This window comes from Rhipicephalus microplus, chromosome 5 (assembly GCF_043290135.1).
Source record: "Rhipicephalus microplus isolate Deutch F79 chromosome 5, USDA_Rmic, whole genome shotgun sequence".
Lineage (NCBI taxonomy): Eukaryota > Metazoa > Arthropoda > Arachnida > Ixodida > Ixodidae > Rhipicephalus > Rhipicephalus microplus.
The window spans coordinates 69031008-69103096 of record NC_134704.1 but is presented as its reverse complement, the minus strand read 5'-3'; the positions used below and the strand labels follow the sequence as shown (position 1 = coordinate 69103096).

Here is a 72089-nt window from a genome sequence, read left to right as displayed (position 1 = left end):
TCGGTGCAATCTCACCATTGTCTTTGACAAAAGCATCATTCTTTCTTTGCCGAGTGCGTCGGCGTGGAATGGATTAAAAAAAATCACAGCATATCCACAGAGTAAATAATGATGAGTGGGGTGAAGCGTTCGTCAGCACGTCCTTGCTTCCGTCCGTCCGTTCGTTCTTGCTTCCGTGCGTCCGCGTGTCCATTCGTGTGTCAATCCATGCGTTCGTCCGTCTGTTCATGCATCCCTCCGTGAGTCCATCCATCCGTTTGTCATTACGTCCGCGCGTCCATCCGTCCGTCTGCTAGTCTGCCTGTCCGTCCGTCCCTGCGTCCGTCCGTGCTTGCATAAATAAATACATACATACATACATACATACATACATACATACATACATACATACATACATACATACATACATACATACATACATACATACATACATACATACATACATACATACATACATACATACTGTACAGAAGAGGAAGTACTCCGGCGCAGAGGCAGCAGCATCTATTGTGCAGCAGCGGCTCGAGCTCGGAAATTGCGGCTGGTGCATCGCCTTCCCAGCCTTCCAAGCATCAACCTTTTTGCATAATAAATCTCCTTTATAATTGGTGGAGCCGCGCCGGGTACCGTCCCTTACACCTTCCCGCTACCATCCTGTAACTCCGTTCTCGACGGCTACCTTCTGCTATGCCGGACGCCGATCAGCAGACGCTTCCATCTCTTCCGGCCACCTGTCCAGGCAGTGTTCCTCAGCGGGAGCTTCCAATCTTCAGTGGAACAGATGACAACGACGTTGAAGACTGGCTCTCGACTTTCGAACGGGTGAGCGCTTTAAACAGATGGACGGACGCGGACAAGTTGACACGCGTGTCGTTCTACCTCGCGGGTGTAGCCAGCCTTTGGCTTAGAAACCACGAGGCAGACGTCCGAACGTGGCCGCAATTTAAAACATCGATTGTATCAGTCTTCGGTCGACGTGCCGTCCGAAAACTTCGTGCCGAGCAACGTTTACGCACACGCGCACAAGAAACGGGTGAAACCTTCACAAGTTACATAGAAGACGTCGTCGGTTGTGCAGACACGTGAACGCCGAAATGACGGAAGCTTGAAAATGTAAGCACATCCTCAAAGGGATTGACGACGACGCTTTTCAAATGCTCTTGGTGAAAAGCCCGACCACTGTTAACGACGTAATTAGCCTCTGCCAAAGCTACAATGAATTGCGGAAGCAGCGAGCTCTGACAAGACATCCTCCAGCGCACGATTTGGCATCGCTGTCTAGTGTGATCAGTGGTCATGACCAAGCGTCACTAATAGCCGAAATAAAAGCATTTGTCCGCGAAGAAGTTGCACGACAGCTTTCCTTGGTGCCTTTCACACCAGAACCTACCACACTTTTACTATCGTCTCTACGTGACGTCATTCAAGGAGAGGTCGCCGAGGTCTTACCAGCTGCTCGCGAGCCTAATCTTGTGGCTGCTCCTCTCGCCTACGCCGCGGCTGCAGCCATGCCAACTCGCAAGGCGCCTGCACCTCCGTTCCAGCCTCGCGCGAGCTATCCCCCAGCTCCAGTTCACTGGACCAGCACTAACACCACCAACCCGTGGCGCACCCTCGACAATCACCCGATATGTTACGCTTGTCGATACTCCGGACACGTCGCAAGGTATTGCCGCCATCGGACGCATATCACCAATGAAAACCACCGTGAGCCTTTCTTCCCGCTTGACTCCAACGCGCGATATGGTTCCTCCACTCCAATGCCAGCCCGCTACCAGGACGACCACCGCCCTCGGTCGGGACGTCTTCTCTCGCCTTCTCCTATGCGTCGACGGCCCGCGCCTAACGAGGAGGAAAACTAGACGACGCAGTTCCTGAGGCAAGAACTGCGCAAGTTTCGATTTGCCCAAGTCCTCATTTGTCACCTACCAATGTTATTGATGTGTTCGTCAAAAATATTTCTACTGTCACTCTTGTAGATACCGGTGCAGCTGTTTCTGTTATAGATGCTGGATTTTGCCATTCAATTCGTAAGGTTACGACGCCTTTCTCCGGATTATCGCTTCGCACAGCCAGTGCTCAACCTGTTCAACCGACCGCAATATGCACAGCCCACGTGACAATACAGGACGTTCTGTATACGATAGAGTTCGTGGTTCTTTCATCGTGCTCCCATAATATTGTAACAGACTAGAAAAAGGTAGAGAAGAGAAGCAGAGGAAGACGAAGAGTCTTGGCACGATCGCAGTGTGCTGCCGCAAACGACCATCGTTCACCTCCTGTAAATAAAACCGTCTTATCACAGCTGGGTGTTACAGTTGTGGTGGACGTGCTGGGTAATCGACACCCAAAGACTGAAGGTGAACCGCAAGTTCTTCGACGGAGCCGTCGCATTGCTGGACTTCCACCGAATCCATCTGGTCTGGACATGTCCCACAACGGAAATGAACATCGACCCCTCTCGACTTCTGCGCCGACCAGTTCGGCTCCACAACTGAGAGATGCTCGTCCCTTTGCCGGCAGACCAGATGAAGACGTCGAAGCTTGGCTCATCCATTACAAACGGGTGAGCGCCGCTAACAGATGGGTTGCCGCTTCTCAGCTTTTGTACGCCGCGTTCTTTCTGACGGATACTGCATTAATGTGGTACGAGAATCGGGAGGAAACGCTAACGACGTGGGACAGATTTGTTTTTGAAATCAAAGAGCGTTTCGGTGACCCAACAACGATAAAGAAAAGAGCAGAACAGGTTCAAATCCCGGCTGCGGCGCTGCATTTCCGATGGAGGCGGAAATGTTGTAGGCCCGTGTGCTCAGATTTGGGCGCACGTTAAAGAACCCCAGGTGGTCAATATTTCCGGAGCCCTCCACTACGGCGTCTCTCATAATCATATGGTGGTTTTGGGACGTTAAACCCCACATATCAATCAATCAATCAATCAAAAGAGCAGAACAGACGTTAATGCAACGCGCTCAAGTGCCAGGCGAAACTTGCACGACCTACATTGAGGAAGTCATAAAGCTATGTAGGACCATTGACTCCGGAATGTATGAGGAAGACAAAGTCGGGCACATTCTAAAAGGAATCGCCGAGGATGTTTATAGTTTCCTCATCGCGAAAGACACCTTGACATCTGTCACCGATGCCATTCGTCATTGCCGCAATTTTGAGCAACTAAAGACGAGGCGCATCACGCCAAATTTCGGCAGGCTACCCAATGTGACGACCATCGCGAGCATAGACAGCAACCAGGCGCTTGATCTTGCAACAACAATCCGGCAGATAGTACGTGAAGAACTCGGCCTGTACGCGCAAGTGGCAAACCGCGCAAGCACTCATCCCCCCTATCAGCCGCCAGAGTTAGAGCAAAACGTTGCTTCATTCTCCTCACACCGAGTGGCGGAGGGCTTTGAGGATTCTGATGCCACACCTCAGTATCAGCCACGTCTATACGATAGAGGCCCTGCCTATGACGCACGATCACGACGAGCACAGCCAAATTCTTATACTCAGGGCTCTCAGCCGGACTACGCCCCGCTGCGGCAAGGACAGTACCAACCCTACGACCAACCCTACTACGAATACAATGAATTCCAGAGAGTGGCAGAAACCCGTTCTTTGTGTGATAACGAACTTCCTCGCCGACAGCAGCGGCCCAGGATTCGTACCATTGAATGTAGTATAAACCGTGACCCTCCCATGTGCTACAACTGGGGTTTCAGTGGACATATTGCTCGGTATTGCCGCCAACAACGCCGCCAATCACGAAGGACACCAGCCATATCTTCGCCACCAAGACCCGGTGCTTCATATGACCTGCGGACAACCGACTTGTTTCCAAGGGACCGTTTTTCGCGTGAGACCAGACGCAGTGATTCGCCAGCATCCGAGCGGAGTTTGACACCACCATCCAACCGTTCTCGTCGCTCGCCGTCTCCTCTGCGTCGTTCTTCTCCGCCGCCGGGAAACTAGCATCCGCGGCCAATGGAGGTCAGGTCGCCAGATGGTCTTTTCAAGATATACCTCTGCCTATTATTATGATCAAAAACAAAGTGAATGTGTTGATTGATAAAATACCGACGATGGCGTTAGTTCACACTGGGGCGACTGTGTCTGTGATGAGCCTCGCCTTCAGAAACCGCTTAGGTCGCAAAGTTATGTTTTCATGGGACGCAGAAACCGCTTAGGTCGCAAAGTTATGTTTTCATGGGACGATACAATCACCTTTCGTGGTGTAGGCGGCGAGTGGCTTAATCTTCTTGGTGTATGTGCTGTCAGTGTTTCATGGGCTGGAAAAGTATTTGTATCGGAATTTCTGGTTCTATCTCGTTGTTCGCACGATGTCATTCTTGGTATCGATTTCCTGGAGCAATGCGGTGCTTCCGTTGACTGTGGTAGTGGGGAAATATCACTAAACAATTTGTTTATACCGTCGCTTTCCGAAGAAGACTACCGTGGTGAAGACAGGAACACACTTAGTGTGATTGATGAAGTGATAGCACCATCTTGGTGCTTGACACCCGTTCGAGTCTCTTCCACAGCGGTTGATGATGCTTGTGTTGACCTCGTAGTGGGACCTCTACGCAAGAAATGTTTTAATAAGGACATACTTGTGCCTTGTTCTGTGGTGTGCATGACAAAAGGAGTAGCAACATTGTGGGCGCTGAACTGCTCTGCCACGCCGGTTGTGCTTCCTCGCGGGATGAAGATAGCTCTCTTTGATGAAGCCTCATGCAACTCGATAGCAGCAATAGCTACGGACCTCCCCACCTCTTCCTCTACTTGTGATATTCGCCATAATGAAAATCTAATGCTCACTATGATCAGCAAGACTCTCAGTACGACGGAACGGCAAGCGCTGGTGCAGGTCCTTTCCCGGCATGTTGCTGCTTTCGACTTCGAACATAGAGATACACCCCTTCACTTACCCTCATCCCGCGCTCGTCACAGAATAGACACTGGCTCTGCACACCCCATCCGCCAAAAGCCCTACCGAGTGTCATCCTCTGAGCGCAAAGTTATCGCCGAACAAGTAAAGGACATGCTGAACAAAGGGGTCGTGCAAGAGTCGTCCAGCTCGTGGGCGGCCCCGGAAATTCTTGTCAGGAAAAAGGATGGTTCCTGGAGATTCTGCGTAGATTAAAGGCGTCTAAACACTGTGACGAAGAAAGATGTATATCCCTTACCACGGATTGATGACGTCATAGATTGCTTACATGCCGCTTCCTATTTTTCAACGCTTGATTTGCGGTCAGGTTATTGGCAAATACCTATGAAACCCGGCGACAAAGAAAAGACTGCTTTCATAACTCCGGATGGCTTATTTGAATTTAATATCATGCCTTTTGGCCTTTGTAATGCTCCAGCCACCTTTTAAAGATTTATGGACACAGTATTACGTGGTCTAAAATGGGAGATATGCATGTGCTACCTTGACGATGTTGTGATCTTTGGCCGTACCTTTGAGGAACATACCAACCGTCTCAGTCTTTTTCTCGACTGCATCGAAAAAGCCGGGCTGGTTCTAAATTCTAAAAAATGTCGCTTTTGCGAACGTCAAACTCTCGTGCTGGGGCACTTGGTCGACAAGGATGGCGTCAGACCCGATCCTCGCAAGATAGAAGCAGTGAGCTCTTTTAAATCACTGCAGTCCGCACGAGACCTTCGCTCATTTCTCGGCCTATGCTCATATTTTCGTCGTTTTGTTCCACGATTCGCGGAGATCGTGTATCCGCTGACAAACGTCTTGCGACAGGATGCAACCTTCAACTGGACGCCAGAGTGTGACGCCGCATTCTCACAACTTAAGTTTGTACTAACGTCAGCACCAATGTTGCGTCACTTCGATCCATCTTGCCCGACTAAGGTCGACACGGACGCTAGTGGTATCGGTGTAGGCGCGGTGCTTGTACAACGTCACAATGACGCAGAGCATGTCGTGGCATATGCCAGCCGTTGCCTGAGCAAATCAGAACGCAATTACACAGTTACGGAACAGAAATGTCTGGCAGCTGTTTTCGCTGTACAGAAGTTTCGTTGTTATCTTTACGGGAGGCCATTTAAGATAATTACCGATCACCAATCGTTATGCTGGCTGGTCGGTTTGCGTGACCCATCTGGCCGCCTCGCACGTTGGGTGCTGCGACTTCAGGAATACGACTTTACGGTGTCGTACAAGAGTGGCCGTCGTCACGCTGACGCAGACTGCCTCTCCCGGATTCCTCTTGCGACTACTGACTGCGATGCTGAGAATTTTGACTGCCTTGCTGCTGTTACAAGCACATTCCCCAACGCGGCTGATTTCCAGAGAGAACAACGCAACGATCTCAACTTGGATCCTCTTTTTGCCGCCGCACGTGCCTCCCAACACAGCGGTCGCCTTACTGTCCGAGACAAGTTGCTCTATAAAACTAACTACACCAGACCTGGAGCGCGTTTTCTTCTAGTTGTCTCCGAGAGCCTTCGCTCCGATGTTCTACGTGCCATGCATGACGGTGCGACGTCCGGTCACTTCGGCTTTATAAGAACGCTGAACCGCACGCAGGAACGCTTTTACTGGCCCAAGATGTACGAAACGACGAAGCGTTACGTCGCTAGCTGCGAGACGTGTCCACGTCACAAGCGCCCGGCCACCGCTACACCAGGTCCCCTTCAGCCGTTAACACCACCCAGCACACCTTTTGAACAAGTGGGAATTGACATTATGGGTCAATTTCCGTTATCTAACAACAAGAAGCGTTGGATAATCGTCTGCGTAGATCATCTTACGCGGTATGCCGAAACCGCAGCTATTCCCTCTTCTACCGCTGCATCCGTGGCGGACTTCTTGCTTCACTCCGTGGTCCTTCGCCATGGCCCACCGCGTGTTATTATCAGCGACCGTGGCCGCCAGTTCACTGCCGATGCCATTGAAGAATTACTACGCATGTGCACGACACAGTTCCGTCATTCCACACCGTATCACCCACAGACGAATGGCCTCGTTGAACGGACAAACAGAACGCTGACCAACATGCTTGCCATGTACGTTTCTTCCAATCACAAGAACTGGGATGAAGTGCTGCCTTTTATCACGTACGCGTACGACACGGCAAAACATGAAACAACGAACTTCAGCCCATTTTATCTGTTGTACGCCAGGTTGCCACTAAGCCCTCTAGATACTTTCTTACCCTTCATTCTTCACAGTGACGACTCTGTATCAAACACCCTGTGCCTCGCGGAAGAAGCCCGTCGAATCGCTCGTCTTCGTACTTTGGCCTCTCAACGTCGTTTGAAGGAACGATACGACGACCGTCACGAACCAGTTTTATTTGAAAAAGGTGTCTTGGTGTTACTTTGGACATCGCAACGCAAGCGTGGATTGTGTCAAAAGCTTCTGTCACGATATTCAGGCCCATTTGTAGTTTTGCAGCGTCTAAACCAGCTCACTTACGTAATAGCTCGTCTTTTGTCCAATGGTCGACGATCGAGCAGAACGCAGCTCACTCACGTTGCTCGCCTGAAACGTTTCTACCCTCCTTGTGCATCATAACTCGCCCTACGGGCTTCGTCTGCTTGCGGGGGAATGTAACAGACTAGAAAAAGGTAGAGAAGAGAAGCAGAGGAAGACGAAGAGTCTTGGCACGATCGCAGTGTGCTGCCGCAAACGACCATCGTTCACCTCCTGTAAATAAAACCATCTTATCACAGCTCGCTGTTGCAATGTTATTTTGGGGTGGGACTTTTTGTCTCGTCATAACGCCGTAATCGACTGGCTGAGGTTGAATTTTGCTCACTGGATGACCGAGCGTCCGTCGACACCCAGTCTGTCGCTAAACTTGTCGTTAGCGATGACACCTAAATCCCTCCATGGTCTTTTGCATTCGTTCCAGTTTCATGCAGCGCCATATCCGACGGCATGGTCTTCTTCACACCATCTCCAATATTTGTCGCCCGAAGAGCCCTCTCCCTGCCTTTAGCTGCTCTCGATCTTGCAGAAGGCTCAACCACAATGCCAATTTATAATCAGGAGTCGTCGTCTTTATCCCTGCTTTGTCACGAGTGCCTTGACCACGTCAATACAATCAGTTCTTCCAGAATTATATCCGTCCCCGATGAGGTGCCTTCTACCGCCGTCTGTGAACTGGCTGTCGTCTCAGCGCCTGACTCAACGTCGGCAAACATTTTTCAACCATTCATCGCTGCAGATTTGACATCTTCGCAGCATTCACAACTCCTCACCATTCTTGAGACCTACCGCCATTCTTTCGACGTTGAACAAACATCTCTCGGCCATGCCTTAGCAGTTGAACACCACATCGACACTGGGTCCCACTCACCGCTGCGACAACGACCATATCGCGTGTCCGCTACAGAACGCCGCGTCATTGCTGACCAAGTAGACGAAATGCTTCGCAGAAGCGTCATTCGACCTTCACAGAGCCCATGGGCGTTTCCGGTGGTCCTCGTCAAAAAGAAAGACGGTTATATTCGTTTCTGTGTCGATTTCCGGCGATTGAACAAGATCACGCTGAAGGATGTCTATCCACTACCGCGCAATGACGATGCTTTGGACAGTTTGCAGGGTGTCGAGTTATTTTCCTCGTTAGACTTGCGGTCAAGCTACTGGCAGGTGCCTATGACGGAGGCCGATCGCCCTAAAACGCTTTTGTCACGCCAGACGGCCTATATGAATTCACCGTCATGCCCTTCGGACTTTGCAATGCACCTGCAACGTTCGAACGAATGATGGACAACATCCTGCGTGGACTAAAATGGAAGATATGCTTGTGTTACCTCAATGATATCGTGGTCTTCGCCCCTAACTTAGACACATACTTACGTCACCTTCAGCACGTCCTTACTTGCTTAACTAATGCCGGTTTGCAATTAAACCTCAAAAATGTCGATTTGCCATGCGCCAACTGAACATTTTGGGCCACGTTGTTTCCAAGGAAGGCATCCTCCCGGATCCCGAGAAATGGCGAGCTGTTACGGCGTTTCCTAAACCTGCCACCATCAAAGAACTTCGAAGTTTCATCGGCTTGTGTTCGTATTTCCAGCGATTCGTCCGAAACTTCGCGTCTATTATATCACCTCTCACGCAACTTCTCATCAGCTGTAAAGACCTCTTATCGTGGTCCCCTGCCTGCGACGAGGCTTTCACCACCTCGCGACGGTTTCTCACGACACCACCCATTCTATGCCATTTCGATCCTGAAGCTCCAACTGAAATCCACACTGACGCCAGTGGTATAGGCCTGGGTGCTGTGCCCGCACAGCGTAAACCGGAGCATCAGGAATACGTCGTGGCATACGCTAGTCGCACACTTACCAAGGCTGATAGCAACTACAGCGTCACAGAAAAGGAGTGCTTGGTCATTGTGTGGGCCCTTGGAAAGTTTCGCCCATATCTATATGGTCGTTCTTTTGACGTCGTGACCGACCACCACGCGCTGTGCTGGCTTTCGACGTTAAAAGACCCATCTGGCCGCCTCGCTCACTGGGCGTTGAAAAATCAAGATTACGACATACGAGTGGTTTATCGGTCAGGACGCAAGCATGCTGACGCCGACGCCCTTTCCGGTTCCCCCCTGTCCCAGAATGCCACAGCTGACTCCGCTTGCGATTCCACATTGTCATCGCTTGACTTTGACACCATTGCTATCGAACAACGCAATGACCCGTGGACTGCGTCTCTCCTCAATCATCTCTCCGACACTTCTGAACTCCCAAAGACGCGAACCGTTCGGCGCCAAGTTCCACACTCCTCGATACGTGACACGCTTCTCTATCGACGCAACTACGCACCAGAGGAACGCAAGTGGCTGCTCGTCGTTCCACGAACCCTGAGGTCGCAGATTTGTTCCTCTTTCCACGCTGACCCACAATGTGGCCACGCAGGAGTCTTCAAGACCTACGAAAGGCTTCGACATCGCTACTACTGGCGTGGTATGTATACCTTCGTCCGCAACTTCGTCCGCTCTTGTGCCAAATGTCAGCGCCGAAAATCTCCACCACACGCCTCCGCCGGTGAACTGCAGCCTTTACCATGCCCTTACCGACCATTCGAACGGGTTGAAATAGATATTTATGGGCCACTTCCATTGACTCCGACTGGTAACAGCTGGATAATAGTTGCTATCGACCACCTAACGCGCTTTGCTGAGACCGTTGCTCTTCAAACGACTAGAGCAAAGGAGGTTGCCACTTTCCTACTGCATCATTTTGTGTTGCGTCAGGGAGGCCCCCAAGAACTCCTCAGTGATCGCGGCCGCGCCTTCTTGTCCGAGGTCATTGGAAAATTGCTCGCTGAGTGTGCTATTGTACATCGCACATGTACCGCTTACCACCCACAAACCAATGGGGCTACCGAGCGCTTTAATCGTACTCTCGGTGACATGCTATCTATGTATGTGACGCCTGACCACTGTAACTGGGATTTAGTCCTCCCTTTCATTACATACGCCTATAATACGGCAACGCAAGCGACAACAGGCTTCTCCCCTTTTTACCTCCTCTACGGCCGTCACCCCTCCCACACCATTGACACCATTTTGCCCTATCGACCGGACGCGTCCGAGTGCCTACCGATCTTGGACGCCGCCAGACACGCAGAAGAATGCCGCCAGTTAGCTCGTCGCTTTACCTGCGATGACCAAAACAGGCAAAAAGCAATTCATAATGCCCAGACCTCAACTCCCGTTTTTCTTCCGGGTGCTCTTGTATGGCTGTCAGTGCCGCATCGCACACCTGGGCTCTCTTCCAAACTTCTGCCAAAGTACGATGGGCCATATCGTATTCTCGAACGAACTTTGCCAGTAAACTACCTCATTGAGCCTCTTACGCCACCATCAGACTTGCGACGTCGCAACCGCGAGGTTGTACACGTCCAGAGGCTCAAGCAGTACCACGGTTCAACGCCGCCTGCACAGAACTAAGTCGCCAGGATGGCTCCTTTTTTTCTCCGTGGGGCCATTGTAAAGAAGAGGAAGTACTCCGGCGCAGAGGCAGCATCATCGAGTGTGCAGCAGCGGCTCGAGCTCGGAAATTGCGGCTGGTGCATCGCCTTCCAAGCCTTCCAAGCATCAACCTTTCTGCTTAATAAATCTCCTTTATAATGCATACATACATACATACATACATACATACATACATACATACATACATACATACATACATACATACATACATACATACATTCATACATACATACATACATACATACATACATACATACATACATACATACATACATACATACATACGTACGTACGTACGTACGTACGTACGTACGTACATACATACATACATACATACATACATACATACATACATACATACATACATACATACATACATACATACATACATACATACATACATACATACATACATACATACATGCATGCATGCATGCATGCTTGCATGCATACATACATACATACATACATACATACATACATACATACATACATACATACATACATGCATGCATGCATGCATGCATGCATGCATGCATGCATGCATACATACATACATACATACATACATACATACATACATACATACATACATACATACATACATACATACATACATACATACATACATACATACATACGGAGGAGTGACAGACCCATGCCATAAGGAGCTTCACCCCTATAAGACATCCAAGAAACCTAGCCCAGACATTGTGCACAGCGGTAGCCGTGGAAATGTGCTGGTAGTGACCATGCCACGTAAAAAAAAAGTTTTAAACGGTTCAGTGCTTTCTAGGCCACACCCGAAGGCGTAGAGTGCAGACTATACCACGCGGGTCTTTTGAGAACAATACGTGCACTTCATTTATCTTTACGATAGTTTAGGAGGGTGCAAGCAGGCTACCAAAATAACGTCTTAGTTTAGGTAGGTATTTTTAGATCTTGTTTTTTAAGCCACCATACACGCTGCAGTTTTTGATCAGCATGAAATACATGAAAAATATATCTTCAGGGCAGTTTGCCTAATAGTAATAAAATATTGTATACTCGAACTAGAAACTTTGGCCAAGTTTCAACAAATTTTTTAATTCGTTACCTTATCATGGGTACAAAGCATTTGGTGGTATTGTTCCTTCCTTGTCATCTTTTCAGACATTCGATGTGACACGTATTAGCCTAACCTGGCCTTTGTGTTTTTTGTCATGTTATATTACATTCTCCAGATGCAACACTACTGAAACTGCGCTGCCGGATATGTCTTCCTTGTCATTTTTTTAAGTCATTCTATGTGATACGTATTAGCCTAACCTGGCCGTTGTGTTTCTTTATGTCGATTTACAATATCAATATGCCACACTACTGAAACTGCGCTGCAGGAAAACATCGCCATATTATAGGTTTTGCGTTTATGGGACCTATATGTAAGACACTGCCACCAAAGTACTCCCGTTTCGTGCATCCGGAGAGCCTATTTCTCATTCCTATTTGCTTTAATCTTACGTTTATTAAAAGATATCGTGTCTCAATAGTATTATTGAGACCCATAGATGTTACGCCTTCTCGTTGGCTCTGAGGATTTATGCTGCTCTACCTTGCAAACCTCTTATAGTGAAAAGAAGGCAGGGGTGAACGTGAGTAGCACTCCTTATATACACTGACAAAACAAAACATGTTTCTGTTGGTGTCTGTTTTCATCGCAGCTAACTGCGATCATTCCGAACAACCAGACACGAACCTTAGTTAGTGTCTATGTTGCTCATACGACTGTTAAGACAGTACCTGTTTCTGTGGACATTATACGTCTACCCCCCCCCCCCCCACCCGCCCCTCGCATTCACCCGCATTACTTGTCACCTTACCTCGTTCTCCTGCTTCAACAATGCAGCACTGTAAGCCTTTGCACAAAATGCATACTAAAGAAAAATATATTACCACAATAGTAGACTGAATGCCCGCCACAGTTTATCTGAAGCAATGAACATAACTCGCGTGGCAGCTCCATAGAACAAATACATTTTTCAAACGCTGCAGTTTCAAAAACAAGCAAAAAAAGCACTGTACGTGCACAGTTACTTAGAGGCCACTAATCACATGCATAGCAGTCTTAACTTTCGTTTTCTTATAAGAAGTACTAAAAAGCAGAAGGCCTGTGCCATTCGTCAATCGAAATAATATTGGAAAATTCAAGTGAAGCAAGCTGTAGTTACATTGCACATAAGCTTGCGATGCCGCTTATGTTGAAAAAGATGTTTTCTTATATTATTCTGTGTAAACTTTTCTGTTCAAGGTTGATGTCTCATGTATACTTTCTTCTGTTTAAGCTGGTCAGTCTAAAATTAGCGAATAGGCTACTTCCACAGTATTCCCCGAATGCGCTGAGGCATCTCCTGCACCATGTAATCAGAAGCATTACTTACGCCCGAAATTTATCATATTGTAGCATGGACTTCTCTCCTTAAAGTTCATTCGCCAGCTACAGACGCTTTCTTTCCATCTTATTTTATTCGTTTTTTTTATTGAAGAAGCCTGTTCTTAAGCACAGTAACTCGTGGTATTAAACATACACATGCAAACGTGCTTCGGGTATAAAGTTTCATAGTGAATGATGGAAATATCCGTGAATCCAGTGGTCGAGTTCTCCAATGCGAGGCCGAAACAACTAGTGGGTATCTGCCATAGTGGGTGTTTGCCAGTGTATATTGACCTCCTTTCCATATCGACAAGCACGAATGCACGAGAGAGAAGCTCGAGCCTGCTCGTCCGCTTAATCAGTCGATTCACCTGACGCTCTGCTTTATTTGACGTCTAATTAGATAGAAACGATGCCCCGCCGGGTAGGTGATAAGAAGCCGTCGTTCGGTGGCCTCACATACGTCATGCCCAGCCGTTGCCACCAGCGGTCACCACCTCGTCAACGAAGGACCACCACTATTGAACCGTCATGGCTGGAGATAGAACCGGAGCGCGGAAATCACAGTCAACGTTCCTTCCTGGTCGTTCCACCAGTTCCGATGCAGCGGCAGCGTTTCGTCGACCCGTGGTCCAGCGAGACCAAAGAAGTCCTCAGTCCGGCCGGTCGTCGAGGCGTTATCGGCGTCCCTGTCTCTTCCTGGCCGAACGGCTCAAGGGGATTCCCGCTGCAAAGGGTTCTGTCGAGCTCACAGGATTTCCAGGCCGGAATTGACAGCTCGTCCTCTTACTGGGAGAGCCAGTTTTCGAGCGAGGACGCGACGGTGGTGCGGAGGACTGGCGCCAGCCACGGGAACCTAACGTACAAGTATGTTAAGCTCTGCATTATTGTCTTGCATTCTACGAATTTGGGTGCTCTGTGAGAGAAACCTACCATAATATATGGCGGCACGCCGTGATGTGGTATTCCGAAATCCGTATACCACCAAACCAGCTTTGTAGCTCTAGTTTACTCCGAAGAAATTTCGTCCATTAGGGGATCGGTAACGTAAACCGAAGTCTAAGAGTACGGGTGTTTTCGTATTACATGTTCACGCACAGAGGGGGTCCAAAGTTCCCAGGCCACTCTCCTGTATAGGAATACATGAGATAGTGGCCTGGGAACTTTTCACCCCCTCTACACATTTTGCCACCTGTGCTTGGAGTCGAGCCCACATCATTTTGCTTAGCGTAAAAATGTGTTGGCCGCTAAACTACCACACTGGGTAATGACCTCTTTTGTTTCTGCATGACAAACGTTTCTCCTAAAACATCTGTTTTCAGATGAAGAAAACCTGATTGCATTTTCAGCTGGAATAATTGAGTTTCATTTCACATTCTCGCCAAAGGTACCACGCCCCATCTTTCATGAACGAAAAAAAAATCTAGCACTTGACAAGTTCATCGAGACATATTCGAGGAGTAAGAATACTGTTTTGCTAAGCAGTCATCCAAAAATGTGATACATTATGCGTTTAGTTAACAAATTCTTATCAGTAAGAACTCAAAGGCTCGATGACAATCGTAAATTTAATAGTAGAGGTTATTGTGCCACAGAAAGTTGTATTGCATCATGAAGAACGTGGATGAAAAATCAGGATCTAATTTGCGTTTGGAGCCTTTCATTTTTAACAGTGTCTTTTACGTGAGGATATTTTTAGGCAATCAACTTTGATGTCGACATAGGTCCTTATAAAAACTACGCCGGCTTCATAGATCGCTGTGATGGATTTCCGCACCGATTTAACCAACTCACGGCGATAGTTCTCATATCATCCCACTCATTGGTGAAAGAAATCTCGTGCCCTTATCAGTTTAGCAAATGCTGTCACCAGTGTTTCTTAAAAATATTATTGCATGTTACAGTGTTGGTTCATTTTAAAACGCGTGCACAACGCACAAAAAGAGCATTATCACAGCGTAGACTTCAACATCGGTACACTTGCACAATCCTCCATTCTAATTGTCACCGCGTAGTAAACGGGCAATATAGTTCAGTTTGTCTCATTTTAGTTTAGGGATACGTGTTGTGCCACAGAGTTCACGGTCACAGGTATGATTCAGTCCAGAAAAATCGCGTTCCAACATAGCCAAACGCGAAACCTTATTTTGGCCTAGCCTATTAAAAGTAGCCAAGAAAAAAATGCCCGCATGCAGCTCCTACTATGGCATACTCACTGTGGTTTCCTAGCTCGCGAAACCCTACAGATTATATATAAGTAAACTAGGCAAAAAGATTCACAGATAGCAAGTTGCATTGGTTTTATTTACTTACAGTGTATAGATATCCACTATAACATTGCCATGTTGTACAACAATGCTCATTGTTTCCCAAGGCTTGTGAATATTTTACAACACTTTGCATAAGAATCCCATCGGGGGTATTTCAGTACTAAGTTCCCATGACCCTATTGACTAACTGGCACGCTCGCGAAAGTCTACCTCAATGCTCCAGCACGTAACTTTTATATCCACTCAGTCAACGGCCATGATGGACCATCACTGAATGTTTGCGGAATGTGTGCACTGAATATATGTCGATGTACACTGGCCTTCGATAGTACTACACTAAAGAAAACCACCCGCGCACATTAGTGGGCAGGTTGCGGACTAAGGGCAAACATATTAGTGAGTCAATGTGGCGATGAACTTTTGTTGCGTACCTTCTATTCAGCTATGGCCGAGCACAAAGCCACCGCCAGGAGATGGATGGTGTCGTATGCACGTGTTTGAATATGCAGCGTTTAAGACTACAAGAGACTAAGCAAGCTTGATAAAAATATAACTAGTGCAACGAACAGGTTGTGCGAATCAATTTCAAAAGGAGAGAACGAGTAGCAGCTTATATGCCAGATTTGTCTGTTTGCATATAGCCTCGAGGCGATTTGATCTCTGTGTCTGTTGCTCTGTCCGTGCACTCAGGGTACGCTCGTATTTGTGTAATACGAGTGTAGGTCAGCATCGGACACAATGTCTGGGCTCACGGTAAAGCAGAGACGTCTGCATACTTTAAGACGAGGTGGTCACGCATTGTTGCCGTATGCGCTGATCATAAATGGCGGTCGTGCGCCTCTTCGCGCAACGCTTCACTATAACTTGTGGAGTGAAGTGCGCGTAGGTAATGTTTAGTAAAGTGGCAGAAAAACAAATAATTTGAAATAAACACTTGAACAGTTTATTACTGTAACTGTTCGTGTCATAAACTGGTGCCAATATACGAGAGCGTTCACTTAAAAAACCTCGTAAATGTTTTTGCTAATGTTAAACTGGCCCCGTCATAAAAAAGAAGGAAACTGCAGCGGCGACGTTGCCAGCCACCGCACGACGTACATGGCGCCTGCCTGGTGGTCTGAATCTGCCTCGGCCTCCTTGGAAGACCCCAGCAGTTTCACGGCTGTGACACGCCAGGACCCCAGCGGCCACAACGGCGGTGATCGCGGCAGCGAGGAGCTGCCCGCCCCGGCGCGTTCTGCCTGGCAGTCATGCGTGCCCGCGGTCGTACTGATGATACTGACGTCCCTGCTTCTAGGCACGGCAGTCACAACCGTGCTCCGCATGAACGACATACTGCCGGCGCCGGCAGATGAGACGCAGGTGACCCCGCACACCACAGGCGATGCCAGCGGGCTCAGCGAGGTTGAGGCGATGATGACACCCCGAAGGTTGCTTCTGCAGCCGACGATCGCTGCGGTCCGTCCGAGGTGAGATCATCTTATGTTATGCTACTTAACGCCTTTATTTGTATGTACTACGGCGTAATAAGTTCAATAGACGGAGTGGTAGGACAGAGGAGAGAACACGCAGCTAAAATATACACCCATAAGAAAAAATCTCCAAGTACGCAGCTCAAATTTACCACAAGGCAAGGATGTGTTATCGATATACCTCGAGTCCAGCGAGTACACAGCGGACCGGAGACCATGGCTGCCGCTCGGTGCCACAACTGACCAGCGGCTTTCGCGCAAGCGTACTGAGCATCGAGCCTGTTGATCTTTCGTCAATTTTCCGTAGTGCGAATGGTTCGTTTCGCTAGTATTGGAAGCACCGCTGCAGACTGTTGCTAACGGCGACAGCGTGCTGCGCCTGCGTGAAAGTCCTTTCAGCCGGCGTTGGCGGCGAGCGCTGTGTTGTGCCACTGAACAGTCGACCGCTGTTAACATTTTAGATCACTGTTCAATGTATAAGGTGCACCTGCACATTGATTATGACACCTCCCCAGGGCGACGTTTCGAAGGGCTCACCATAAGGCTGGACTCGAAATGGACGGTGGCCGAGAAGTAATGACAGGCAAGTCGAGCTTCGAGAGTGCCCCGGCTGTTCACGCGAGACGCCGCGGAAAACACCGCAGCCATCTTGTTCGTCGTGCCAGCATGACCAAACCGGAGAATGCGACATCCCCGCCGTCGAACACTAAGACCGTGAGTACGCGTCTGGTAGCCCATTTCTCTCGAGGTGGCATAGGTACGAGTGAACTACGTTTCACTGCTCGTATACGTGCCACACGAATCGCTCACCACATGCGGCCGCCACAGAACCGAGCGATGTGTGTTGTAGAGTGTTTGAACAAAATGACACCTTACGCAGCCATTTGAAAGGATCAATTTCACATATGGGGGCCATACCTGAAGGACATTACACGTCAGGATTTGAAAAAAAAAGGACATGTTGATACTGATTTTCGCAATGACTGAAGCATGTACGCCAATTCTGTAATATAATCCCGGCCGGGGCCCCCACAATTTTGATTGAGGCAAAAATGCTTGATGCCCGTGTACTTGCATTTACGTGCATGTTAGAAAAACCTCAGTGGGGGGGGGGGGGGGCAAAATTTCAGGAGCCCTTCGCTACGGCCGCTCTCGTGGCCATATGTTGCTTTTGGGACGTAAAACCCCAAGAGTTACTGTTATAAATTCTGAAACATACAGCTTTCGTTTCAAGGTGATCATTCAATTCAAAGTGACTTCATGAGGTGCTTAACGAAAAGACAAAAAATGGTTTAGAGCAGTACTGTTTATGTGGCCCGAAGAAAGCGGTATAAATTGCAATAGGCAAGAAAACATTGCGCCATATCCCACTCAATGGACCCATCAGTAGCATGCGAAGCAGCGCATGGGTCGACTTAATGTTACGTAATTCACCACGGGCACGCTGCCCAATGTTAACGCGTCCTTGCAAGTGGAGCACACCTAGAATTTACTGTAGTTTCTGTTGCTGTTACTCGTCCCAAACTCTTGTTGAAAGCGCGCCACGTGGGTTCGTCGTCACGCCATGCGGGAGCGCACGGGTTCATCACCCGGCCGCATCATCTCGGTTTCCGACGGCATCACGTGATTGCTGTGAGAGTGTAAGGGGGAGAGGCCACAGCGTTCTACCCAGCCCCTTGCAGGCAGGAAGGCGCTAGCACGGGATCACGTTCTGGTGGTGCTTGGGCCAGCTGTTGCGCATGCGCGTTAAAAGCGGTTGCGCTTGAGCTTCGCCATAAAGCTGCTTCGCATCTAATAAGGCGGGTACTATTTAGCAAAATCACAAAACTTCATTCCGTGAACGCGGGCCACTAGAGAAACGTTCCGCGGGCTGAGTGTTTGACAGCCCTAATTCTAACTGATGTTTTTGTGACATGCGCACCAACATTACACAATTCTGTACAGCCGCCTTCTGTACGATTCTGTACAGCCGATGAATGTGCGAGCATCGACCGCCGACTCCGTAAGCGCCTTTTGGGGCATTCCGATATCTGGTTCCCGGAACAGCCTATAGCATAATATAGGTGCACAGGACTGTTAATTGCTGGCGTGCGCGTATGCTCGTTCATTTGACCAGTTTGTTCCGTTAAACCACTCTTATCGACTGGGCGCGTGATCGACGTGCTCAGGTAAAAATGGGGCGGCTGTACACACGCATTCTGTTATTTCAAGTAAACATTTGCTCTAAGTAGGTCCAAGTGTGTGTTATTCCACGTACGTTATAAAAGAACCAGCTCAACCTGCTCTGACGTCATCACTTGCTTTGCATTCCCAGGCTGTACCCGGCTGCCAGGAACCCTCTCACACGTACTGCACGTACAGCGAGCCGGAATACTTCTACAGCAGTTTAGCGGACGCCTGCGTGCTCGCGTCTGAAAACCCCGTCCAGCTATGCAACAGAGGCCGGAACAAGTTCTCCTCGTTGAATCGATGCGAGATGCACTGCGTGCGTGCTGAGCAGCCTCATCTCGACTGTCTAGAGAAGCCACAGTTCACCGCTTGCAAAAGGCAAGATTGTTTGGTTACAATTCCTAAATGGGCCTTAACACGTAAATTTGGATCATAGTCTGCAGTGTGTTTGAGGGCTAATTCTTCCTTCTTCATTCACGAAATTCTGGTGAAATCATAGCCCATTTCGTGGATTCATTAATTCAAATTGAATACATTTATAAAGGCATAAGGTGCCTGACAGTAGGGCAACACTGGCCCAATCGCGGTCCATGACGCAACAAGCAACTAGCTGTGCGAGCGTCTACATAGCGGTGAAGAATAGTGTTCCGTGATGCAGTGTGCGTAAAATCGAGGCAATCCAGCTTGCTTTAGCTGGGCCCTAAAATTGAACGATTTGCAGTGGCTGAAATCAACCGGGAAGAAGACGGCGGCTTTGCTCCATCCAACAAATGACGTCACATGCGTCGTTGCTAAATGGCAATCGCCGGCGTTTACAGCCGGCAACTTCTATGGGCTTGTTTTGCGCTGAACTATCGTTTCACAGCCCAGTATTATCATTTACATAAACATAAAGGACCCACCCACTCATCGAGCATGTAACCCTTGTCCCAAACCCTTCATGTGCGACGACATAGCACAACGCAAGGGCCTATTCTAGATGTTCTAACCTGATATCTTTAAAGAGCGGGTTTCGCGGAAATACTGGTGTCAGAGTCATGGATCGTGAGCGGAAAGAATCATCTTATGCATGACCGAAAAATTGAGAATGATGCAAATAAAATGAACGATTAGAAAATTCAGGGGCTGAGTGGGAATCGAACTCTGGTCGTGTGGGTCCGAGTGGGGATTGACCCTAGGTCGTTTGCAAGGCAAGCGGATGTTCTACCACATATGGCCATGCGTCTTCTTGTCAATACAGTAAAAATAACTTCCTCTGCTTGAAAATGCAGGGAAAGTAACACATGATTTACAAACTCCCGCGGCCTGTATACATCTTTTACTACACAACATTAAATATTGAAGTAATAATGCGTGGTACGAGCGTCCATCGCAGCGGGCGTCAGAACATGTGGTCATCATAATTACTTCGTTGTTCAAAGTCGGTCACCCGCTACAAAAGGCACACACGCTAATGCACCTATTCCCTTAAAGCCACTTAGTGAGTGCATAACAAGTTCGAAAAGGTTTCATGCTCTAAGTGTTTGAAGTACACACACTAGGAACAGGACATGGCCATCGCGTTTAACTCTTAAAGACGAACATTTAAGGTCTCCCAATTTTAAATATGGCTGTCTTTTGTAGATATTAAATACACCACCCGTAAGAGTGGATGTTTATAGCATTCCTTTCAGGCACGAATTATGCACTCTCTGCGAATGCGTAAAATTTGCAAGGAATTGTTGCAAGGCACTATGTATTCACTTTTACGTCCCAAAAAGAAAATGTGTTGTTTAGGGTGAGCTTCGATAATGAATGTTATAGGATGCGAATAAACGTCTCATTCATCTACAATAAGTCAGCTGAATAAGATAGTACTCCTAAAATATACGCGCTGTATGTTTTTGGTTCTATTCACTTTGAACAAAACATTTAAAAAAGCTCCTGACATTGATCCTGCAACGCGTCTTTATGAACCATCGTCGAACATGGTAGTGTCTCCCGCAAACTGATCCTCTACACCAATACGCAGCACAGTGAAGTTAAATGACCAGCACTTGTCCCCTCAAGAAGCCTGCATGAAGGCGCACACTGCATTTCGAGCAATTTGAATAAACACGTGGTGCCTGACGTGCCTCCGGAATTTGTCTACAGTTGCACACAGCGCTTGAAGGGAATATGTTTAAGCTGCAAAGTTCGCTACAAGGAACAAGAGGCGGGCTACGGAGTTTTTAGCGCATTAGACTTCTATTTAGCTTAGCCTACGCATGGTACATGCTTCAAAGTTGAATGTTGGGCTATACAATAAGACATATTCTAGCACTTGGAGAAACTGTCCAAACATTCTTTTTTCTAAACACACCACGTCGAAATTGAAAATGTTCTAATTTTGTTGCGAGTGTGTTTGACTCTGCGTTTCTGTTGAAATGCAGGTGGTCGGCAGTCGGCCGCTGTAGAAAAGTTCAATGCCGTAGCCACTGCAGCTGACTTTTTATAATAATGCATCAACGCAACGATTTCGATCACGTGTGTTTTGATACAACCTAGTTACTTCCTCTTCATTCATAACTTTTGTATGGCTCTCAAGAGTGCATTGTCTAACTTTAGTTAAAACTCAAGCGTGATAAAAAACTTGTGCTTACGCAACGTGAAGATGTTCCTTTTTTATATCTGCTGCTTTAAAATTCCGTCGCACACATGTCCCTGCCCATTTATTTGAACACAAGAAATATGCCAACTCATTTTTCAACATTTCGACTTTAGTAGTCTTCTTAATTTCTGAACCAACTGATTCTGTCAGGCCAATATGGATGGGATCGATTTGCGCTACAATGTAAAGGAAAACCTGGCGGCGTGTTTCCGTCGAGGAGTTGACTGTAGACGAGCGCAAGTATTTTTCTGAGCACATTGGTCCGAGATACATTCTTTGTTCGACTATCAATGATCATTTCGTGCTGATTCAAAAAAGAAAAAGAAAAGCCGTTGCGCACAGGTCCAGCGCTTTACAGCGACTCACGAAGCAAGTAATATAGAGGTATCGCTTTTGTACAGTCTTGGCCTCCGCATTTTGCTCCAGCAACGCACATTCGTCCGAGCTAAGCCCGGAGGCCAAGGGTCAACCAAGTGAGTTCAGCTTTCTCCGGTTGGAGGACCACAATAGCTAGGCTAGCCGCAGACGCTTGGGTTGCGAACGTAGATTGCCAGGCGAGAATAAAATATGAAGCGTCTATTCTGTCATGCAAGTATGCCCAGCAATGAAACAAAGAAATAGTCGCCGACTGATAACGAAGTTGGCTGATATTGTATCGGCCCATGGCAAGTACCTTCGTTTGAAGGCGTTGCATTTTCGTATTTCCAGTGATGACATGAAGTCATCCCCGTGGTACTTTGACGGCAAGAGGTGCACTCCGTGGGATTTCCCCACTGGACGATGCCCGTCCAACGACAGCCTGGTGTTCACCACGGCCTCCGACTGCGCCACTCGCTGCTCGGACCCACGATTCGTGGCTTGCTCGTTACCGCAGCCGGTGGACTGCGAGCACGAGCAGCAGCGTTTTCCGTACTTTGCGGTCCATTCGCCGGAAGGCGTTCGTTGCTTGAGTGCGTCGGCGGCCGAACTCCGAGGCCACCTCTGTATGGACGGGCTTAACCGATTCAAGACCTCGCAGGCGTGCGAAGACGCTTGCCGAAACACTACAACGTAGATGACAATGAAAATAAACTGTTTCGCCTAAAGTTCCTTTGTCGTTGTAGCCGCTACGAGCATGTCTGCCTACTTCATAAGGCATCCATTTTTAAGAAACGTTTTTTTCTATTTATCTTTGCTTGGCCATTTCATTTGTGTATGTTGACATGTGCGTCTTAGCTATTCCACAGCCTAGCCCCGCCGCGGTGGTATAGAGGCTAAGGTACTCGGCTGCTGACCCGCAGGTTGTGGGTTCAAATCCCGGCTGCGGCGGCTGCATTTCCGATGGAGGCGGAAATGTTGTAGGCCCGTGTGCTCAGATTTGGGTGCACGTTAAAGAACACCAGATGGTCAAAATTTCCAGAGCCCTCCACTACGGCGTCTCTCATAATAATATGGTGGTTTTGGGACGTTAAGCTCCACATATCAATCAATCAATCAAGCTATTCCACAGCCTAGACATTCCCGAAAGAGGCCCGCGAGTAATACATTCGCGATAGACATAATGCGAAAAGACGACGGCATGGAGGCCAAGTTTGCACGAGAGAGACAGTTTGACACGACCTTAGTCGTCTTGGCGAGAAGTTGAGCCAGTCAATTTAAAGCACAAACGTCTACCTATCATATACGAGTCAGCGTTTCGCCATACTTGTTATTAGTAGGTCAAATTTCAAACCGTTGCATGTGTTGGACAATGAGCCCGTTCCGCAACCACCTGAGTAAACTGAATGCAAGTTAAAACGTTTCCACACTACCTGGCGCCGGACCATGTGTGCTATAGCCATGTTCTCTTTGCACAGATTTAAAGGGCCCCTAAACTACACTAAGTTCAAAGGCAGTTTTCCACACAGACCTAGAGATAAGGTGCTGGTAAGATCTTAACATACCATTGAGAAGCGCAGCCTGACAGCGTATATAGTCTAAACCTTTTCTTCCCCCCGCACCCCTAGAGGAATAGCATTGTCAATTGTTTGTTTGTTTGTTTGTTTGTTTGTTTGTTTGTCCATTTCATCCTGGCGCAACCCACCACGGGGGATCGGCCATGAAACGAATGGTGTCTTGCTATTTAAAAGGAAATGTTCATAATTTCGAAATGTTAAGTTTAATGAACATGCTTGATTTTGATAATTTTTAACGATGAACTTAGCATTCTATTCTTTCCGTCTCTCGGCTCACTCAAAGGTGGGTCAGTAGCTCTTTTCTCGCCTTCACTACCCTTCCTACAAGGGCTTTCACCTTCTGGCTACCTATTTCTTGATAAAACGCGCGGAATCTCAGCGCTAAGTGTCGAGCCAGTCACTGCTGCGCTCTTTTCAACTACACAACGCTGCCTCTGCTTGCAGCGTTGTAAATGCAGAAGGCAACTTTTAAACATTTACCGCGCACGGTATACATGCTAGGCAGGGTGGTACAGGCATGCCACTGCACGGTAAAGCTGAGTATATTTCGCATATCGACCAATCAGGAGCCTGTTCCTTCCTCACGTAACTAACTGCAGGCGTCACGTATTTTACAGTGACTACGGTGACGGAGCCGGTCAGTGCCAATGTTGCTAAAATAAGTTTTAAACGCCAAAAATTTTTTGCGTACTCAGAGCACCTTTGGCGTCTATCTATCTATCTATCTATCTATCTATCTATCTATCTATCTATCTATCTATCTATCTATCTATCTATCTATCTATCTATCTATCTATCTATCTATCTATCTATCTATCTATCTATCTATCTATCTATCTGTCTGTCTGTCTGTCTGTCTGTCTGTCTGTCTGTCTGTCTGTCTGTCTGTCTGTCTGTCTGTCTGTCTGTCTGTCTGTCTGTCTGTCTGTCTGTCTGTCTGTCTGTCTGTCTGTCTGTCTGTCTATCTATCTATCTATCTATCTATCTATCTATCTATCTATCTATCTATCTATCTATCTATCTATCTATCTATCTATCTATCTATCTATCTATCTATCTATCTATCTATCTATCTATCTATCTATCTATCTATCTATCTATCTATCTATCTATCTATCTGTCTGTCTGTCTGTCTGTCTGTCTGTCTGTCTGTCTGTCTGTCTGTCTGTCTGTCTGTCTGTCTGTCTGTCTGTCTGTCTGTCTATCTATCTATCTATCTATCTATCTATCTATCTATCTATCTATCTATCTATCTATCTATCTATCTATCTATCTATCTATCTATCTATCTATCTATCTATCTATCTATCTATCTATCTATCTATCTATCTATCTATCTATCTATCTATCTGTCTGTCTGTCTGTCTGTCTGTCTGTCTGTCTGTCTGTCTGTCTGTCTGTCTGTCTGTCTGTCTGTCTGTCTGTCTGTCTGTCTGTCTGTCTGTCTGTCTGTCTGTCTGTCTGTCTGTCTGTCTGTCTGTCTGTCTATCTATCTATCTATCTATCTATCTATCTATCTATCTATCTATCTATCTATCTATCTATCTATCTATCTATCTATCTATCTATCTATCTATCTATCTATCTATCTATCTATCTATCTATCTATCTATCTATCTATCTATCTATCTATCTATCTATCTATCTATCTATCTGCCTACGTCTGGCTCTCATGATCACCACTTGGGGTACACCAAATTTAGTACGGGAGGTTAAGATCGTTTGACGAATACGGCTCGGTGGTCATCACGTGAACAATGTCTAGTCTCGCCACATACGTCATCAAACTTTACAAAAAAAAAGTGACACACAGCCGGGGCGGGTATGGGCCACTGGTAAGCTGGTATGTGCCACAGGTGATAGAGTGATAGACAACTTATATCTACTCAGGAACGGTGAGAATAGGCATGGTTACACCTGAGCGTTAAGGAAAACTTGGCACACACCATTGACCGGAAGAATACAAATAATAAATGTCCGTGCCCTAGCAGGAACCGAACTTTAGCATACTGCGTGGCAAAGTATTCTACCGAAGAACCACGCCAGGTCTCGGAAATACTTTGCAAATAGACCCCCAATATTTGTGAAACCTTCATTCTGGTTGCAGTACTGGCTTTCAAATTTTATAAACATTGCATAATCTGCTCCTGTGATACAGTCGTCGCTTCGGATTAACATCTATTGTAATTTGGCGCCGTTCACTGTGGCTGACTTGTGTAGCAGGGTGAGCCCCAGCGCAAACACCAACGCTTCATATCAGCTTACCGCTCACTCCTTGTGTTGCTAATATTTTTGTTGCTGTTGGCATCATTATGCAGCTGTAAACAACATTTTGTACAAAACATATGCGTCTGTTTAACGTATGTGTGCGCGTGGATTTGTACATATATTGAGCGCCACTTTATAACGTTTCGCAAAAAATAGTAATAAAACACATTCACCTTCCATACGCATGCTTCACATAAGATTGATCCCCAAGGTACGTGGGATCTGCTGTATTTTTATCCGAGTAGCATTGAGTCGGCGCTGTATCACGGCCGTGGAAATACTATCGTTATAATGAGAGGGCCCGTCATTGATGCGACGCAACTACAGCGACGGGTCCACTCACCGTTAAGTCGGGACTACGGTGAGAGGGCCCCGCCACCTCAGAGTAATAAAAAAAAAATAGGGGGGGGGGGCTGCTACCGTAATCTCGTAGTCGTTTTATACGCTATCATCAGGAGGGATTCAGTGGCGTGTTGGCGTGCCGTTAAAGAAGCGGTAATGCGGCAGGTCGTCAGTTCGAATTAACAGTTTGAGATTTTTTTTTGTCGGGGCATTACGGTAATATTGACATTGCTAATATGAAGAAGTCGTAATTTTGCATTTCAGCAAGATGATCATCTTTCTGTCAGCGGCAGTTGTTACATGGCCCTACCACGTGGATGATGCGTTCGTAGTGCGCTTCATCGCCGTGTATTGTCGGGCCAAACGCACAGATATATGAGGTGGAGGTCGTTCGCACTTTGGCTTTCCTTGCGGCACAGTTGTCCACCGAGAAGTTAAGCCATGCTGGCTGTTGGGAGGGCAATAGGAGTAGGGTTCGACTCTGCTTTCAAGTTTTACTCTTGAAAGAGATGAGCAAGAGTCCTCCTAGTCTTTTCCATTTCATCGCCCCAACGCGACGTAGCTAGATTGGACAGGCGTGGCGCGGTGCGCTGTAAACAATGACCAGACGAGTGTGTTATATTTTATAAATGCTGGAAACTAGTTATACCGTATTATAGCACTATATGGAAGCAAAATCAAAATATACGCATTTTAATAGTATAAACAAGTGAACTAAATATCAATCGACCACTGTATTCGCAATTATCTTCGAAACTAAGATTACAAGCAAAACCAGCACTAGGGAAGGTTGTATGTGATAAACAATAAACACTATTGCTTCGAGAACTAAATCGTCCTCTCAGTCTTTTCTCCTTCAGGTTGTGTTCGCCGGTGGGGTGATGCTAGGCCGAACTTTCTTTTCGCATGACTCCCGACAAGCTCTCTTGGAGTGGTAGAGGTTCGATTCAGTGAGGCAGCGTGACGCCCACGGCTTGAACGCTAGCGTTGTGAGGCAGCGAACTCGGCCGTCGTTCACAGAGACGTGGGCGAACGCCGGGAACTTCAAGTATTGGGTGCCGCAGGGCGCCGATGCGGGTTTCCGACAGGGAGGGTAGCGTGGGTTTGTGCACCGCCGATAGCACTCGGCGTCCGACGAGAAGATGGCGACCGCTACCTCGCTAGCCGGGCACCCTCCGTTTGGAAAGTCCCAACGCTGGCAAGACCTCCCATCAAAGAACTACCATGTGGTCTTCAAGTCTTGCCTGCAGGAAAACAAAACTTGTGTTTTAGGAAGGCTAGTGCATATTGCTGCTATCGCCAGCCGAGACGTGTGAGCAGTGTCGCACCTTTCAACTCGAAACAGACTTGTCGGTATAGAGCAACGCGCAATAAAAAAAACAAAACTGAATGCAGGAGCAGCGCTACCTAGAAGTAGTTACTTCGTAATTACGGAAGCGAAAAAAAACAAGGACACGAGGTAACTACTAGTTACAAAGTAACTACTGTTCTAGTTACGATGTAACTACTTCTAGGTTGCGCTGTTCCTGCATTCAGTTATGTCCTACCAACTTGCCCAAGTTTCCACGCTTCATAAGAAAACAAAGCCTCGGTTTTGGCCCTGCGGCTTATGAAGCAAGATTTACTGATTGATATGTAGGGTTCAACGCCCCAAAACCACCATATGATCTTGAGAGACGCCACAGTGGAGGGCTCCAGAAATTTCGACCACCTGGGGTTCTTTAACGTGCACCCAAATCTGATCACACGGGCCTACAACATTTCCGCCTCCATCGGAAATGCAGCCGCCACAGCCGGGATTCGATCCCATGACCTGCGGGTCAGCAGCCGAGTACCATAGCCACTAGACCACCATGGCGGGGCAGATGAAGCAAGACCAGCAAGACGTTTTAGTGTATGATAAAACCCAGTGCTTTGTCTAATGCCAATGATAACACCTCGGGCTTATTGCGCCAACGTCTCGACGTGACTGAAGTGCGCCGGGGTGGATGGCTCCGGAAATTCTGATTATGTGGAGTTCGTTAATGTGCCCTGTCATAGCACAGTGCACGGGCTTATAGAATTTCGTCGCTATCGATATGTGATGGCCACTTTCAACATCCCACCCTCGACCAGCAGCCGAGCATGGTAATCGCTACACGCGTGCACCGCTAGCGTTTTCTAAAAATAAAGTTTAGTTTGAAGTGAGCGCTCGTCTTGTCTTAGCTCGTCCAGTCATGTATTAGCGTCACCCTTCCTTGAACCCGTCTTTTGCGCTGTGTTCCCTCCAACGTTCAACCAACACGCCGAAGCTAAGACGCTATAAGACCACAAAGGAAGCTTGCCTTTGTCAGGACAAGTCTATATTTGTCGAAAAGTTGCTCCGGAAGACTTTAAATGCTAAGGTAACACCTGTGGTCAAAGTTACACGGCACCCACCACACGTTTTTCCAACAGGTTGTGTCGTTTTGGCAAGACTCCGTATAAACAACTCATATGCTTCACTAAGCACGCGACAGATGCGGCAGCAGCCCAGTTGCTGTGACGTTGCGCAAAACAGGTAGACAGTTGAGTGAACTTTTCAGCATTGTCGCCACTGCTCTCTTTACGCAGCTCTGAAAAAATGGAGCTCTTAAATCCACCCATTGATCCACTCCGCCTCACTTCATGGGCTCCTAAACATACGTGCCTTCCACAGGCTGTGAAGAATGTTTTTTTCCAGGCATCCGTCATTGGGCATCTCGCTAAGGACGCAGCGCTTCTCGCACACTTGCGCTGAGGAAAACCTGTTGGCACTGCAGTTGCAGACACTGAACCGTGACGCCGAGTCCCTAGCACCAGATTTGACACAACCGTTCACCGAGCGACTGTAGCGATACTCCCGGCGTGTCTTGTGACAAGTCGTGTAAAACGCACCGTTGCAGCTGTGCTGTGCCTGCAAGAGATGGTTAAAAGTATGTGCAAGTGCACTCACGTGGCTAGTGTCTTGTAATGGCTTTTTAGAGGAGAAGCTCCTTAAGGCGTGGCTCTGTACATCCTTTGTATGTATGTATGTATGTATGTATGTATGTATGTATGTATGTATGTATGTATGTATGTATGTATGTATGTATGTATGTATGTATGTATGTATGTATGTATGTATGTATGTATGTATGTATGTATGTATGTATGTATGTAGTACGTAGCCACCGGTGGCACATACCCTCTCTAGAGCAGGTGTGTGCCACAGGGCATGCGAGATGGGAGATGGCGGTACTTGGAGTGTTCCCTAGATGGACGCACAGATGGACGGCCGGATGGATAGACGCGCGGATGTACGAATGGATGTACGCGCGAACAGACAGACAGAGTGATGGATGGATGGACTCATTGACCGACGCACGGAGAGACAGATGGACGCATGGATGGACGCACGAATGGACGGACGGAAGCAAGAACGGATGGACGGAAGCACAGACGGGCTGATCGACGTTTTCCCCACTCATCATCATTCACTCCGTGAATGATGATGCTGTGATTTTTTCGCCTGCGCAGAAAAACCTCGGCCTATGGTTTGAGTAAAAATTATCGAAGGTTTCATACACTGTATGAATCATAATGTTGTGAGAAAGCTTATATCTGCTGCTGTTCACAACCAGAAATAATTGTAAACGTCCGAATAGAACCTACATATTGAACGCTTCGTCATTTTCTGCCTCGCAGAGAGGGTCTCTCTACTACATGGGCCTCTGACCTACTGCTGCCTTCTAACGCTTATCCGCAGCATAAAAGCGCCGACTCGGCGCTTGTCGTGAAAGTAAAAAGGTGGAAGTGACGCGTGGCTTCAGTCTTACGACGTGCACAATACTGCACAGTAGTGGCGTTGTCAGCAATACACCATCTACGCAGCGTATTTCGTATGTGAGATGAGTGACGTGGCGCAGGACATTGTCTGGTGCGTTATTATGTAATAACGTTCAGGAAAGACTAAAGCGATGACATGGGGTCCATATTATGACAAGTACTGGTGTGTACTGGGGTTGTCTCGATAGAAGCGATCATACAGGTCTCTTCGAGAGGCTCGAGATGTTGCGATTCGTTCTCGGGCAATTTGTCACGCTGTGTCTGCTCGTACAGTGGCATCGCGAACGTATGCGACAGGTGAGCTTATTAACACGTGGGACGCCATGTATCATGAAGCAGGCACTGCTCACGTCCACAAAGAAGATAAAATTGAAAAAAGCCTGCGTTGTAATGTCTGGAGGAGTTGTAAGCGTATGTGACGTAGTGGTAGCGTTGCGTCCCAGTCGCAGTAACGCAAATATTGTCAAGTAACTGATAGCAGAAAATCGTTGGCCGCTTTGGTACTTGACTGCTTAGTTCTTTCTTCCCTCTTCCACAATGCGTCTAGCCGCTTAGTGCGGCTGCTTTATGTCGTTAGACGTCCATCTGCCAGTCGTAATGGGCGTTTACTTCCTATTCCACCAGCCTCACAAATATGTCCTACAGAGTGGGGTCAGAGCTGCACAGGGCCGGTCCCACTCTTCCTGCTCAATAATTTATCAGTTTTTTTTTTGCTCTTTGCAACAGCGTACCGCTACGCTGCATATCTGTTCGATAAATAAGAGGCTTCACGTATTAGCGGCTTGTGTTATACGTCTATAGGGTATACTATAATGCTTCGAGCGTTTGATTACAGCGATGGTAGTTCGCACAGTCCAAGAAGACCCGCGAACTTCTTAAATTATGCAGGTTGTCGACTTACTGATCAATAAATAATCCGGGACAAAAATGAATGGAGCTATAGACCATTCGGTCGGGTGACTGCTTTTGCTCACCGTCTTTCGCCATCAACTTAGCTGTATCTGGGGACGTAGATACCAATTACATGCTCACAAATTGCTGCGCAAGGCGGAGCTTAAGCCCCTGCCTCTGAACACCCGTGAACATAACTCCACAAAGAAGGTGATGAGAGAAAACAGTACGTTGAACGAGTGTAACATTTCTTCGATAGAACCTTCTATGCAAAATGTATTGCGTTAACTATATGCTGCGGCTCATCTCGTCTTGTCGTAGCCCAAAAACTCGCAGAAATTCAAAAACCATTTTAGAATTCCTATAAAACGTCAGAGGGCTTTGCTACAGGCGTTCTCGGTGCGCATTGCCCCTCGCGGCGGTTCACTATCACGGCAAATGAATCTGGTAATGATCATCCCTAAGTGTTATTTCAGTGCTTATACAAATTTTCCTAATGCACAGCCAGTTTTGATCTTCTATTTTATTGATTATGATCTACACCATGGCTGACAAGGAGGCATGTGTCACCTGGGTTGAGCGGAATGTCGTGGTGTCGGCTTAATGGCACCATCCAGACTACGTTTAAATTAGTTACAAAAAAGTCGAGCCCCTCAATGCAGCTCAGTGAGCAGTGACGTAAATGCGTACGTGGCAAGACCTTGCATTTCTCACCGGAAATTTGAAAGGAAATGCCATAATATTGTTCAGTGTCTCGGTACCCTCTCCATCTTTGTCACTGGCGTCATCCGTAACCGCAGGACCAACAGGGCACAGTGTAAGGAGCAGCCGTTCCACTGAACTCACGTGCACTGGGGCGGCACACGTTGTGTGTACCAGTCCCTGTGCGATCTGCACCACCAGCGTTCGTGTCGAAACCATCATTTCCTATTGTTTCCCGAAAAGAGAAACGATTGAAAAAGTAAATTAAAACGCGTCCTTCCTACCTTTTTATAGAAGTAAAGTACCTTTATTGTGATAGCAGTTACATGGACCCTTCCGGCTAATTTTTGCCGTCACCGTCATGTCCAGGATATATATGTATTTAAAACTGCAGAAGAAAACATTTCAAGGCACCCACCACGGGGATTCGAACCAGTGGTCCCTTGCTCCTCAGCGCACTGCATTAACCAACTAGTCCACAGCACTCCTATCGGTCACGTTAACGGTGAGCTATGTATATCGACCAGTTGCTGCTGCTTACTGTCAACGGACATGAAAAAAAAAAACGTTCTTGAACAGAGCTTGTATGTCTCGCTTGTGGTTATGCAGCACGAAAAATGAGACAGCTAGTTCCAACGAAAGGTTTCTGTCTTCTTGTTTCTCTTGTAGCACCATCTATTGATATTTCAAAAAGAAACATAACATCATGATATATATATATGTATATTACATGGCGTCCGAGAAACGTTGCAGGTGAATGCACATTCCGTCGTGTTTACTACGCTTTGTATGGTTCCCAAATCTCCTAGCCTTACTTTGTATAATGGTCGGATGGGTTGCTATCGAAATGCGATAGCAACATATTGGACCTTTTGCCGAAACTGTGACCTTTTAGCGCAGTAAAGTTCGGAAATATGTGGGAATGCACCTTCTTAATTACGCCTGAAAGAAAATTTGGCAGATTCCACACATTGTGGGAATCTATTTTATGTGAAAAAGTCAATGAGGTGCTTCTTACACCGCATGTTGAGCCAAGTTTTACTAGATAGATCGACATCTTCGCGAAAATTGAGTTTCGTTGATATTTATTGAATACATTACACGTTTACTGCACTACAGCCTAAACGGTAGCTAATTTTCTGACGTAAAGCAGGCGCACGTGCCAAAGTACTTACAGACGTCACTGTTATCTAAAGGAAGTTTAAGCACCGTTTATTGCATAGGAACTGGGAAGAGAAACGCAAGGTTATGGTTTGTTCATTCGTAAGAGTACATATGCTGACATTTGTATGCTATATAAAGCCGTCAGCTTAACAATGCACTTGTCTTCCTTTAATATAACCTACGGGAATCCTTCCATCAAGACTTCTATGCTTATAACGCTCGCTGTCCAGGTTTTACAGCGATCGGGGATCACTTGTAGCACATACCCGCATGCAAGCGTACAATGCGGGGGTTCGTGCCTCACTCGGCGGTGATAGGGAGCTTCAGGACGTACACAACAAGAATGGTATGTTATTAGGGTGAACGCCTGAGGTAGCTTCTCACATCTATAATCGTCATGTCGCATCGGCGCCCACAATTGGCGTTGTCAGCGCCAGTGATGCGAAGAAAAAAAAGGCCTCATGTGACCGTATGAGGTCCTCACAACGCCACAGACAAAGTTTCTGATCTCATGGTGACGTCAAAATAACACCGCTTGACGTAATGACGCATGATAACGTTATTGCGATAGCCTGCGATGTGTAAGTCTGGCGTTGCGCTGCACGCGCACTTACGCTTTCTTTCTCTATTATTTGAACCGGATCTGTTAGAACGAGACCGGCGCCAATAGGGAAGGCAAGATGACGCGTCTTCATAAAATTTACGGTCACCAATGCCGCCAGCCTTCTGTTCACCCTGTCTGCCACAGTCACTGTACACCCCACCAGAATCGCGGACAGCAGAACCACCCCGGCAACTGATATCCAGTTTCTGCGATGGAGCAGCAAAGAATAAGTCGCGTACGCAGGAGCGATATATGTGGGGACGGGATCTACACACTGCAAAAGAAAACATGGGCCGTTGACGTATACAGTACACTCGCGAAAGTAATTAAACTGAATTGTGACCAAATTCTTTACGTACCCTTGACATCTTTCCACAGCTTGCGTAAAACAGTCAATCACAAGTAGTATCATCCGGATCAGGCCTATATATTGGGATCGGAAGACCACGTCGCACACTCATTAACTCGGATTCAAGAATCTTAAACCACCATCCTCTCTTGGTCTCCAGTGTGCCATGTTGTCGTGGGGTCCCGCGTAGCCTTGCAAATTGTTGGGCTAATAAAACCTTATTAATTTTAAGCCCTAGCATTAAAAAAAATATGCCAGGAAGTTTTATATAGGATAACTGCCTATTTTGCACGTTGGTAAAGGTTCATGACGAAAAAAGTCCAACTTGCACAGAGATATAACAAGAAAAGAAACGTTGGACGGAGTTCATACTATATAAGAACATATAAGATGCACATAAGAAAGTTCTTTCCTGAATAAAAATTTTAGTTGCTAGTAAGCACTCTGTCCCATGTTTGATTTCTAGGCCATTGTGCAAGTTTTGCTTTGTTTTTATTTTATACAGAATATACAAACAAGTTCTCGGTTCCTCAGTATACTAGGACTATCATGTTCTTAGTACATGCAACTACCCAGTAGGGCGCATAAACCACAAATGCAGCACTGTCGAGCTAACGTCGAATGTGACGTAAGCGTGCATTGATTCGCCAAATCATTTGCCACTGTATTACAGCACTAGACGCCCTGTGATATCATAAATTATCGAACACTATTGCACGACGGCATTCCAAGAGAGGCGTTCTCTTCGCCATATGTCAGCAGCAGCGATGGTTCTACTTCAATTGAAGTGATCCGGGTGTTATAAATGTGTCTAATGCCCTGAATAACTGGAGAAATGCACCTTCAGAATGCCTTCTTCTGCAGTAGCTGGCATCTTAAAGTTGTTGATGACATCTTTTTAGAAAATTAAGGTAGACTAATTACCTTTTTAAGTATGTCAATAGGAAAATAGAACTTCCTCAATCGAAAAGCCCTTTACAACTTTTAGATATCAAAAAGTGGGCTCTGGTAATAATTTTGAACTAATAAAATCCAACTAAATTTGCAATTATTGTAATTAGTTCTTGTGCTCGCATGGCGCGCACTCATTAACTGAGACGGAAGTCCCACGGCTCTGTAATAGGTGTCTTGCACAGTGGTGTCATTCTGGATGTGTGCTTGTTGCGCTCATTGGTGCTGCGGTGCCAGTTTTACTGCTGAATTCGGTAGAATTTCTTTAAGCCACAATAGTTTATAGAGGTCGCATTTATATATCTCAAAGCTGCGATGGGTTCTTGGCGTGCATAACTTCAATTCTCCAATTTGACATCATCGCTCAACTCCACTAATATGAAAGCTAATTAATTTATCTTTTTAATTACTTTGCAACATAATGTCTTTAGCCAAAGGCGCCAGATGCTGAGAAGGAATTCAAAAAGAATGGAACAAATATGGCATTTTTCTTGTTTTTGAGGACTTTGGACACATTTCTTAAAACGCCCGGCATGTGAGAAAACGTAATATTTAGAGGCCCGTAAAGATAGATGAGTGGGTAATTAGTCATAGAAAAGTTGAGGTGCACGCAACAAATAAGTACATAAGGGAAGAACACAGAAAGACGCTGTTTGTCGCTTTCCTTTATGTCTTTTTTATGTGCACAATGAGAACTTGCGATAATGAAGTCATATCTTATCAGTGAAATGAGTTGAGGTAATTCCCTTAAGCTATTATAGTATACCACAAGCTCACCGGAATACTGAGGTAACGTTGTTCTGCCGCACTACAAGTTTGACATGTTCCTGTGCAAGTTGAGCATTTTACAACACCTACAGTGAGATGCTTCCACATGGGGCTGCATAATATTTGAATGTTCTTGGAAGCTACGCGCTTTGTGTCGCAATGTTGCAGCTTTACCATAATATGGTCGTACTTGTGTAGCATATCTAACGAGGGGAATTCCACAGCCTATTTTCTTTGTCCCTCATTGTTTTAGTCTATTTGCCACTGAGTTAATGCGTGCTACCGGTCCGGAAAGATAAGTGGCGCGCGCCGACTCAGCAAAACGGAAAGTTAGAAAAGCGCACGGTGAATTCATAAGGACAAGGTCAGACTATCATGCACATTTATGAAAGAGGCTGTAATAAATCGAAATATATAATCTCCATGACAGCATGACGAGCTGCGACTCACTATACATGAAGCCCGAGGTGGCTTCCCGAGGATGAAAATGTACCAGAGAAAACAGTCGCAACAAGATGTTGTCCTGTGCCATTAGCATAAAAAGTCCAGAAACTACGAGTCAGAACGTATTAATGGATCGTCATGGTGTTCGCCAAGAATACCGTGTGGAAGGCATTTTCAGAGCTTTGATTTCCAAAACAAATGGAACTATCACGGCCGCTCAATGGGAAGTTATGTTTCTATTCAGGGTCGATGGATGTAGTAACTGGTGAGGATGACGCAAGCAACGGTCTTCAAAATACGAGTGGAAAAATGAGAGGAAGAGATATATAGATAGAGTCGATGGAGTCACTAGACGCCTAGCAACTTGTGAAGAGAAGCTTTTACCAATAATGCAAAAAAGAGGGACGCTATGATTAAATACAACGGATGCTACACATATCATAATTAAAAAATAAAGAGAACAAGTGGCAATGGCTTTCAACACGTTGTAAAGGGGATGCCAATAGAGGATATATCATTGTCATCATTGAAATATCGATCACATTATTCGCCTACAATAGAGAGTTCTAGTCAGTAGCGCAGGCGGGAAAAAAGTAAGTCCTTCCCCCTTCCCCCTATTCTTTTGTTTGCATGTTTATAGACACTAATGACTATAGACAACGCAGGAATATACATGACGTTTGGTCGAACAGCCTCTCTCCCCTGAAAAAAAAAAACTTTGTGGCAACGCCACTTGTTAAAGCCTAAAGCCCAAACTCCATAAGCGCGAAAATGCACGCGACAGCGACGAGCGACGCTATGAGTGACGAAACAGGGCGTTCGCGCGAAGTGTCGCGTGCTCATTTTCGCGCGATCGCTCGGTTCTTCAGATTTAGAAACCGTCGCTCATCGCCCGGAAGTGCTGGGCTCAAGCAGCCAATAGCGAAATATCGAAAAAAATTGCCCGCAGCTTCCCTCGGGGGAACACTGAGGAGGATGCGGACCATATAATTGGTTAACGGGGTGTTAAAGTGCGACTTACTTGGGTCGATGGCTAAATTGGTTAACGTGGTTGTGAAATGGGGTGTTAAATTGCGACTTACTTGGGTCGATGGCTAAATTGGTTAACGTGGTTGTAGGAGGGGGTGTTAAATGAGTGAACACGTACACACGTATGCGAAAGGGCGGCGCTGGTCGAAGGAACGTCGATCATTGTGTTTGTGGATTCGTTGGAATTCATTTCACCGCGACCTTGGACATCGACGCGCCGTACAAACCAACCGACGAGCGGCAACTGAGCGAGCGAGCGCCGACCTTGAGTATATATACCGCACGACGGCGCATGCACTGTCAGCTGTTGAATGTTCTCGAAGCGCGACGCCACATGCGCGTCCACTGGAGAATCAGGAGAATTGTAGATGTCGAACGCGGTGTGTAGAGGAGGAAGGGTGCACAGATGGTGGAGGAGTGAAGCGCGCGCGGTGTGTAGAGGAGGAAGGGATGCACAGATGGTGGAAGAGTGGGCGACGGCGCGACGGCGCATGCGCGCGCGTCAGCTGTCGAATGTTCGAGAAGCGGTGCGGACGGCGCGGACGGCGCGGACGGCACACTACAAGGCGCGAGTATAAGATGCTCCGCATCTAAAAGACAAAGACTGCATAGGTGCACGTGACCCTGCCCGAGTCACGCATGCGCAACAAGAAATAACGCAATGTTTATTACGCATGTGCATATAAAAAAGTGCTGCAAGGCAATAATAAACGCTTTCCGTTTCATTACACAACAATATATCTTATTTTTAAATTGCATACCGCTCGCTACGCGGTTTTCTTGGTGCGAGTAGACGGCCTCATGCCAGCAACAGTGGAATTCGCTCGCCGAAGCCGTCGCGTGAATGAGGTTTGCCTGCGCTAGCTACTGATCGCGCGACGCCGATCTACGTCGCGTCGCTCGTCGCTGTCGCGTGCATTTTCGCGCTTATGGAGTTTGGGCTTAATCTGCTGCGATAAAATCAGCTTACGGTGGTGGCTCCCCCTGGGTCTCCTCTTGTGGCGCGAAAGAGTAACTGGTGGCGAGCGCGGGCTCCACGATTGGGTCTAAGCTGCCGCCGACCTCGGTCGAAACGCCACACTGCAGAATGGTCTGGATCTTGTTTTTCCTCGGCGAACAGGACGACGACCCGAAGCTGCTGGTAGGGTCGCTGCGTGGCATCCTTGTCGATGACGACATCTCCATAGATGAGGACGAAGTTCTTGTGACGGCCGCGCTCTCAGGGAATACACAATTTTCGGCGTATTGACCTGGACATAAGATTCGCGCAAAAAAATTGGTTTGCGAAAAATATATGTGTAATACAATGAAATTACTTGGATTGTGATAAACAACTGTTTGGGAACGTCAAAAGGCTGTGTTAAGGTGCTTGGTTTTTTTTACCCGAAAATCTTATCCGAAAATAAAGCACTACATTATCATTCAGCTAACCGGGGTGCTACTGCCACCACAGTTTCTTCAATGTGCACATAAATGTAAGTATACGTCCCTAATGAAATAATGCAAGCATGCCCAGGATTTGCATCCGAACCCTTCATCTCAGTAGCGCACCAGTTTAGCCACTAACATACACTTTTACACCCTAATACAACTTTTACATCCATACCTTAACCTTATACCCCCTTTACCTGTATAACTTCATCCATAGGCGTGTGCAGAGTTCCTTTTAGGGAGGGGACAGGGGGCGAGATTCGTCGCAATGCCCTTTAATCCTTAATGATCTATCGGGCAGACTTTGCGCCTCCTCTTTATCAAGTCAATATATGGAGCAAACTTGCGCCCCATCTCTTAGGTGACTGATTGGGGTGGTTGCCCCTCCCACCCCCCTCAGGCTCACGCCTATGCCTTCACCCCTTTACCTGTACACCTTCACCTGTACACCTCCTTATACTCCCTTTACATCTGTTACCCCTCCTGGCAGGTACCGATTTTCCACATCAAGAGCCACCTTTAAGAAAAAACGTTAACTCGCTTTTGGGGAGTTGTGCCACCAACTAATATTCTAAGGGAGTGTAATGGGGGCTATATATTTCAAAGCGCCTTATATATGTGACAAGTCAGGGCACACCTGAATGAGGTACGCTATTTTTTTCGACCGTGATATGCGACAGATATGAGCAATTGTAATAAATACGATGTCCTGACTTCATTATAATTGTTTTCATATTTTGGCAAAGTGAGCTTCCGAAACAAATTGCTTCGGTGCAACATTCCGGCGTCGTCACAATTGTTGAAAGTAACATGCTGCAGCGCCCGTGTTACCTGAACGCTGCCGCGCAGCGGTTGGTAGTTTCCTCACACTTCTCTTCTGCTCCATAGTTCTAAGCTCAGGCAACCGTGCTGGTGGCCGCGCTGCAACAATGGCTGATTGCCGACACTTCTTCGGTGGGCCAGTCACACCCTGGAAAGTCTTCTTTTGATCTGTGCCACATTTCCACAGATCGAACTTTTATGGCTACCAAGAACTTACGATGTATGTGTTGCCATCGCAGAAGTGAAGCTTGCGACAAGGTTTCTTGTTGCTGGTGGCTGGAGACGACATGGCTACGCTGAACGTTTTGTTGTTCTTGTTCACCTATTGCTCGTGGCGCATACCGACTTAGTGGGATTGGCCAAAAATTGGAAGGAAGGAAGGAAAGAACGAAGGAAGAAAGAAAGAAAGAAAGAGAGAAAGAAAAAAGAGAAAGTAAGAAGGAAGAAAGGAAGGAAGGAAGGAAGGAAAGGAAGGAAAGGAAGGAAAGGAAGGAAGGATGGAAGGAAGGAAGGAAGGAAGGTAGGTAGGTAGGTAGGTAGGTAGGTAGGTAGGTAGGTAGGTAGGTAGGTAGGTAGGTAGGTAGGTAGGTAGGTAGGTAAGTAGGTAGGTAGGTAGGTAGGTAGGTAGGAAGGAAGGAAGAAAGGGAGGGAGGGAGGGAGGGAGGGAGGGAGGGAGGGAGGGAGGGCCTGAAATTTGTGGCACACACCCATGCCGAGGTATTGGCCAAGAACCAGGTAGTTCTGACAAAATACTGTTAATTTATTATCTCACGTCTTTTAAACTAATAAGAGGGATCAACGGAAAAAAATAAGTATGAGAAATTGACAATCACAGATAACAGATATAGAAAATGAAGCACGTAAGTTCAGCAACAACAATAAGTAAACAAAGAAAACTTCGTCTTAGTCGTTTTTGCACGCCTAATCTGTAGGTTTAAAGTCTAGAAGCGTAATCACGTTCATTATCAAAAGGGTTTGACCTGGGATAGCACTGTATGTCGACTAGTGGGAAAACTAAGTGAGAGTGCGGAAGAGGGAAACGTGAAGAGGAACGCTACCGGCCCCGCTGTTTCCTCAGTCCTCGCACCATAATGTTCGCAACTGATTTTTTTCTACGCTTTACGTTTTGAAATGGGTACGGAGTTCTTGGAGATAAGAACTACATGTTTTATCAGCTATAATGAGAGCAGAGTAAATAGCTAACGTTGTGGACCACCACCGTAGCTCCGTGATAGAGCATCGGACGTGTTATTCGAAGGTGGTAGATTCGGATCCTGCCGGGGACAAGTTATCTTTTCGTTCACTATTATTCCACACTTACATAACAATTACTACTAATAATATCCCCTATACTTTCCCTGACATATTTGTCGGTTACTTTTCATTATTACTGTGTCTAACAAATAAAACAAGCCCTTAAATATACACTTTCCTACGTCTCAGCATCCCCATTCTTACACAGACACATAGAGAGAGAAAGAATATAAGGAAGACAGGCAGGTAGGCAAAGTAGCATCGCGAGTACGTGCACGCAAACTGACGCAAATGATGATGATGATGATGATGATGATGATGATGATGATGATGAGCCTTCAGCTTTGCTGGCACTCGCCCGCAAAGGGGGATCGGCCAAGAACCGGGCGGCAGGATCATCAAGTGAGTTAGCTATGAGTCAGGTATTCAGGTGGTATCGTAGCCGAAAATAATAACAGACTAAGAAAGTAATCTTTTTGTTGCCATTATGTTCGCACACACGGCAGAGTAAACCTCCCTGTGGCTATAACCTATATAATTCCTCCGAAGGATAAAATTGTGTTTATTTTTCAACCTAGCTTCTCAATTGATTCGACCAGGTATCTTTTCCGTTGATAAGAATATTGTTGTCAGGATAAAAAGAAGTGATCTATTGATTCTGATTCCTTGCAAAAGAGACATAACGGAGATGCTGTGAGTCCAGCTTTATGTAGGTAATAATTCAGGTGCGGAATTCTGCATCGTAATCTGGTGATTGTAATTTCTAACTGCCGAGATACACACCACTGTTTGTTCCGGCAAAATCTTAGATGTATGAAGTCTCTGGCTTATGTAATGAAATTTTTTCTATTTCCTTGTGCAAACAAGCATTTCTATATCTGAGTGCTGTTACACAGGCGAAAGCAAATAAAATAGGTGGGAGTGGTCCGCTTAAAAATGCTTTGGCGAACGAGTCTACCATCTCATTTGGATAAATCCCGAAGTGGCCAGGTACCCATAGCAAGTGACTTTTTTTTTTTCAAATCGTCGTCATCACTTCTAGCTCTTCGTTTTCTTCCCTCGTGCTGTGGTATGCTCGTGCCGGCACGAGTAGTCGAAAGAGAGCAATCGAAGACGCCGGCAGGTTCCTGAGGCCTAACTGAGGACAGCCGCAGCATACACAGCGTTGAACTGCATACGACAATGGACGAAGCCCCGTTGTCCGGTGCGTCTTTCCCGTCGAGCCTCAGTTGCGAAAGCGGAGCGGCGTGGGCGCCCTGCGAGAGTCGACACAGCCTACGTCAGCACCGAGCCGCTCCCGAATCTCCGTCTGGCGAAGATCGAGGAGGCGAGCGACGCTTCCACCGCGACACGAACGGCGTGGTTGGACCCAGCAGAAGCGGCACTTCGCAAGCACTTGACTGCGATGAAAGTACGATCGAGTGTTCAAGTGAGTGGCAACCGCAAAGCGACCAGTTTTACCAAGTATACTCGGAGAGTACGCCGTCGATTTTTCTGCGGAAGTGAGTATACCGGCATCACGAGCTGGATAATTTGCATGGCCATCCTCAAAGGCTTAGTTATTCAAGATGGTTGCCTATTTGTAGAAGACTAACTTTTCAATGTGTTACATGATGAAGTGCAGCCTCAGTACTGGCAGCCGCGTAATAGATAGATATGTGGGGTTTAACGTCCCAATACCGCCATATGAATATGAGGGACGCCGTAGGGGAGGGCTCTGGAAATTTCGACCACCTAGGGTTCTTTAACGTGTACCCAAATCTGAGCACACGGGCCTACAACATTTTCGCCACCATCGAAATTGCAGCCGCCGCAGCCGGGATTCTATCCCGCTATATGCTGCTCAGTAGCCGAGTACCTCAGCCACTAGACCACTAGCAGCCGCGTAATAGTCCGTCGTCTTGAAGTCTTCAACTCTTTCAGAGTTGTAACCTGTCGACCACTGGATGGCTGCAATGTTCCGTAATATGCTATTTTTAATAATAGCATTTCTTATTACTCTGTTTGATGGCGGTGTTGGTGAACCAACTGCTACATTAGATTACCTGTAACTCGTTTTGATGTGTACTGTGAATACTGACTTGTCACATCTAAGTTATATGTAAAGAAAGCACACTAACCAATCTTGGAGAGTCAAACCTCTGACGACTCTCTGGAGACAGAATAACGCCCTTTAATGAGAGTTGGCTGGTATTTTAAAGAGAGTTGTATATATATGTGAGCATGACTTTTCAACGACAACAGCAGGTAATTCTTGTCTTGTGGTATATTCTTTCACAATCTCTACTCTTCTAGTACCGCATCACTTGTCAAACTATAGGCAGGCACTTTTTCACAAAACGAAGAAATTCTTTGCTACCGTGAAATCGATTGTGAATGCACATGAATACATTGTCAAAGTGTGAGGTAACTTGTCTGTTCGTTGTTAATTCATTCCAGCAGCCTTCGAAGTGTGGGAGGAAGTCACAGTAGCAGTCACAACATTGGACGCAGTGTTCGTTCATCTCTGCGTTCCAATAGTGCTATTTGTGACCGCAAGGTGTCCGCTTCTACCCTGCTTGGTTCCGCCAACGAAACTCGTAGCGAGACCGACAAGTGGCGTTTGCAGCCTCGGCCGGATGGTCTTCCTGGCGTCATAAGTGATGTTCGAGCAAACTGGTCGTAAGATACACATTCTCGTTTTCTTTATGGCACTCTCGGCGTAACAAAATATTCGCTAAAGCCTCCCTGCTGGCTCAGGTGTAAAGGAGTTTCACCGCGAGGCATATGGGCGCATGTTATCCGGAAGAGAGTTGAAATACCAAGTGAGGCCTTCATGGACCCTGTAATAATTAAGTGTTCTGCGTTATGGTCGACATCATGTTGCTAATATGATACTGAAGTAGTGGGGTAGCGAGAGTGAAAGACAACATTAGTACAGGTAAGGCTAATACCTACGAGTTCAGCAGAAGGTAGAGTATTTTGGAGATAATAGCTCAACAAAAGAAGGAATGGCACCACCGTCATTTACTAACAGATTATATGCACTTGAACCTCAGCACACCGGTGTCTCGCACTTCACCACTAGTGCCATACGGCCTCTGTGACTAGGAACCAAGCTCACATCCTATAGGAGGGTTGCACAGGGGCGTGGCCTACGAGATGGCGCCAGCGTCGAAGAGGCAGCGCATCCATCTTTGTGGTCTCCCTCCCTGCCGCCGCGGGCAAGCAGTCGCAGAACGTACACTAGTACGAGGTACACTCGCGGCTGCGCGCCTGTGCAAGATTCCTGTGCTCATAATGGCGAACTGTGCCTTATTTGGTAGCTACAATCACTCGAGTGAGAAGGCTGGTCATGAGAATGCGTCTGATGTCGGCTTTTTTTTTTCTTCCATACCTAGAATGATCGTAAACCAATCGAAATGTTTGGATGGTTCAGCCACACACTATACCACGTGTGCGTTAAACATTTATTTTCTGATAAGTGTTCATAACCTATGCAACATTTTAGAGGTTCGCGCTTGTGGTGGAAAACTTGGGTTTTCGCGACGTGCTATGGAGCTTTGTTGACACAGCAGGAGACGAGCGTGCGCACTACGACCGCGATCGCTGCTTATCAGCGGTATCATTCAGGTAGGTGCTACGTGTTACTGATTTATCTGTGTTAGTAAACAGTCAGCGAAGCAATGTGTTTTCGTTTACCCATGTTTAAAGAGCTGAGCACATTAACGTCGATCAGTTACAATTGGGACTATGTGATTTCTGGGTGCGCAACTGCCCGACGCGCGTCATTGGACCCTGCAGCAAAGAGCATTTTTGATCGCAAGCGGCTTGGGCTCAACCATGAACAAACTATGACAATTTTATCGCCTCACATGCTCTTGCAAATGGTGAAGCTCTTCTACACAAAGAATTCGGGAAACGACACCACCGCGGTGAAAAAAAAAAAGAATTATTCGTCCGAGCACTGAGCAAGGAAAAGCAGTCACGTTTCCGACGACGATGCGGCGGCCGTCTCCGAGGTTGTTGTTGGACTCGATGCTGTCGGACCCATCCGCTAGTGACATAGTTTTGGGTGTCTATCAATTTACAAACTTTAAGCTCGTCCCTTGTTGCAAAGCTTGTGTCGCCAACAAGGTGGTCCTTAATGTCCGTGAGCTTGATGCGGGAATAACACTTCAAATCCCACACAGCTTCATCGCTGCTGAAGTCGAACGGGTCGATATCCGCCGCAAATGTGAACCTTATGTTCATAGCGAAGTTTCGCCGGACTTCGGAAGTCACGCGCGTAAGCACTCAGTCGAATTTCACCACGTTGGTACCGTACGTAGCGGCACGCACACAACCTCTCACTGCCGCTCGCCGCTTCAAAAAGGGCGCGCTTAGACCATTGACATGGCGGGGGAGGCAAACGCCGCTAGCGCCTCAAGCGGATGACGTCACGTGCAACCCTCCTATTAGGTTAGGAAAGATGGCCCATGGCCTTTCCGCTACGCCGACCAACTAAATATAGCTGTCTACGTCATTGTTAATGCCGCAAGCTATTTCGGGTGCTGGTTTAACAACGAAGATGTCTACGTGCAGGCATAATCACCACTACTTGAAACCAGCAAAAAAAAAACAAAAAACTTGGAGGATGCTTGAGCTTCTCATTCAAAAGTACACGGCAGCGCACTCGAGCCCCGTACGCATCGTCTTCTATATCGTCAGTTCGAATTCAGTTTTCTGATGTCACCTGAACCACGCCACAAAAAAAGAACAAGAAAGAAAGAAACGTCTGTGTGCGTGACATTGACTGTTTCAAAGTTGTCTGGGATGCCTATACTACGAGTACTTTTTCGAGGTATCCACTCGAACAAAATGTAACGTTTTTGTATTGAAGTAAAGTAGCAAATTGGGCTAGTTGGAACATACTCAACACGATTAGCACACAAAAAAGAACAAAAACATAAGAAAGTGCCCAAAATAAGCGCTGTCTAACAGTTGAAAGTTTGATAAAAGAAACGTGTCATATATACACAGACAGGAAGGCATAGAAAATCTTAACAACACGCACCAAGCATGTAATAACGTATGCTGCAGATGCGGAATCTCCGCATCTGTGGGAGCGATTAAAGGCTGGCTCACGCACCTGTCTCTTGCTTTTATGATTTCAAACGCTTCAGCAGTTTCACGCGTGGGCTGGTCTCTATGCCTCACCAACACAGCGCTCTTGTTAAACTCAGCTGGGCAGCCACACTGCCGGCCAGTGGAGGGCAAGATGCGCAGATGGTGTACCTTTCGGAGACCGAGAGCTGACTGTGCGAGTGAAGGGGGGTGCTCGGCCACTTTGTCATGCAGGTGCATGTGCAGTATGGTCCACTGTTAAAGGGAACACTTGAATGTACACTATCGATATTCCTGGCTCTCTAAGAGCAAGTGGATTGAGAAACAATCTTCATGCAATTCAATAGTCTGTCAAGAGGAGTCGGAACTTTTAACCTCCAGTAGGCTCGTGCATATCGAAGCCGCTATGCTTCCGTAACATAGCGAAATCTAAACACGCAGGTGTTCCTTTTAACAGTGGAACCGTCTGTACATTGGGCAGTCAGGACGTTGCCTCAACGTCCGTCTAATGGCGAATTCCATTGGGAGAGCAGGTGCACTCAAAAGCACGCTCAAAGTGCTCTCTTCCGAGGCGGCGTGTTTCAGTGGTCGAACAGGAGTAGGAGCACTGTCATCCATTGGTAGAGCGAGGGCGCTTTTGCTGCGCCGAGAGCAGCCAGGAGCAGTTCTGTCTGCTCCCTCTTAAAAAGCGGAGTGAGTGGAAAACGCAGGAAACCACGTGTTTGGAACGTCATGTCCGGACATACCCTCTCAGCAATCCTCCTCACTTGTTTACATTTTGCGGCGTCGTGTCGGGCGGTTATGGCGGCAGCGAAGCGTGCGTGGTGCTCGGGCTCGAACGATTTTAACGTCGTAGCGGCAGATTCTGGCAGTGAACGTCCACCTTGCCTGCCTTCAGATTCACGGATGGCGGAGGCAGCAAAACGTCGTCGTCTTGCCGAAGTATTTGACGAGCTAGACGATGTCAGCAGCGATAGCTGCTGGAGCTCTACGTCCGAGTCGAGTTCAAGCAGCAGCGACGATGACGACGAAGTGTATGCAGCAGCGTTTCAGCAGCTCTTTTCTCTGCCAGAGCGAAGGCCGAAAGTGGAAGCATATGTTACAAAGACGGTGGCTAGCTACTCCGACGAGGAGGTGAGTCATTCGGCTTCTGTTTTAATTAGGTTGCTTAAAGGCCTGTTTTCTTCCAGTTCAAAAGAAATTTCCGCGTCACGCGGCCGGTCGTGGACTTCTTGGCAGCAGAATTCGCCAAGTCACCGCACTGCCCTCAGAACAGTGATCATGGTGGCCTGCCTGCCAAGTCGGCTGAAGAACACATTCTCTCCTTTCTTTGGTGAGTGTCCGTACGTTTAGGAATGCCGCTGTCATCAGGTCACTGCATAATCCGTTTTATAGTGGGTTAGAGGCATATGAAATATTGCAAATAAATGTACCTAATTCGCAGCATGTCATTGGACCACCTTGCTTTAAACTTGTTAAATGCTACTAGCGAGTGTCGAACGTAATAGAGTTATAGTATTTTGTGAAATGCTTTCGTAGTTTGTACACCTACACACTGAGCTTCACAAAATTCTCGTTACTAGAATCAGTGGCAAAGCATAATTCATGATGCATCATTACAAACAACCATGAAAACTTTTGCTCACGAAGCATTTCAAATCGGCTGTGTCAGCAGGTTCACAGTGAGCTTCATCTCCACACTTATAAATGTAATGCGCGAATTAAAATTAGAATTTGTTATTTAGATAGTGCTTCTACTAATCAAATATTTTGAGTTTCTAAGGTGTCACCCAAAAAGGTGGAATCGTGTTTTCTGACTTCAGTTGTCTTGCTAATTTGCTTCATTGACAGCGACAGCATTGTTAACACCATTATTCAGTCATTGACAGCAACAGCAAGCTTAATTCCATTATTTAATTAGAGTATCCTCTCCTTTTCAGGTATGCAGCCAACAAAGCATGCATTAGAGATGTCGCTGGCCGCTTTGAAGTCGCAGAAAGCACTCACCACAGAATGATGGGCCGAGTAACTGCATTCCTGCTCGACATAGCACCGAATGTAATCAAGTTCCCCAGTGACCTGCAGAAGCTTGCTGTGGATTTTGAGAAGGTAACTATGCTTTTGTAAACATGCTATTTAAGGTATAAACTACAGTTTTTTTCACACCAATGTCATACAGCTCTACACAACTCAAGGGACCAGACTAAGAGGAATTACACCTACTCAAACCACAATAAGGACTGAAAGCAACTGATATGCAGGATCAGAACTGCAAATGAACAGAAAATGTAAAAATGCAAGAGATATGAAAGAGCACCACACAGTCAAGCCTCCTTCATGTGTATTACAAATGCTGTCAGCAATCGGACATTTTTCTTGAGTAGTTTTGACCATGTGATGCTGTTTCATATCTCTTCTATTTTCCCATCTTCTGCTTAGTGATGTACATCTAGTACTTGTCCTGCATGTACAGTGAATAAACCTAGAGTTCAGTTACTTGTGCACTCTGTATGTACTCTGTATGTGTCATTAATTCCCCTTCGTGCGGTCCCATGTGTTCTTTACCGCTCTACTATTACAATTATGAATTAGTTAGTGCCAGAATGCACCTTTTAAATAAGTTATTACAATTATTTTTCCCAGATGCTTCACAATTAAATAGCCAGTTAATTTCAATCATGTGTACCGGTAGTGTATTGCACTCGCCGTTATGAGCTTCAAGTCTCCAGTTTGTTTTAAACTTTTCCGCATGTTATTGGCACCTTTCATTACCCTTAGTGCCATGCTTATTTGACTATGTGTGTGCACATTTTTTTCTCTTGCAGCTGTCGGGATTCCCAGACACAATTGGGTGTGTTGACGGAAGCTACATGCCTATCAGGTGCCCAGCCAGGAAAGTGCGATCTGTTTATATAAACCGGCACCATTACCTATCCTTGACACTTCAAGGTGTTTGTGACAACAAGAAGAGGTTTCTTGATGCCAGCACTGGCTACCCAAGCAAAATTCATGACGCACGCATTTTCCGTCGGTCCAGGATTTCAAGTGTTTTGCCACAACTGTGCTCTAGCAAGTACCATATAGTGGGGGATGCTGCATATCCTTTCCGGGAGTACCTGATGACACCAATTCGAGACTATGGGAATCTTGACAGCATCAAAAAAACCTTCAATGCAAGACTCTCCGGGACAAGGGTGCTTATTGAAAATACTTTTGGCGATTTAAAAAATCGTTTCAGACAACTGCACAGGTTGGATATGTGGACAGTGGATAACATGTCCAAGTTTATCATTTCATGCTGTGTGCTTCACAACCTCTGCATTGATTGTGGAGATTTGCCAGAGAACCTGTCACGAGACCTGTCACTTACCTCACAAACAACAAATGTAGACTCAAGCTCTTCTGCAGTTCAAGTAAGCAGCAGTAGTGTAGCCCAACAGGATAGCCTATTACGTGGCTTGGCTAGCATCAAGAGAGATCACTTGATGATAAAAATGGGGTTGCAGAACCAGCAGCCATGAAACAAGGAATTCCTTTACGTGTTATGCAGTTGTGAGCAAATATATGCTTACCAAAGGCCCACCTGAAAAGCTGAACTCGTTAAAACACCTTCAAGGTTGGGAAAAATTGTCCTTACCACACACCTGTTGGCCCATTTGCATTTTCTCAAGGTAGTGTATTGTGCCAAACTAGAAAATAAAAGACATTGAAACTAAGTAATCGCTTTGGGTAGTACGTTTATTTATTTAAAACTACCACTTTATTTTGGAAGTCCAAAGGCCTGACGGAGAATCTCCATTTTTTCTTCATGCATTTTGCGCCGCTCTTCACGAAGCACCTGTCGCTCGGCCTGCCTTTCAGCTCTTCGATTTTCTTTTTCTTGACGTCTGGCCGCCTTTTGAGCCTCCTTTTCTTCTTGCAGTGCCCTCATTTCAGTAAAAAACAACTGCATGTGTGCCAGGCGTGCAGTTCCTACCCGTGGCTTCGTGTCGGGATTTGAGGACTGCGTCTTATTTTCCTCAGTGGTGTTGGCAGGTGACAACACGGCCGGAGATTCGGGCGAGGCTTTGAATGTAGCCCCTGAGGCGTCTCGCTCTACCTCCGGTTCAATGCTGTCATCAATGCTTTCAATTTTTTTCACCTCGTCGTCAAAAGGCACAGGGGTGGGTGAAGCACCAGACCTTTTGTTATGGTCGGAAGACGCCTTCCGACGCCTAATTACTGTTTTGTACCTATTTTCACACTGTTCTGGGGTTTTGGCTATGCCAAGCACAGCCTCGATGTCCATCGATATTTGTTTAAAGGCTTGCTTCCTGTTTTTGAATTTTTTAAATGGGCCAATCTGAGGGAAATATTTGAGGTAGTACTCTAGGAGCAGCCTTGTTTGCCCCTCTGTCCATTCAGCAGCTAGAATAAGAAAGAACCAACACATAAATGGTTTATTGGGAAACTGTCGGTCATTGTGCAGGCATTACTTATAATTGAATAATTTAACACACAGCACGGTCACTTGAGCTTAATTATCAATCAGCAAGCATTAATCAACAAAACAAGCATTTGCGCAGACTAGCAAACATACATAAGTGATAAGTTCTGGTATTGTGCATGTAAATGCAATATGCAAATTGTGCCAGTCTTCCAGTAATTGTAGTGGTCTGCTTTCCATGCTCTCTTTTTTTTTTTGTCATTTAAGGATCACTCCTACAAGTACACTTTTACACGCTCTGATGCATGCTTGTTAGATTTACCCAAGAACACTTGCTGAGGCAATTGTAGACACTCAGTGTTAATATACTTGCCTCCACCTCCTCTCCTGGAGCCTGATGGCTTGCTTTGAGCACCAGTCTCCCCGTCAGCTGATCTTGATGCAGTGGGAGCTGGCAGGTGCAGAGTATCTGTGCCATCTAAAAAATATAAATGAGCAGTAAATGTAGTGCCTCGCAATAATGTTAATACTAATACTTACCACCTCCTGTTTCAACGCATGGCAATCTGAGCTCCATGCGCATTTCTTCGCTCCCTCGCCTTGGCACATCGCCAGCCATATTTGTACGCAGAACTGCATCTGTTTTCACACAATGATGGAAATGTAATCAAATCAGTTATATAATGAAAATGGTTTCTCAAGTAGTCAGCTACATTATGCAAACTCGGATGCCTTACACTCGAAGGTAAGCGGATTAGAGCAAGCAAAAAACAAATTCTAAAAAAGTCAATTCATCATGTTACAGGGCTGCATGAAACACTGCACAAATCACTGATAATTAAAAAAAAATATCGCTTATCATACGTAGCATCTCGACCCTGCGATAAGAAATCGTGCTTCCGAGGAGATGTATGGCTTCACCGTATCACGTGGGATGCTGATCTGCCGTCTGGAGACATTAGCCACTTAAAAATCAGAAATAAAAATAAATTGTTACTGCGTGCAATACTTAGCTGCACCCACGTGACACTTGCTACACGCCACTTCGCAGTTACTTTTCTTAAAACGCTGCGAATCATTCTGTTGCTGATGGAGGGGTCTGCAATGTAAGTTTGTTTTGAATTAAGGATTAATTACTCATGCAAGGAAACTTGGCAACAGGATAGTGTACTGCAGTACTTCTAGAATTGTTTACGTTTTGTTAACTGCTGATGACAGCAGCAGCTGGTAACTGCATGAACAGTCTGATAAAGCTGTCATATCCACGGTGTTTTTCTGATATGATAAAGAATAGTGGGCTTAGGTCCACGCGCGCAAGAATGCATTGCATGCTGCATGCGCGACAAGTGCGCTGAAACAAATAAAAAGCAATCAAATTCACTTTACCTTCCGTACTAGATGGTGCCTGGTGTTGAATTAAAGACAGTAGGATGCGCTGAGCTTCCGAGTCCATCATGTAGTAGTATACGAAGCAGCAGCTTTGCAGGATAGCGCGCAAGCGAGTGCGCTGTACCAACCACTGCCACACGTGCTTTCCTTGCCCGTCCGGATCAGACCGCACGTGTTTTGCAGCAGAGGACGCTGGGATGCACAACCTTTCTCCTCACTCGCCTTTTTATTCCCTCACACCTGCTCTGCGGAGGTGTGCCGCATTCCAGTGGCAGGTCGAGTGACGCGGCTCTCAGTGCTCTGCCCCCTACTCCTCTCTGCTCGGCACCCTTACTCCTGTTCTCTCAATGGAATTCGCCATAAGGGAGCATGCACTCAATTAAGTACACCATATCCGGCTCAAGCAAACCATCTCCCCGCGGTTTCCCATAAACACATGGTTCCCTACGGTGGGGGACGAATGGGTGGAATAACATTTAATAATGTCCAGCAAGAAGCACGCGAAAGGACTCAGGGTTCCTAAGTTGGAACTGAGAAGCCTAGCCTAACAGCCGATCGGCTGTTAGGCTAGGCGATTCGAATCGCGGGCTTGCTGGACGGCCCATTTCTGGTTGGCTAGGCTGGCGCTACGCAAGGCAGCCGCCCACCTCGCCGAAGTAGCATCGGGGTTAGCATCGTTATGCATTGTAGTGCACTCCCAGAGCATGTGTCTAAGCGTAGCCGGGGTGAGTTTGCATTGGTCGCATATATCATTATCGTAGAGTTCCTGGTAAATGGCGTAGAGGACATGTGGATTTGGTATAACTCCGTTTGTATTAGCCTCAAAGTGAGTGCTTGAGGCCGACTTAACTTAGGGCCTAGCGGCGGGAAGACCCGACAGGAGAGGTAGAAGTGCTTGGTAAATTCATTACAAGTGAATGGCACGTCCCTGTTTTCCACAGCCTCGAACCAGCCAGTATCTGCGCGGTCAGTCAATACGTGCGCAGCACTGTGAGAGGATTCATTGAGGTTGACGGGGCCGGCAGGGATCTGTCCGACCTGAGCAACCAAATAAGCGTATGATGACCGAGTTTTTAGGACTGTTCTGGAGAATGCGCAAGGCCTGCGGGGAAATCCTGCCATTAGCGAAGGACATGATTGCTGGTCTATACTTCTAAATTGTCGTCAACTATAGCCAGTGCAATAGCAGCCTGCTCGGCCACGAGCGGGTCCCTGGTGTAGAGCGTTCATAGTCAGCTCTCCTTCGTGGTTAATAACAACCGCGGTGAATTTGAGACCACTTCGATAAGAGGCGGCGTCTACGAAGCAGGCTTTGCCGTCGTGTTGATGATTTTTGAGAATAGTGGCGGCTCGGGCTCGGCGTCTTAGGTAATTGTGTTCCGGAACATTTCTGGGAATGCGAGTGGTCGTTATAAGGTCTAGAAAACTCGCTGGTATTCAACAGAGTCACCGTGGTATGAATGTTCCGTGTAACCGAGTTTCTTGAGGATATGTCCACCCGTCGCTGAGGAGGAAAGGCATGTGATCTGAGAGCGCTCCTGTACCACCGCAATTTCTACTAAGGTGTTGCGGATACCAAACTGCAGAAGCCGATCCGAACAAGTACTGCAGGGGATGCCAGTGGCACTTTTGATCGCTTTCCTGATAAATGTCCTGAGTTTGTCTCGTTCGCTTCTATACCAGTTGTGCATAGCAGCAATGTACGAGAAATGGCAGAGCACGAAGGAGTGTACTAGATGGACGAAATTTTCTTTCTTTACTCCATTGTGTTTGTTGGCAACTCGCTCGAGCGGGCGCACAGCGTTGTTAGTTTTGCTTACGAGCTTGTTGACAGTAACACTATTGGTGCCTACACGGTAGACAATGGTGTAATATCATCTGCTGATAAACTTTAGAGGAGCTATTATGCTGAAAACAGAACTGCATGTGTGCGGTAAAGGGTCCGCAATTGTGAAAATAGTCTCTATCACTCCAGTACGGCGTCTTCCCGCCCCGCAAGTATCGATTTCATATTGTGAATACTACAAAATTTTCATCGCTGTCGTTACGTCCCACCTATAGTCGTAAGGCTTTTCGTCTTCCGCGCAGAGAGTGGTTCCACGCTTCCTACCTGTGGTACGCCATGATGGCTCTTATGGCAGCCGTGCTCCTCACCGCCGTGGCAGCGGTCTTCTTGGACCTACACTTGGCCGCCGAGCTCACTGGCGAGGAGCAGTTCACTGTGGCCGACTGGCACGAGTCGCACCACGCCACCGAATCACGGATTGTCTCGGTCAGCACAAAAAACGAGCCATTGAAACTTTTACTATCGCGTGAACAACCTGCCTTAGAGTAAATCGGGTTTCATAGCAGTATTACTCGCTGAAGAGTTTGCAAGCATATCGCTTAAAGAGGAACAAAGAGGGCGGAATGCAACGGTGACCGCGAGTGAATATGACGATAAAGTCAAATATAAAGTGCAGGTTGAGAAGGATATGTGCCAAATATCAAACCGATTGACTATCTGTATTCGTTCAGCATCATATATATTGTTGCCCTAATAGCGGCTCATACTTGACTAAATTTAGATGTGGGTAGACCTGTGGCCAAATCTATAGCAGTTCCCAATATCTTCGCAAGAAAGGTATACATTGACCTATTTCGCAGTTTCGCTTATCGTTACGGGAAACGTAACAATGCTTCATGCGACTGTTAGTGAAAAAAAAGAGAAAGCCGTTCCAATTGTGCTAAATTGTTCTCTGATGAAAATTAAAATCAATTATAACAAAAAGAAATAAAACCAAAAATAAAAATAAATATAAATCATTGTTCACGATTTAACTTCGGGCCACAGATGCGGTAAATATAATAAATCTGACAAAGCAAATGTATAACAAGGAAGAGGAAAAGTCAAAGTAATATTCATGCAGTAATCGAGCTGAAAAATTGAGCATTGTGTAACTGCTACTGTACATGCATCTCTTGCCCAAATTTCTTAACTAAATAAATTAAAAAAATGAAAAAAAACGTACATATACTGCGCTTACGTTTCGCACTAGATAGTACATCGGCAATTTTTGCTAATTTACTCCCTGCTTTTACTTTGTTATCTATCGCTCTCGTCACGTTTTCCCATAATCATGTAATGTGTGCAATAAAATCAAACCTCTGTCTTGCCGTAGCCCACTGGTTCCTTCGCCGCAAGCCACGATGTAAAGATCTCGACCGGGCGGCCACGGAAGGGTCACAGAGCAATGAACGTCGCCAACAAACATGGCGGCGGCATGAGCGTAATTGATGGAGCAGAGGCGTCCGGTCTAGGGCAACCAGTAGTAGCTGTCGGCTCGGGCACCAACGCCACTGCCAATGAATACGACGATGACGAAATCGAGAAGGTTTTACCACCGATACGCGAGCGGGTGAGGGGCTTTCGATTTACGCTGCTCTGAATAACGACAGCCGACGTGTTGTCTGTGTTGTGTTTAAGGCATTCTATTTATTTCTTAACGGAATAACTGGTATGCAAACATTTCTATTGCAAAGAAGTCTTAAGGAACCACGTTTAGGTATCATACTAGGATGTTTTGACATGTTTTTTTTTTGTGTGTGTGTTCAATAACCTTGGCTTACTTGAGGTGGAAAATATCGCACGAGGGGTGTAAGGATTCAACTCACTAAACAAATCGTTTATTCTTTGTAAAATATAGAACAGCTTTGTTTTTTGTTTCAATTGCCTTTATCTAACTTGCCGTTGAAGACAAGTGCCATTGCTCGTTCTGCATAGTGCTGAGAGGCGGGCATGGCTGCGTGCGAACAAGAAATTCATATACTGGTATTATTTTTTTATTGGTGTCTGTACTCACTTGAGCTGTCAAACTTGTATTCACTTTTATCTTGCTAAAGTATTAGGTAGCCTGATGTACAGCACTTTACTTATAGCGTTTGAGTGCTGCACGAATACTGCACATCGCATTTATTGCGAGTAAAAGATAGCATATTTTTATCGCTTCGCTTTCATTACATTTCATTTATTTGCCATAAGAGACGAGAAAGCTTTATTGCCTCGGCCGTATTTTACGAGCAGGCGGACAGTAGCTGCACACAAAACCTTTAAGGCGCTGTGCACAAGTGGCGGTATATGAAATATCCCTACGCTGCGACAATTCCTGTGTGTTTAGAAAAAGCTGGCAACGATTTAGAGTACTTTGATACTATGGGAGAGCAGAAACCCATGTCAGAGTAACGTACGCCAGCACTATCTACATCGGAATGATCACGATGTATTAATACATTAATGACAATGAGGGAAAATGCTAATAGCCTATATATAAGAGAAATTACGAGCATTGTCCTAAGTATCGCAACACCTGCGGATGTGAACCATGCTTTGCGCAAAGCGCTGACTCTCTGCAAAAACAGCAAATAAACTAGTAGAGAGTTCTTGAAAGCATATTTATATCAAAAAAGAAAAGGCCTGATTGTGTCAGTGACACACCTCTACCATAATATTCGACAGAAATTCGCTTTTTCGGTTGTTTTGATCATATCGCTGCACGTCGTGTGTTCGCTGTTTATGCATGCGCGGAAATATCTTCTTTTTTATTGTGCATTTCTCGGACTGTCATTAAACAGTCTGTAGTTCCGCGTTTCGCTTTTTGCTCTTTTTCTCCCAGTCGAGTGTACATGAGAAATATAGGCACCAACGCGTCCCCTAAAAAAAAAGTGCTTTTGGTTGTTATGGCAGCGAGGTTTATTAACGGGGTCAAAATTACGGCCAGCTGGAACAGCTTCGCCGTTTAACAAAAAAGCTGTTAGCTTTGCGTGGCATTCCTGTGACAAGAATAAGCGCTCAACCAAGCTGTATTTTCTGTTATTCGGTGTTTTCGCTATAAGGTTCTGCTGTCTAGCTTTGTGAGTTTAGGCTGTATCAAGTTTTGCAAAGTTCTGCAAGTGATATATTAGGCTTTAACGTTCATATCCCAGTGGTCGCAGGAACTATGTTTAACCTTCGTTCACTTTCTATGTACAAGCTTCATTCACGTATTTGCCCATGTTTAGCAAAGCACACCCCTAGGCCAAAGTGAGCGTCAACTCTGTCTCCCGTCGGCAAGAGTCATGGCACTCCGTCTATGGCCAGCTCACCTCTAGAACGCGTACCGCGTTATGGGAAGTCACGGCAATCCATATCTGGCCAGCTCACCTCTCCATAGAACGCGCGTTATGGAAGAGAGCACGTGCTGGTTTGTGAAGATGATAATTGTCGGATTCAGCAGGCGCACAACACCTGACATAAACAGATTCACTGTTAACAGACCATCGTGATGCATCAGAACGAAGTGATTTGATTTCGACACCGATTGATTTCGACACTTTTGATTTCGACACCGTGGGCGCGGTTTCACAGTGCGGTCACGCTTCTTCTTTGATAAGTGGAAATCATGTTGCCTGTTGCACGTGGAATGGTACTCCAACGTCTCTGACAGATATTTCGGCCGCATACAGGACGCAGACTTGCCGAACTCGGTGATCCCAAGTGTAAGATAATGCCAACTGTGGTGGGGCTCACTTGTAGATGCTGGGCGACGAATACACCAAAAATGAAGCTAACATATTTTTGTTAACGTTATTTCCCTGCTCCAATGAGGGAAAAGCGTGAGCGCTGCATGACAAGTAAACGACAGATGTCCATTGTGCGATGCCCAGAAATTGCGTCAGTGCTGCTTTAAACTGTAAATTGCTGTTCGCAGTCGACCAACAGGTGCGGTGACGCCCTGTACGCCTTCTGCGGCGTGCTGTATCACTGGTACCACTACCGAGCTAGCACGGACCAGTGCGTGTTCACGGTGACAGAACCGGTGCGCGTGTGCAACCACAGCCCCCACCGCTTCGCCACCATGGACGAGTGTCGACGTCTCTGCGTCGTCGAGGGCATCTACGACTTCGTGGAAGAAAGACCAGAGACGTGCTCGGGAGGACCGCTGTTCGCGCCCTGCACCTGGTGAGGCATACTCATGACGAATACTGCTTGACTTATGAGCTTCCCATGGTTGAAATAGGAGGGCAAGCACACTATATGCCCCACGAAGAGACGACACGACACAAGTGCTGTTTCTTTTTTCTTTTGTTCATCGGCATTTTGTGTGCTTACGCTGCCATGTTAACTACGGTAATGTGTACCAACAAATCCCGAACGAAGTTCTGTTAATCTCTTTATTGACTATAGGTAAGATATAATACACCTCTGACGAAGCTCAAGTCCGCGAACGGAGATCACCAGATGCAGTGATTACAATAACCCCCCTTTGCCGATTCGGATGAAGTTCGATGCTTTGCAATCTTGACCAAACACATCTTGAAAGCATCGGTGAACAGCAACACGAACTGAGCATGGCAGGGACAGAAGATATCGCAGTGGAGTACTCATCGCCAAACAAGACATCTTCTGACGGTATCCGCAAGTCAACGAAAGAGGAGAAAGTGGTTAGTGCAACAAAAAAACTAAAATCGCAATGTATTCAGAGGACAAACAGGCATGCGTACTAACGACTCCACAAGGGAGCTCGTATCCTTCTTGGAAAAAGTCCCCTCTGGTCATATTGCGTTGTTTTACGGCCATTGTCACCTCACGGTATATATTCATAGTACGAAAACCGCAGCGAAAAAGTACACACAATCTTATGCCTGACATATTAGAAACCATGGCTATTGACCAGAGTGGGCAATCGTACATCAGAGCAACAACAGTACTTACAAAAAATAAACTGCATGGGCGAAAACCATCCACTCAGAAAAAAAAAATAACGACCAAGCAGTGCATCAGGTGACAACTGCTATAAAAAGTAATATCTATGAATGCGCTATGTATTTATTTATTTATTCATTTATTTATTTATTTGTCATCGTCGTTGCAGTTGGCTGGAAACCTTCCTTATGAGTTCCTTATGAGTTTACAGGAGTGCGAGAAAACAATTAGGCAGCCTTGCAACATTGATCAATAAAAATTGCTAAAGCGGGTACACTTGGCCACTGGATCAGTTCTCGTAATTTAGAAAATCGTTTGAAAAGGGTAGCCTAGATGTTTTCAGACGATATTTTGTGTACCAGCTGCTTTAAAGCAAATATGCATTATTTCAAGGGTTGCTTTGTGTAAATATAGACATCAATGTTTCCTAGCGCCTTACTGTGGAGACTACAAAAAATATCTTAGCTTCTCCCCCCTATATAAGAAAGACAGAAAGCGTATATAGGTGACCATCTCTGTTACTTGAAACTGATTTTATCCAACAGATATGGAAGTGGTGAAGTGAAGGAAGACATACGTAGCAATAACTGACCAGCTATAAACTACATGTCATTGCCTACCTCCGCATGTCTGTCTATGACCTCGTATATGTTCATGTCTTCATTGCCATTGTGCACATTACGCGGCTATCGTAGACAAATACACGTCTCGTTGCTCATAAATTAAGCTTCAGAATGTCTAAATATGCATTTCCAAATGCTATAGGATGATAGTGAAAGTATCGCACCATCTGTGGATCTTTGACTACTTCAATTATTCAGAGCATCACTGCACTGTTCAACTTTAAGGAGCCTCCAGAAAAACTGAGAGCTTGTCATTATCATGTTACGTCGCCGTAATCATCATGCGAATTCATCATGTGACGTCAAGTAAGTGGAGTCGTGATTACGTCGCAAAATTTGATAATCAGTGAGGTCCTGAAAAAGTCGGAGCTTTGCCGCAAAGGCGAAGCAATGAACGAGATAGCAACAAATTGGAAGGTCACGCGCAGAATCGCCAGCAGATAGAAACATGCTCCGCGTTTTTCACACACAAATGACGCACGAAACCTACTCTCAGGTACAGATGAACGTGAATAAGCATCTCAGTTGTTACTTTGCTGTGTTTGAAAAGCGCGCTCATTTTGCAAACGGAGATTGCAACGATCGCAGTGACCTTTGTGCGCCCGATAAATACAACAGAATCGTTCCGGTGAAAGTCGAAGGCCAGCCAAGACGTACCATTCTCCCCACCTCGAGATAATGGCGCACGAGTGAGCGTCGAACCCCTGCTCTCCGTGGGCAAAGTGTGCGTGGGAAATGAGAGTGCGCGTCAGCGTCATGTCTAAATGGGGCTTTAGAATACGCGCGCTCATCGCGCTGTCTTGCTGGTAATGTGGAAAACACAATAGCACCCCCCCCCCGCCGAGATACCCGGCATCAGCGGTATGTGGTAGTTATAAATAGCTTCCGGTTTGAGCGTTGAAGGACGTGCGCCTCGGTGGCTCAGTGGTTAGCGCCTCACACTCACGACTCAGAGGTCCCAAGTTCGATTGTCCGCACCAGAGTGTTTTTCTGGATTATTTTTCTTTCTTGCGCTTTCGTATATATAGATACGTATACATATAGGGTGAGTGACGGCGATGTCGACGCCGGTGGCTAAATCCAGGCGAGTGTGACCATTAAATCACTATCGCAATAATAGGTCACATGATGACGTCATCAGGTGATACTTTTATGCATCACTCTTATTCATGTTATTTTTCGCGTTTTAGCAGATATCCGAGACTGTTTTTAGATAATTTTAGTCAAGGCAGTGGAACACTTGACTGAAATCTTCCATCTTCCGTAAAAAAACAAGTGTTGCACAGATATAAGGACAATGTGTTACGTGAAATTTTTCAGACGTACATGGTGATGTGCATGGGCACCGACTGTGTCAGTGCTCCTTCACTCACTCTTAATGATAAGGAATTCTGATATCTTGAAAAATGCCCAGATGCATCATGGCCTAATGTCATCGTCACACACACTCGCATGCGTCCTGGTCCTTCTCTGGTACCCCTCCTTTCTTCCTATTGGCTTCATTAGTTTTATATATTTTTCTTTATTTATTTTCAATACGTTACATGTAAAAGGGTGGTACGGTTAAAGGCAGATCAACCACCTCAATATAGGCTTACTACCTGCTGTTTAGCGGGGTTTAGAGCATTTCGAGTAGTTATACAATGTAGAAATGTGAAGCACTGAGAGGGAAAAACTACACATAGTACTGTTAGCAACAGGTGGCGACACACGTAAAACAGTGTAATAAAAAGTGCTTTTTTTGTTTTCACGACAGTAATGTCGTAAACCACTTGTTGCTTGAGGTTTTGCTCATAATATAAAAGCACACAAGACAAGACATATAAACACACAATAAACCAGCGGTTGGCAGTCAGCGCACGTCGTTCTTCTCGCCACATGTATTTGTGTTTATTAGGCACTGTGCATTATAATGGGCGTATGCAAGTACGCACCTGACTGGCACACCTTCGTGAGCCGCGTGTCTCCGCACTCACCCGCACATCTAGTATTTCCCGTACAGCGTCACCTCTGAAGCTTGTAACTCGTAACATAACAAGCGAGACACAAGTTAGTACATCATATCTACTATACTCGCGGACGTTTCTTGGCAATAAAGGGAAATCTACGGGGGTGGAGCGTCTGAGCATGTAGCCATAAGCGGAGTAGTCCGGCATGGCACACGTCTCGTACCGCTATGGAAAGTCCTGGCTACGCATAGTCAGCGTTGCTTTCAACGGAGACGCCGTTTATCGTTTTAGGTATATACGGGCAAAAGGCGCGACTTTCTCACGCGTGCAAAAAGGCAAAGTGAGAGCGCAATTAAAGTAAAACAATTGCAAGTATATCACCTGTGACAGCTGCGTGCTGTCTGAAAGAGCTGCATTAAAATATTTTTACATAGTATATCTAACATTATATCGCACAAAATCCAAAGCAGAAAATATGAACACCATTATACAATCAATAGTGGTAGGATACATGCGATTTGGCTCTGTAGCGTTTGATTCATATTCAAAAAAAGTCGTCCGCGAGTATACATCTTCAGAGTAAGTGGCTAACGATTTAGAGTACTTGGTAGACTATGGAAGATCATAAAACCGTACCGTGAGCCTCATGCACTGAACAATGCATTATACATGTATTGCGAGGGTGAAATCGTACAGCGAACATCCATCCTACGTTCTCTGCGAGAGCGTATATACCCATAAGAAAGATGTAAGTAATAATAACTAAGTGGGCGTAGTCGTACGGGCATCAAGGTTATGTGCACTGCATACAGAAAACAGTTATATGAAATTCAACAAAACTGTCTGGTAAGCTATAGTATACTGCATATTCTATGCAGCAAGACGGCTACTTGGGCGAGTTCGTATCGTTCATATTTCAATTCAGCGCACAACAACAAAAAGGTCGCAGCATATTTACGGGGTGAATGATGGAGAGTGCGACAAAGCATCCGTCCGTCCATTCGTTCTTGCTTCCGTCTGTCTATGCGTCCGTGTGTGTCTATGCGTCCGTGTGTGGATGGACACTATCCATGTGTCCATCCGCCCGTCCGTGCGTGCTTCTGTTCGTGCGTCCGCACGTCCATCCGTGCGTCCATCCCTGCGTTCGTCCATGCATCTGCCCCTGCGTCCGTTCATGCGTCCAACAGTCCGTGCAGCCATCCGAGCGTCCGTCCATCCATCTGTCTGTGTGTCCGTTCGTCCATCTAGTCAACACTCCAAGTACCACCATCTCGCATCTTTTCATCATATATTCCGCATATAGAAACACCGCCATCCAGTTGACATTCCAAGGACTAAACGAGGGGTGGCACGCGCACATTTTCTTACGGCTTGCGCTTCGTGTCTACTTCCCACCTTTAACCAACTCGAGTTCATGGTATATACTAGTTCACTGTATTCATAGCACTGCGGCCCAACGCTCGCTAAACCTTTCTAAAACCAAGGAGGTTACACCCAGCGAGTATAACGTAGCAACCCTTTCTTGTCAGATAGTGCTCAATGTACATGCCAATGGCTGCTAATGGGGAATGACAGGAGAATTCTGCTTTTAGTTAACGCGCACACTGCGAATTTTTTATTGTTCAACAACGCACAGGAGAAATCTCCCACCGGCACCACCTTGCAAGTCAAAGCGTAAGACATGTTACGCACTACTACAAGGGACAAACGGGTGCCACTTTGAGGAGCCTCGCCCCTAAAATTATGAGACTGATAAGTGAGAGAAGTGATTCTTAAAAAGAGAAAAGAAGAGAAAAGTGAGCCCCGTTATTGTCTGCTTCAGTGAGCGACACCGCCACAGTAGCTCACGAGGGATGGGGGTGAGGAGGGATAAAAAGGATAGGAGTAAAGATGTAGGAAAGCCGAAGAAGGAGAAGAGAGGAAGAGACTTGAGGTGGTGAGCCAGAGCGAGCGACGGCAAAATGAGGGGATAGAAGAGATAGGAAAGATGGGAGCACGGTCACTGGAGTCCAAGGAGGGGGCGCACCTGCGAGAGCTCCTTTCGGCGTCCGTGGATGGCGTAGAGCAAGTCCAGTAAGTCAGAGCTGCACTGTCGTCGGAGGTGGAAGGTCGTCGGCGGCAGGAGGTGACGTAGGGCGAGCCCAGTTGGCCAGAGCCACGCTGACGCCGGAGGTCGCAAGCGCGCGGAGCGCGCGAGCGCATGACCGGTCGGCCCGAAATCCAGCAAGCGAGTCCAGACTGATAAGTGAAAGAGCAACGCACAACACAATCACCGGTGTGCACGCCGTTCATTAATCTTCAAGTTCGGTCACCTATGCTGTGCGGTGTTGAATTGAAATATGAGCAGATCTTATGCTTTAGCGCAAGAGAACACGAGCACACAGAAGACGCAAAGACGCACTCTCGAGAGACAGTAGCGCCCTCTCTTCGTGTCTTCTTTTGCATCCTCGTGTTTGAATAAATATAATAATATTTGGGGTTCTACGTCCCAAAACCACGATATGACCGAAAGACGCTTTAGTGGTGGAGGGTTCCAGAAATTTCAACTGTTTGGTGTACTTTCATGTCCTCTAACATCGCACAGTACAAGGGCATCTACCATTTCGCCTCCGTGAAAATGCGACCGCCATGGTAGGTATCAGACTCGTGACCTTTTGGTCAGCAGAAGAGCACCCTATAGGCAGTGTTCCACCGAGGCAGACTGCCCTCGTGTTTCTTGCACTAAAACGTGTTGCATGAAATTTTGTGATTCGCGGACATTGATAACCGCCGTGAAACGCAGGCTGGACGTAAAGCCCACCTGGGCCATCTTCAATGGTGAGAAGTGCGTGCGCTGGCCTTTCCCTGACGGGCTCTGTCCGGCGCGCAACAACAGCGCCGTGTTCAAAAGTCGCCGAGAGTGCGCAAACAGGTGCCTCTCAGCTGTTGAAGAGAAGGACGCCAGCACTCCCGGCGACCCTTGTCCTGTCGGTCCCGGACCAGCCGAGGTGTGCAGACCAGAGGTGCTCAGGTGGGAAATTTGACACACAGCGAGCCTGTCTGGCAAATTTCTTAATCGGTACGTTGTCTCTAATGGTCTTCGCAGGTTCCCTTACTTCTCGCACCACTCGGCCAACGAGTGTTTCCAGGCATCGGAGGAGTTCCTCCGAAATCGCCGATGCCTCACGACGCCCACAATATTTCCGGACAAGGAAAAATGCCGCCAGCAGTGCATGGGGAAGACTCGGAGACGGCGGTGACACTCACGCAACGAAAAAAAACCCGCCGTCACTGGGGATGGTGTTTCGTCGTTTCGATGATGGACCTGCATACACTCGGGGCTCCTGGAGCCCTAATTGGTGCTAGGTTTGGTTGATTCAACGACAAGTATGCGTGTGTGCAGCGCTCTTCGAAAGAATGCTATAACGTTCGTTAACTAAATCATATGTTACCATATTTATTCGAAATAAAGTTTACCAATAATAGGCTAAGTATTAGTTTGGTGTTTAACCTCCCAAAACCTTGATACACCAAAGAAAAGTTCACTAACCACTTCTAGATGACAGTGTCAACATTGTAGTTAATATTGAACCTACTTTTCGAGACCCATTCGTTCTCTTCTTCGTGAGATGACTGTCTAGCCAGCTCCGAAGATGGCAATTTTTTCTGCAGTGGTGTCTCCCTCTCCGTCATCGTTTTCCCCACCATTCTTGTTGCGGCGTCGTTTTCTTGTTGCTGCGTTGGTTCCGACCACTAAGAAAAGTCCTTAGCTACGGAGCCGGCTAGAGCAGTAGTCTTATAAAGAATTGACTGATCGGTTCTTGGCACGTAAGGTCCGTTTGAATTTTAATAAAAACTATGCACTAAATGTGGCTGGCAATTTCGTTTCATTCGCATAATTTTTTACTCAGTCAGACAGATCTCTGTCGAATATGTTTAGATTTGAAACCATGGTGTGATTGAGAGACGCCGCAGTGGAAGGCTCCAGAAATTTCAACCACCTGTGTTTCTTTAACGTGCACCTCACCCATGTTGGGGCAAGCCCCCCTAAATGGATGAGCTGGCGTACAACCAGGAATGGTACTGCGTACGGCTCAGTGGTACGTAGAGTGTCTTTTCGTAGTACGAGTGTGAGTGAACAACTTTATTCTGTTCCTGCAGGTTACCGGGCTGGGTTCCCGCCTAGGTGCTGGTTGAGAGACTATGTCTCTCCGCAGCTTTTTTGGCCTGCTGGATCACTCAGAGTTGACTGCTAAAAATTATTCCAGGCAACATGTGTAATTAGTGCCATCTGTTGCTAGAACATAAGATTGAACGTTGATGGAAATATTGAAACCTACAAACAAAATCTGTGATTTTAGTCATATATTTTTTTACTTCCAATTGAGCGATGTACCACACAAAGCTGCCTCTATTTCGTTTGCGTTCATGCTCTCACCACTCTCGCGTCGTGTCGGCGCCAGTCCTATCGCTTCGCGTGTTTCGGTGCATCGCCTCTTACGTGATGTCCAGAGGTGCGAGGGTGGGTATTGTCGAAAGGATAAACGATTCACATCAGCTTCTCCAAGTGTGCGCATAGAGAGATTCATCCCACAGAAAAGGGCAGTACACTATAGAGAACGCCGAAACAAAACAATGCTTGCGCGCATGACCTGACGGGGCATGCTATGTGCATGGCGTGTTGTCTACACGGGGCGAATGGCGAATGTTTCCAAGCTCACTACATCGCATCGTGCTTTCGCATCTCGTAACGAAGCAATGAAAAAACTCATTCGTTAAAAACTTCTTCATTGGACACGCAACAACTTCCAGTGCCTAACTAAAATTAAAAATTAAAGTAAATTACAAACAAAACAAAAGCTGTGCACACATCTGATTTCTTTTCTTTTTCAAATGCGAAGCATTTTTTAGCAAACTTCGTCGACTTTGAGCGATCTATCTATCTATCTCTCTATCTATCTATCTATCTATCTATCTATCTATCTATCTATCTATCTATCTATCTATCTATCTATCTATCTATCTATCTATCTATCTATCTATCTATCTATCTATCTATCTATCTATCTATCTATCTATCTATCTATCTATCTATCTATCTATCTATCTATCTATCTATCTATCTATCTATCTATCTATCTATCTATCTATCTATCTATCTATCTATCTATCTATCTAACCGCTAATATTTGGGCGCACTTGAGGTCACCCCTTAACTTGGAGTGAACCAAAATTAGCATGGGTGGGTAAGATGGCTTGACGAATATGACACGCTGGTAAAGACATGAGTAATGTCACAATCCCGCCACGTACGTCGTCACACACTTACCACCAGACGGTGGCATAAACTCACGGGCAGGTTTGTGCCGCTGGTATGCGGGTATGTGCCACAGGTGACTGACACTTAGTGTCTACCCAGGAATGACGAGAACATACATGGGCAGTTTTAACGTGCGAGCGTTAAGGAATACCCGACATCGGTAGCGTCGACCCGACGAGTGCTAAGAATAAATGTCAGGGTCACAGCTGCAGTCGAACCCAAGTATTCTGCGTGACAACGAAGTATTTTACCACAGAGCAACACCAGGTCGCGCAGCTACTTTTTAAATAGACGCTAATCTTCGCGAAACGTCGATAGTGATTGCAGTGCTGCCTACCCAATTTTATAAACATTACATATGTACGCCTTTGATACAGCCGTCACGTCGGGTTAACGTCAATTGTGGTTAGTTGCCATGTGCTGAAGTTGATTTATGTAGCAGTGTCCTGGACCAGTATCCTCGCGATCATAAACACTTCATATCAGCTTCTGGTGTTGCTAATACGCATGTTCCAGTTGGCATCGTTGCGCAAGTGCAAACAACTGGTTATATAAACATCTGCAACACTCTTCAACATGTCTGTGCGTGCAAAATTTGTACATCGATTTAGCGTCATTTCATGACGTGTGGCTCATTAAAACAAATGGCAACACGGATGCCTTCCCTCCGCGTGCTTCGCACGACGTCGATTCTCAGGTACGTGGGATCTGCCAAATTTTTTCATTCTACATCTACTTTCCTCTGACGGCACTGCACGGTTTTGTATGCGTTCTCCTTCTTATTGAGGCTTCACAGAGGCACCTTTTGTTCCCGGCCCCTCATCACACCCAGGCCTTCAAGGGCTTTAAAAAGTGCGGTAAAAGCCACCGCCACGTCCTCGGCAATGAATGCCATTCTCCTCTTCTTCCCTTCTTTTCTGCTTACCTTTATTTTCATCTCTCCATTACACCGTAAACTCTAGGACATGTTTCAATTAAGGCTAGCAAAAATAGCGTCTTTTCTCCTCCTCCTAACCTTCCTTCAAGCGCTCACGGCTGCTTGCAGTTGCTTTGCGGAAGTTTGTTGTACTAGAGAACCAGGTTGCACCCCGTAGAGTTTTGAAGAGCTACCTTTGCCCGGTATGGTTCGGTAACATGAATAACTGTCTCAGGCTGAACTCTGAAGCAATATTTGAAGTTAAATAGTGTTCATATGGGCACTTAATAAATAGCGTTCACATAGGCGCTGCTCATATTCTGTGGTTATGTGCTACAAGTGATTGAGAGTTCATATTGATTCCCAGGATCGGCAAGAACAGGCTCGGGTCATTTTAACGCGTGATCGTTAAGAAAAACCTGACATCGGCAGTGTTGACCCGACGGATGCAAACGATAAATGCCTGGGTCCCAGCAAGAAGCGAACCTTAGCATTCTGCGTGGCAATCATTTATTCACCACAAAAACACTGCAAGTCTCGGAACTACTTTTCAGATTCGCCCTAATCATCGTGAAACATCAGTTGTGGTTGCACTGTTCACTAACCAATTCCAGATTAATTGCATATGCACTCCTATGATCAGATTAACGTTAATTGTAGTTGGGCGCCATCTGTCAAAGTTGATAAATGTAGGAGTTTCCGGAGCTACCATCCTCGCGAGCGCCAGCGCTTTTAGTATTGTTAATATTCATGTTGCTGTTAGCATCGTTACGCAACTGTTTATATAAAACGTGTGCGCAAGTTTGTGCGTGATGGTGTACATATATTTAGCGCCACTTCTTAACGTTTCACTCAATAAAAATATTACAACAGTGTAAACTTAAATCCGCATGCTTTGCATGTTATCAATTACCAAGGTACGTTTGATCTGCCACAATTTTAGTATTGTTAAGCTGCTGTATTGTAGAGTCACAAAATTGTAGAGTCACAAAAAAAGTTCTGTACCATGAAATAGGGTAGTTTTGACCATCACGTACGGTGTTCTCCGAAAATTGGTTGGCAACACCTGCCTGAACACTCCAAAAGCCTCCTCGTTGACCATGTTATTGCTGTAGAAGAAGGAAATGTTGAAAATATTGTAAAATACGTCGGTAGAAACTCAAACTTCAATACAATGATAGTATTTTAAAAGCATCCTGTGCTTGGGTCCCTTCCTTGTGAACATTTCAAACCGGGCTATTGTCGTAACATGCTTATACAAAGCTCTACAGCTAAAAAAAGGATTAAAACGTGGAGAAATTGGTGGTATTACACGTGAAAACCACGGTATCATTACAAGCCAGGCCATTGCGGGCGACTAATTTTCACTTCTTCGTGTTGTTAACGTGCTCTTATATTTATTTATCAGGATCTTTCACCAAGTGAACGACATAGTGGGAGTTATTTCATTTTACGAAGTGTCACACAGCGCTTTACGACAGGCGCAAGTACGGTAGATGAGTGATATGTATGCTTATACAGTCCGTGTCGTCAAACGCTGTTTTTCACTTCGTACGACGCTTCCACATGTCACCCCCTCAAAATACGGCGCCGCAGATACGAACCCAATCCATGTATAATCCAGCTTAGCAGCGTAAAATCTTGCAGTCGCTAAGCTCCCGCGGCAAAAGCTGTGCGACAACGCAGTTCGTGTATAGGCATTGTTCCAATCTCGATGGCTTTCATAAGCTTTTTTACGAAATAGCAGCGGGCTCTGAAGGAGGTACTTAGGTGCAACAGCTGCTTTTGTGGACCCGCGCAGTCAAGTCATTCCCAAAACGTGTCCATGTTATAAAGCCCTCGGGCTGTGTAAGCGTGAATTGCGGCTTAGCGTTGACATCGTCAAAAAAGTGGTTATCTTCTACTGTTTTCTGAGCTCTTTCTTATTCCGATACAAACAACAAGAAGTAGTCTGGCTGGGGAACGCCAAGTCTGGACGTTTACTCGCCACGTTGAAAAGGTCAAGCTGTCCGCACCGCTTTTCGGTTCAGGCTCCTTTGAAGCAACCGTCCAGCGCGTTTCCTTCGCAAGAGTTTCGCGGACGCTTTCAGGACCTGCGAACGAGCGCCTGTCGAAATGAAAGACGGTCGGAACGATCGTCGCTTGTTCGCTCCGCCGGCCCTCTTCATCACGCGTTCCCAGTTTCGGCCGCTTCCATAGTCTCCCATAGAGTCTGCTAACGTCGCTCCGAAAGGACGTGGCGCGTGCGGTCAAGTTCCCCCGAAAACGCAAGTATTCGATTCGTCTCGTAATTAACTTGGTGGCTGCATGATATTTGGCAAGCACGCAAACTTTTCGTATTGACAGGTATGTTCACGTAGAAGAGGCGTGGGTGATATCAACACCTATACTTAGTTTTTTTTTCGTATCATGAGGAGTAGTCTAGACTAACTGCATATGTATTGTGTGGTATAACTTTGACAGAACAGATCCTGAGTGAATGAAAACACCGCCGACGGCTTTTGTTCGTTCTAATAATTTTTTGCGCACACAACAACACTGAATACCAATAATATTTGGAGTCTTTCGATATAATTGAGGCACACCGTGGAGGAGGGCTCTAAGTATTTTGATCTTCTGGTGTCATTTAACGTGTGGCGACATCCGATGACACAGTATGCGGGCCCTTATCATTTCACTGCCATTAAAATGCGATCGCCGCGGTCGGGTGCGAACCCGTGACCATCGGCACAGAAGCCGAGCACTGTAACCGCTACACCACCGCGTCGGAGTATACAGCGGTATACAGTGGAATGCTCAATGAGTGAAAAGTGGCAATTCAAGGTTGAATAGTACGCGTTCTTTTCCTTTCACAGTTTTCAGTTCGTGCCACGTTGGCGTAACGTTAGTTCGCACACTTACATCACGGCGAACACCACCTGTATAGCGGCCAGATTCGTAGAGATATTAACGCTATTCGCCCGAGCGATTGCGTATACAAGTTCTTTTTCTTGATTTATGTTCGCTTTCACTCTATGGGCACTATGAGCACTGCACATTCTCAAGACCACCTGACTACCGGTGTTTGTGGAGGAATATAGCATGGCTCATGTAAAAAGAAAGACCTGCATTGTTAGATCCGTTGATAAAATTGGGCTTCCGATGACCAGCGTTCATTGTCGTCTTTGCATTGTGCTGTGAGCGTTTCTCCGTTCGACCACGAGTCTTTATTACATGGCCCAATATTTACTGGCTCGATGGCTGCATCGCTTACCGTCACAACAACTTGACAGCAACATTTAATGTGTAAGCCGTGAGTACATGACGCCTTACGAGTCTTGGTCATTCCTGCTACCTGAGCTGCGACATCGTGGAATGCCCAGCAATATGTGGGTTCATCTAGCCAAATGTTTGTACATCGCACATTTACGCCACGACTGCATGAAAAAAAATATTGGCTATAAACAAAATATGCATAGGTAATCGTTTAGCTGGTTGCTATTCACGCATTTTGATTCAAATTTATACCCTTGGAAGGCTACTAGGAATGTGGGGGGAAGGAATTAAAATAACACAATGGGGGTTACATGAAAAAGCTGCCTCGTCATGTTACCGACCATGGCAATTTATTTTATAAACTCCAACTCGGCATTAGAGGGGTCAATACCGCGATGTGATTCTGAGACACGCCGTAATTGGTTCTTTAATCTGCCCCTGAATCTAGGCACACGAATGTTTTTCATTATTCGCTTCACTGAAATTCGGCCATTGTTACTGAGATTCGATTTTGTACTATCGTGCTTACTCAACAACGCAGCTGCAGAGCCACTATAAGTGAAAATGGAGGGCGAACCATTTATTGCGTTGTTATGTTACCGCAATCTAAGATATACGACAAAAAAATTGGCTCGAATCTACATGTTACACTGTAAATGTCGTCTAAAGGCTGGGGAGAGTGAACAAAACGTTTATTTGATGTGCAAGAAAATTGGTGAATGGTATTCTGAAGGCGCTGCGTTAGAGTGCCTCGAGTGTGTAACGGAGGCGAACAAGCGCATCTAGGCACGTTAAACACGAGTGCCATCTGATAGTTACCTTCGAAAACGAAGGCGTGTGCGACCACGGAGAAAGATGGGTGCCAGTCACGAGGTGATAAGGTATAGAACGCAAAAAGACGGGCAGGTGCCACCACCGTGACGTCGTAGCAAAGCGTTGGAAACACCTTCTTGAGCATCGCGTTGCACTTTCAGCGCAGTGCGTTAAACGCTACAGACCTATGAGTTACTTGTGTGTACCTCTTCTAGTATAAATGCAGACATAAAAAACATAGCCATGTTGTTATGGCGCCTTAGATATGCGCAATATTCGCTTTTTTAATTGACGATCGCACAACTATGAACGCTACACCTTGAGCAATATTGGTTGGCGCTGCGGATGGGGCATGTCGTTTAGTGCCGTTTGAGGTATCGTTAGGGCAGACAAACAGACAAATGTACAGACAGACAGACAGACAGACAGACAGACAGACAGACAGACAGACAGACAGACAGACAGACAGACAGACAGACAGACAGACCAAATTTTTTCCGTCGAAGGTCCCCGGTCCCGAAGAAAGACTATTGTCTTTCAAATACCTTGATATACTTTCCTCACTGATTCACCAACCGCTGTCTCGTGTCTGGAAGGACCACTTGCGAGGGAAAAGAAAGCTACGCATCGACTTCACCAAATCGGACCTGACATGATTGTTTCATGAACGCATACTAGTAATGTAACAAAAATTGTTGGGTAGTGTTGATGGCACCTCCGACATCTGTGAACCATCTTAAAAACCTACCGCAATGACCTCAATCCTGCACAACAAATCTGTGCCACGTCATCTCAGAGGCTATGCTTTGTTTACATTTGTATTGTGAAGGACAACAAAGATGACGGCGTATTGCACATTTCCTCACTGATGATGATGATGATGATGATATATGGTGTTTTTTTGGCGCAAGGGCCATTTGT

The 72089-nt window shown here is 46.3% G+C and overlaps 3 protein-coding genes across 4 annotated transcripts; 2 read left to right on the top strand and 1 right to left on the bottom strand.

Annotated features, from left to right (window-relative positions):
• Positions 1 to 17399: 17399 nt before the first annotated feature.
• On the top strand, positions 17400 to 64355 carry LOC119173826 (uncharacterized). Of its 2 annotated transcripts, none has more exons than XM_075895644.1 (7): positions 17400 to 17830; positions 19431 to 19663; positions 53681 to 53864; positions 54754 to 54990; positions 57319 to 57569; positions 63668 to 63895; positions 63971 to 64355. In XM_075895644.1, the coding sequence occupies exons 1-7, from the start codon at positions 17672 to 17674 to the stop codon at positions 64122 to 64124; spliced, it is 1446 nt and encodes a 481-aa protein (XP_075751759.1). In that variant the 5' UTR covers positions 17400 to 17671; the 3' UTR covers positions 64125 to 64355. The 2 variants fall into 2 exon arrangements, with proteins under 2 accessions (XP_075751759.1, XP_075751758.1); XM_075895643.1 differs by lacking the exons at positions 17400 to 17830; positions 19431 to 19663 and adding exons at positions 41819 to 42194; positions 43132 to 43353.
• On the top strand, positions 46434 to 49493 carry LOC119161052 (putative nuclease HARBI1). The gene is made up of 4 exons (XM_037413376.2): positions 46434 to 46911; positions 46968 to 47110; positions 47718 to 47886; positions 48603 to 49493. The coding sequence occupies exons 1-4, from the start codon at positions 46510 to 46512 to the stop codon at positions 49296 to 49298; spliced, it is 1410 nt and encodes a 469-aa protein (XP_037269273.1). The 5' UTR covers positions 46434 to 46509; the 3' UTR covers positions 49299 to 49493.
• Positions 49498 to 51803, bottom strand: LOC142817824 (uncharacterized). Its single transcript, XM_075895642.1, has 4 exons — positions 51590 to 51803; positions 50744 to 50842; positions 50577 to 50681; positions 49498 to 50184 (listed from the first exon to the last, which is right to left on the bottom strand). Exons 1-4 carry the CDS (start codon positions 51657 to 51659, stop codon positions 49538 to 49540), a joined length of 921 nt encoding a protein of 306 aa, XP_075751757.1. The 5' UTR covers positions 51660 to 51803; the 3' UTR covers positions 49498 to 49537.
• Positions 64356 to 72089: the final 7734 nt, after the last annotated feature.

Excerpts from the sequence above, each read along its gene's own strand:
- LOC119173826 (XM_075895643.1), top strand. The coding sequence starts at position 41,875 with ATGGACGAAGCCCCGTTGTCCGGTGCGTCTTTCCCGTCGAGCCTCAGT. Across the intron at positions 53,865-54,753 it reads CCGAATCACGGATTGTCTCG|CCCACTGGTTCCTTCGCCGC; the intron begins GTCAGCACAAAA and ends GTCTTGCCGTAG. Across the intron at positions 63,896-63,970 it reads TGCAGACCAGAGGTGCTCAG|GTTCCCTTACTTCTCGCACC; the intron begins GTGGGAAATTTG and ends TGGTCTTCGCAG.
- LOC119161052 (XM_037413376.2), top strand. The coding sequence starts at position 46,510 with ATGTCCGGACATACCCTCTCAGCAATCCTCCTCACTTGTTTACATTTT. Across the intron at positions 46,912-46,967 it reads CTAGCTACTCCGACGAGGAG|TTCAAAAGAAATTTCCGCGT; the intron begins GTGAGTCATTCG and ends GTTTTCTTCCAG. Across the intron at positions 47,887-48,602 it reads TTGCTGTGGATTTTGAGAAG|CTGTCGGGATTCCCAGACAC; the intron begins GTAACTATGCTT and ends TTTCTCTTGCAG.
- LOC142817824 (XM_075895642.1), bottom strand. The coding sequence starts at position 51,659 with ATGATGGACTCGGAAGCTCAGCGCATCCTACTGTCTTTAATTCAACAC. Across the intron at positions 50,682-50,743 it reads ATGCGTTGAAACAGGAGGTG|ATGGCACAGATACTCTGCAC; the intron begins GTAAGTATTAGT and ends TATATTTTTTAG. Across the intron at positions 50,185-50,576 it reads CTCCAGGAGAGGAGGTGGAG|CTGCTGAATGGACAGAGGGG; the intron begins GCAAGTATATTA and ends TTCTTATTCTAG.